This window comes from Drosophila grimshawi, unplaced genomic scaffold, assembly GCF_018153295.1.
Source record: "Drosophila grimshawi isolate 15287-2541.00 unplaced genomic scaffold, ASM1815329v1 contig_1377, whole genome shotgun sequence".
NCBI classification, from domain to species: domain Eukaryota; kingdom Metazoa; phylum Arthropoda; class Insecta; order Diptera; family Drosophilidae; genus Drosophila; species Drosophila grimshawi.
The window spans coordinates 23003677-23059059 of NW_025062900.1; the positions used below are offsets into that span (position 1 = coordinate 23003677).

The window sequence follows — 55383 nt, forward strand, 5'->3', positions numbered from 1 at the left end:
CAACAGCAGCACTAGTTGGAAATAAATGCATGAAATATTCAGTGAATTTGTCATATAATCTTACAACACAATGATAGTTTCGTTTTAGAAGTTAATTTATTCTAATGTTTGAATTTATTTTGTGTTAATACAGTTTTAGTGATAGGACCTTACATATAGTCAACTTTTAACAATATGTATTTCGGGCCATTGACAAATTTCTGGTAAGCATATTTAATTTAAATTTCATTCTTCACTATAACAAATCACAAATTGAAATTTAAGTATCTTGTATATCTCTCTGTATTTAAATCTAAAAAGTAATATATCTCAGGCATGTTGAATGCTATTATTTCCTGCTGGGCTTCAAACCATTGAGCATTGAGCACTTCGTGTGCAAGAACTCGGCATTTCGTGTGACGACGACGACGACAACAACATCGACGACGACGACGACGACGACGTCGACTGCGAGACTGTCATGTCGAGACTCGAGCCTATTATTTGGGGTCTCTGGTTGGTTGTCTTCGATCTGTTTGTTGGCTGTGACTCTCGTCCGTCAGTCGCTCATTCGCCTCTCGTATTCGCTGTCGTCAACACACACGCGCACGCAACAACGGGCAACGGGCAGCACCGAACAGGTTTAAATCTATTTGTCGAGTCTCTGGTCGAGTCGAGTTGAGCTGAGTCTTGATCGGTCCAGGTAAAAGAACGCGCCGTGTGTTTCAGTTAAGCGTTGGCACTGAACCGGGTAACAATCTTTCACTCCTCCGCTCCGGAGCACCAATTCTTCGTACAACAGAATACTTACGTCGCGTTTAACAACTCTCCTACTTTTACTATGTAGAGCAAATGGAAAGTGTTTCGAGCTTACGATCTGTTCATTCATAAAACTGCTGCAAGTTTTTTACAAGTGAAATAAGCACAAACAAATAAGTGGCTGTATATATGAAAAATATATATTCAAATCCGAACAGTGTGATCCAACTGAAAAGAAAACAAATCGATATATGAATCCACATCAATACGATGCACAAAAAATCCAAATCAGTATCAGTGCGTATGCTAATGAGGATTATGCCTCATTTATAGTGCGCTAATTGAACGTGAAATTGCCATATAAAATTATATTTAGCCAGGCCTATATATGACATAGCAAATAAGGCCCAGCCATTGACAAGCGAATCAAATATCAATAAGCAAATAAAAACTGACTAACTGGTCAGCTATATACCATCCACATATACCAACAATAATATTTGTGTAATAAAAGCGAAAAACTTTGCCATGGATTTAAGTTATATGTTTATCGTCTGCCTGCTGGCGCTATGCAGCGCCGACGCCGAAAGTAAACAGAAATCGGGCAGGGGCCGAGGCTCCATGTGGTGGTAAGTAAAGCATGAGAAACCAATAGAAGAATCGGGGGGGATGCGAAACATGTGCATGACATTGAAAAGGCCACTGAGCAGCTGATATGCGCCCACGCAGCATTTGCATAAACCAACAAATTCGTATGAGGACAAACAGTTAAAGCAATTAGCGAGCGAGCGAGAAGAACAAGCGCAAACAGGCGACGGCGGCAACGGTGTCTTGCGAGAGCCAAAGCCAAATGTCAGCAACATCAACAAACTTTTGAGGCACGCGCCAGCAACGGCAGCAGAAGCAGCATCCGTTAAGAAAGCCACGAAAATTATCGCAAGACTTGAAGATAATTTTCCCAAGCTAAAGTCAAAAGATGCTCAAAGGTCTTGACCATTTAAAAGTCAAGTCTTGTGGCTGCTTCTGCTTGTTGTCGTTGTTGTTGTTGATGCTTCACACACAATGCGGAAGCCACAAAATGCAGCAACATTAACTCTTTTTTTTGTCTGACGAATGCAATTAAAAATTCTAAGCGCGCATTCAACTTTTACCTCTGGGGGAAACAGGGGAGCTCCAAGAGATGCGTCTTGATATGCCTAGTGAGAAAGAGAGAGTGTGTGTGTGTGTGTGTGACACAGTTAATGTGACCAAGAAATGATCAACGTTTGCTAAGAATTCGTTTTGATGTACTACCATATCAAGTTTGTTGCCTAAGTCTTTCGATTCGATAAGCGCACAAAAAGTTCGCTTGAGTTCAATTCAAGTTCAAAGCTCACAAATGCTTACCGTAATAACTTTTTATAGCGACATGAATTTCGCTATAAAGTACAAATACAAATAAATTAGAGATTCAGGAAAACAGAAATTTGCTGCTTATTTTATTTTATTTTTTTTTTGCGGCGGCGGCGGCCGCATAAATCTTGTTGCCATTCATTTTAATCCGCCTGGGAATCGCCGAATTCGAAATCGCATCGATTGCGCTTCGCCGTCGCGAGATTGTTGTTTTTGTTTTTATATGGAGGGTTTTTGTTACACTTTCGTTTGCTTGTATCCATTACACAATTGTTCGCGTATGCATGAATGTATATACTAAATAAAAACAATGAGTGCGAAAATATTAACTTTCCCACCGCAATCAACGGCGAATTGAATTGGCAATTAATTTGCATATGTGCCGCTGTCAATAAACATTTGTTGAAATTTATTTATTATTGTTAAACAGAAAAAATGTAAATAACAATAAAAAGACAGTATTTGTAACGAGAGCAACACAACTGTTGAAAGAAAATATACTAAAGTGTATTCGGTTTCAATAATAAATAGAAACATTTATGTAGGCAAGGCCGTTGGAAAAAGATGACAGCAAATGGAAGCGAGTGCCGACAAGTGTCATCAAATATTTGTCAGTGTATGGGGTTGCATGTGTGTGTTTGTTTGTGTGTATGTGTGCTGCATGCATGAGTAACGCCGGCAATTGACGTGGCTCAACAAAAAGGAAAAGCCGCAAGTGAAAAACCAAGAACAACAAAAACACACACAACTCAACTCAAGTCAAGTGGAAATAAACATAATGCCAAAAAAAAAAAAAACAAATTACAAAAACAAATACGTACACAAATATAAATGAAAATGTTGATCCGTCTTTGTGGCCTTTTCGGTTGCTGTGCGTGTCCAGCTGCTCGAGATTTTCCCCTGCCCCTGAATACACCACTTGTAATTAGGCGCAAAAACCAAGCCAAGCATTAAATAGTCTTGACACGCCCCCCTACCCCCTCCCCCATCATTCACCTACATTATTTTTATCGCTGCGTGTGAGGTTTATTTAATTGTGTCATTTACTTTGCTCAATTATAGGGGCATTGCCAAGGTCGGCGAACCCAATAACATATCACCCATCAGCACTGGCATTATGTACATGGATCCTGCCATTCACTCAACTCTGCGTCGCAAGCAGCGGCGTCTCGTCCGAGATAATCCTGGCGTGCTTGGAGCTCTGGTCAAGGGCGCTAATATGGCCATCAGTGAGTGCCAGCATCAATTTCGCAATCGTCGCTGGAATTGCTCAACGCGAAATTTTCTGCGTGGCAAGAATCTATTTGGCAAAATCGTAGATCGGGGTGAGTACTTGTACAAGTATATTCCGGGGGAAGAACTTCAATTTAAGGCCGAGCTTAAAATTTAATGATTATAAAATTGATTTTATTCAGGTAAATAGATATCAGTTAAATCAGCAAAGTGAAACAATTTTCTAGGGGTTAGCAGCAAATAAATAATAATTATAATCTAAAGGATTTACTGATTCTTTAGTTCATTAAGACATATAAATTATCATAGCCAAGAACAATATTCAAGCTGCCATTCTTACTTTATATTTTTCGACATCACCGATAGCTGTGTGAACTATCCATAATCTAAGAGTAGCATTATTTTAATATATTTACTGGCTCAAGTTGTGCCACAATGGGGTTACCCGAGTGAAACATGATCTGTGATCTGTTTGCCATTGCATTTGTATTGGTTGTCAACGCCTCTTTTTGGCTGCTAGTGGCAAATACACAAGTTGCTTTGATTTCAGTTTTAGGTACTCTCTGAAATCTTGTTGTTGTTCTTATTTTGTTGTGAAATGTCACTTTGAGTGTTTGAGTGAGTTTGTGAGCAGTGTGTATGTGTGTGGGATGCCAGTTTGTTATTGTTGTTGTAGTTGCAGTAATATGATCGGGCACTTGCCACAACTCGAATGCACTTCATTGAAAAGTTTGCCATATGTTGAGCCACTTTCGCTGGCCGCTGCTGTAACAATGGAATTGCTTTGTTTCCGACTGTCTGCGTCTGCTGCACTTGCTCCACTTTGCATTTCAGCATGTTTATGCTAATTGACGCAGGTTGGCAGCACCAAAACTTCAGATCAGTCTCGAGCCTCGGGCTGCATTCAAATCAATCAAATGCTCTTGTTTGTTCGCCTGCTGTGACAGTTGCCGTGGAGTTCCAGATCCAGTCTCCCAGGCGACCTGATCTGCGTCCATGGGCAACAACACTTTTTGTGACAGACCCGTCCACATCGCAATCCCGTGTGGGCTTCCCTGTTGTCTGTTGTCAACAATCATTTTCATATAAATGTAAACAGCAGCAGAAGTCATGCAGCTTCTTATGAATTGCATTTGGCAAAAACTCTCCTGCAGTTTTATTAGCTACCGTCCTGAGCTACCTGGAAATCGCTATCGTATATATATATAAATATTTGTATGTATATATTCCCATAGAGCTACTTTCCATTCCAAATGTGGGCGTGTGCAGCGTCGCGTGCGTTTCTGTTGCAAGACCTTTCGTATCTTTCACTCCACTGACAGCTGACTTTTATAGCCGGCTCTTGACCTTATCAACAGACGACTAACATCCTTTTTATGAGTTGCACTCTCTTGACATTTTATGGATTTTGTCGATTGTCGAGTTGTTGCACTGTTATATTGCTGGATTATTGGACTGGTGACAGCTTTTTATCGCAGCACTTTCATCGCTCTCCTTTTTTCCTTTTCCTTTTTTTTATATTTTTAATGTGCCCTTGGCCCTAATTAACACCTAGGCCATTAACACTTGGGGTTGCACCGTACAGTGGCTTTCCAACTGTACATATGTATGGGTGTATGTGTATGTGTTTGCACATGTGTGTTTGTCTGTGTGCGTGTGTTAATACCCTGGAGACAACTGGCAAACACCCTGTCAAGTCCAGACAGCGGGGCACTTTGTTTTGTTTCGCAGTTTCTGAAGCAGCCTGCAAATGAAGTCAACTGAGGGCATTTGCGGGCAGCGGAGCCAAATCAAATCAACTCAACTAACTTGTTTTCTAATTGGTGACACCTTGTCAATTTGACACGCCACACGCTTTAACAGGCTGACTCGATTATTGTAGTTGCCTAGGGTATTAGTTGCTCTTGAGCTGTTTGCATTCTGTTACCTTCCATTTTTTTGCGCACATTTTAATCATGAAGGATGACGAATGGCAGCCACCCCAAGATGCTGTCAGTGGCTGCCTGTGGCTTTTATATCAATGTCTAAACTATTCCAGGAACACACTGCAGCCTCTAAGAGGGCAGCCTTTGCTAAGCTGCTTAGCTTAGCTGAACTGCTGAACTCTTGAACTACCTGAAGCAGAATCGGGACAGAAGCAGAATCAGGAGCTGTCGCATTTACTGCTCTCAATTTCATCAGTCGCTTGCCACGCCCAGCAGCAACGGAAATCCGTTCAGCAATTAACTACCAAAAAAAGAAAAAAAAAACAAGTCCAAAGGAGTAACGAGCATTAGAGCAGGAAGGGGAGATAGGGTGTAAGAGAGGCAGAGAGGGGTACAGCTCACTCAGCTACTCAGATTACATGCGTTAACATTTTGTGGGCGTTGTCCCCACTCACACACACACACACACATAGATGAGTGCATTTGTTTGCCTTGGTTAAATTAAAGAGTACCTGCGACACACCCATTATTCAATGTGAATAAGTCGAATGGGCTCATGAGCCACTCATTTCTTTCACCGCTTAATTGCTCAATGTTCGCCGTTTTATTGTCTTTTGTTGTTGGCGTTGTTTCTGCGAAACATTTGCCAAGCTATTTATTTACACGGCGTACAAAAAAAAAAACAAGAAGAAGCACAAGAAATACCCACAAAAGAGGGAACACCACACACACACACACATATATATATATATAAATATATATATATATATACAGATACAATACGCCACTTGCCATGCAATGTAACGCGAATTCTTGTTAAGCTAATCACCAAAAGTCAGAGTCAAGTTGTTGTTGCTATTGCTGTTGTTGTTGCTTTTGTTGCTGTTGATGATGACGACGTTTGCGCATGCGCCGAACAGCGACAGACCTCCGACCGCCTTGTCTTATCACAGATTAAACATCGCACATATTTACCTTTTACGTGAAATTATTTAAAGAAAACAAAACCACAAAAAAAATGAAAATGAAACCAAGCAACACAAACACACACACACTCACACATACACTAGAAACAAACAAACATTAACCGGGAATTGAACAAAATAAAATAAAAATTTGTGCCACAATTCCAGGAAATCGAGAATTCAAACGCGGCAATTCTAAGCGGAAGTTGAGAGCTCATAGCTCATAGCTGACATTATCAATCGTCACCTGCTCGACAGTCAATCACAGCTGCATCAATCGTCAGTCAAGCCAAGACACCAAGTCAATGTCCATGAGAATTGAAACAAGCTCAACACAAAGTTGATTTTTATAGAACTAATTTGATATAACGAAAAGCAAAACTATGCCACACACATTTACATTTGAAAATTTAACAATATTTAAATTTTTATTGGAAAATCAACTAAAATTATTTATAAACAATAAACCTTTTGCCTTTTGCCCACTATAACAAATATCTCGCTTTGATAGGCATGTAAACTTGAAGTCCATTTTCAGCTCAGTGTTTATTTATTTTATTTATTAGTATTGTTAACAAACAACACAACAGTAACAAACTTATTAATATTAGTAACAAACTCATGCAGTTATAGTAAAGAAATTCTTTTGTAAATACCAAATAGTTGTAGACGCATTGGTTTCCGACTCCTTACACATATAATAGATGAGTAGTACACAGCTACCTGACTGCGCTCATGTGTCATCCAGTGTATGTACGATACATAAATTTATGTATCTGTGGCTCTTGAGTTGGAGCGCTGGCACTTGAAAAATTATCTGCAACATGTAAATTCAATTTTCATTGTTCTTTATCTGTGATGGTCTCTCCACAACGCAGGCGAAACAGAGGCAGTTACTAAAAATAAAAATAACTATAAGAAAAAAATTAAAAAATGAAAAATATGAAAATGAGGTAAAGTAAAGTTTTCTACAAGGGCCACTCGTCTGGACTGGACTGCTTGTTTTGGTTTCGTTTCGTTGCTGGAGATTGTGGTAGATGGTGCAAAGTGTTAAGTTGGAATTTATAGTGGAGCGTTTAATCTGTGTCAGTTTTCTGCGTCAGTTTGCAGTACTTCGCGGCACTTCGGTGCGGTGATAACTTGAAGTGTCATAATTGACCAGACTTTGGAAGACAAGTGCCATTATTCATAGGAAGGAATTTAACTGTTGCCCACGTAGCAATCACTTGAGCAGAGATTGAGATCTCTTGTCTTGTCTTGGGGGGTCGTGCCCCAAGTGGAACACCCAGAAGGCAGACACACAAAGCACAAAACCTTTACAAAAACTGAAACAGAAACAGTTGCTCATATTTTATGTCTCTTTCCCTCTCATAATCCTTGCAGGCTGCCGTGAGACGGGGTTCATTTATGCAATTACCAGTGCGGCTGTTACCCATTCGATAGCGCGAGCCTGCAGCGAAGGCACCATCGAATCCTGCACCTGCGACTACAGCCACCAGACGCGCTCTCCGCAGGCCAACCATCAGGCGGGCAGTGTGGCCGGCGTCCGGGATTGGGAATGGGGCGGCTGCTCCGACAACATCGGATTCGGCTTCAAGTTCTCGCGCGAATTCGTGGACACCGGCGAGCGTGGACGCAATCTACGCGAGAAAATGAATCTGCACAACAACGAGGCGGGTCGAGCGGTAAGTAAACCAATCAAATTGCATCCATCCATTCATCTAGCCGATCCACCATCATATGTCTGGCTAATGCCTGTCGCCTAGCATCGTTTTGGTTGGCTAACAATTTACGACTTGCCTAATAAAAATCGACAATTTCTTTAAGCCGTTTTCCGCCCCAATTGGCGACTCGACAACTTGCTGCACTCTGTGTCCAGTGACAACAGTACGTTGAAAGGGGTGGGGAGCGCTCATATGCAGCAGGAGGGGAATTGGCAGCCAGACTCTACTGGCACTGTCTCTCTCCCATGCACTCGTTTGCGCGCATGTAGCTCGTATATTAAAATCGTTGACAGCTTCCAGCTCCGGAGGAGAGCTACACAAAAAAAAAAGAGTAGTGTGCAGCTGCTGAATCAGTTGCACAGTGGATGAAATTACTCATCCAATGATCATTTATCAATCAAATGCCTTTGATATTTCATTTCATTGAATAACTTTTCCAATCTTCAATATCATACAACGTCGATATCGATAAGTTTAGTTTTCATTGCAAAAATTTAATTGAATAATTAAACATCAATGGCCTGCAACGAAAGGTGACTTGAATTAGCTTAAAGCAAAATTAATCGATCCACGACAGGCAATTAATTGAAACTTGTCAAATTTGCTTATCGATTACCATATCGTTAGCTTATATGTGAAAATTTGGTGGCCTCGCAGCACTCCCAGCATAAATCGACAGTTAATGACCACTGTGCGAGGAGGCAGCTCCTCCAGTGCCCCCAGTTGTTAGTTAATCGTGGGGGCATAGAAAGTAGCACACCCAGTGTATCAGCTCCAGCTCCAGGTCCAGAGCTACCCAAAGCTAGTCACTGCTTCGCTTTGCTCCTGCGCTGGAGCGCCAGTTCTTTGGGGCCACCATCTGTGTTATTATTTTATTACTTGTTATGGGATCCATCGATGACGATGATGATGATGATGATCATGTGCCTTGTGTTGCTGTGCTGCCTTGCTGGCTGCCAGGGCCCCCCAACTGCGTTGATTTCTTACTTTTGGTCAGGCCAATTACAACAACAGCAGCAATAACATGCAACATGCGCACAGCAAGTTGCAACAACATTTATTGATTTTTAATAACTGCAACAACGTGGCAGGCGGGCCGCCAATCGAAGCGAGCAAAAAACGGCAAAATAATTAAGTGAAAAAGATATTGGAAAAGCAGCAACAGCAGCAGCAACATCAGCAGCAGCAGCCTAATAAAGTCATACTAATGAATCCCCCCTCTCACATCTCATTGCAGCACGTTCAGGCGGAGATGCGTCAGGAGTGCAAATGCCACGGCATGTCAGGCTCGTGTACGGTGAAAACCTGCTGGATGCGTCTGGCCAATTTCCGTGTTATAGGCGACAATCTGAAGGCGCGCTTCGATGGCGCCACACGCGTCCAGGTCAGCAATAGTCTGCGGCAGAGCAGTAATGCGGTCGCCGTAATCAGCCCCAATGCCGCTGGTTCAAATGGCGTTGTGGGTGGCGTCTCCAACGGCGGCAATGGCCTTCCACCCTCCGTTAACGGTTATGATGATGAGGAGCGGATGCTCAACGATCACATACCCGAGCTGCTACTTGACAACAACCATCCGAACAGCAAACAGCATCATCCCAATATGCCATCGCCCAACAGTCTGCCAGTGGCAGGTGCTCGATCTCGAGGACATGGACGCGGTCGCCAGGGACGCAAACACAATAGGTAATTGTTATTTTTAGAATATATTATTGTTAAAGTTGACCTGTTAAGGTCTTGCTATTGAGACGATGCCAACTTATACCTATAATCAATGTGATATCAATGATAGACGTCAACTAATTCCCATTTTTGCACATTCTGCTCTTCGCTTGCAGATATCATTTCCAACTAAATCCACACAATCCCGAGCATAAGCCGCCGGGTCCCAAGGACATTGTCTATTTGGAGCCATCGCCCAGTTTCTGTGAGAAGAACTTGAGGCAGGGCATCCTGGGCACACACGGACGCCAGTGCAACGACACCTCGCTGGGCGTCGATGGTTGTGACCTGATGTGCTGTGGGCGTGGCTATCGCACCCAGGAGGTTGTCGTTGTCGAGCGCTGCGCCTGCACTTTCCACTGGTGTTGTGAGGTCAAGTGCAAACTGTGTCGAACCAAGAAGATCATACACACGTGCCTGTAAGGGCCACACCCCCACCACATACCCCATACTCCCCTTAATCCAACTATAACAACCCACTAACCTATCCCAATCCCCACTCTGTGTATGTGTTATGTATTGTCTACGCTTAGCCTTTGTTATTAGAAGTTAAGAGCCTAGACTATAGCCTAGTTAAAGTCCATTCAATGTCCATGAACCCTACTAAATTTTAGTTTACATAACAACAACCCACTCTGATTTTTTAGCAGTATTATATATATAGTTATATATATATAGCGACGACACGAGTTCATAGCCACGATAAAAAAAAAAAAAGAAAAACAAGAAAAGAAAAGTGTACAACTTCGTTTTGCCCAGTTTTTAGTTCTATAAGCAATACGCGACCCTAGCAACAAATTTATGTAAATTACGTTGCTGTACTTGTAAGTCCCATATGAATATAAATAGTATATATATTTAGCTGTAGCCCTAGTTTAGCTAAACATTTTACAATTTTGAAAAGCGCGATTAAGCCTCCTTCACTACTCCACCACACGAAAAAGAAGAAAAACGAACGAAAAAATACGAAATCATTGAAAACAAGACTGAAATTCAATTGCGCGCAGCTGAAACTCTAAAACTCCCTCTCTCTCACTCACTCTATATGAGGATCTGTCTCTCTCTCTCTCTCTCTCTCTCTCTCTCTCTCTATCTGCCTCTCTCGCTAACAACAACAATAGCAACTACCAACACATCTTTAGCTATTATTGTTGTTGTGTAGTTAGCGGCGATGTTGACGCTGGCAGCGCTGCTTGCATTCCGCTTTGCCCAGCTGCAAAACGCATGTTAAGCATACGCCGTGTGTTTCTTCTTCTCCTACAAGCGAGGATATGGAAAAGGAACCCGGTTCCACATATGAGCCACATGAACGTGCTCAAAGCGTTGCCAGGTTCGCTATTTCATTAATCAACTTTGTGTACATAAATAAGTGTATTTAGTTTAATCAGTGTGTGTTTTAATTTTAGTTTAAGTGTAAGTACAACAAATGCACGCTAGATGGCGCCACACGAAAATTATCTTATTCTGTTATTTTTACTTTGAAATTTATGAAATTTGCACACAAGAAATGAATTTTTTTATATATACATGTTTGTATTTAGGACATATCTAATTTTTTTGGTATTTTTCCAAAAAAATTACACCGCAGCTGCCCCTCCACAATTTAATTTATCTTTTGTTGCCTTTTTTGGTTGTGCGTTCTAGGTATTACTAATAATTAATTAATTAATTAGCCCACTAATTCAAGTATTTTTAATTAATTTATATTAGCACATAGACAACATTCAATATTGTAAAGTATTAAAAAGATAAAGAAAAACAACAACAACAACAACAAGAACTACAACAAATTGCGAACGCAATACACAAATCAATAAAACATTACAAAAAGTAAAAACAAAAAAATCTTTTACGAAAAATAACAACAACAATGTGGAATTTATTTTACTGAGCAATTATTTGGTTCAAGTGTGCGGCAATTAGCCGCTGGAGGGAAGAATAAAACAGAGGGGTGGACACGGGGAGATGGGGAGCTACCGCAATGCTACTGCATTGTCGCTTGGGTCATGGCTGCTGAGCGAGGTATTTCAATATTTGATTTAAGCAGCTCGGTGGCAGTTTCCCAAGCGCATTTTTTGTGTTGCTGCCAGTCAGCCTGGTCAGCAGCAACAGCAGCAACAGCAGCAACAACAACAAGAACAACTACAGCAACAATAACAACAAGAGTAACGAGCGAGCAACGACAGTTGCATCTTTTGTATATCGTCGGCGTCTCTTCTGCTCAGCCCCTGACAATGCGAACGACAATTCCGCGCTGTCAGCGTCCAGCGCCGAACGGCTTTCAACTTTCAGCGACAATCAGAAGCAAAAGCAGCAGGCGGAGAAGGAGATGAAGTTGGGGTAGGCGAAGGAGAAGGAAAAGCAGAAGGAGGAGTACCTGCTGAAGCTCTTGTACATGCAATTGCCGAGGCAAACTATGCAAGTGACAGCGACAGATCTAGACGAAGCGAATGGAATCGGTATCGGAATCGGAATACGATCAGACCAGGCTGCCAGTTTGCCTCGTTGCCGGTTTAGTCTGATGCTGATGTGGCCCGGCTTACATTGATCCTGATTCAAGCTACTGATCTGCCAGCTTCGAGTAGTAAGAGTATGTGTGCAAAAAAAAAGTGATCGTGCTACATGTGTCCGCCTCAGTTGACAGTTTTGTTTCGCTCTTTGATACGCTACTGCAATTCACAATCATTAAATGGGTGGGAAATATAAAAAGTAAAATAACTAAAACCGAAAGCACCCGGAATGCAATTCTGTTGTGAGGAAGTCGATGCAGATTTCTGATTACTTGCAAGCTGAGAAAAATAAGTTGGTCTATTTCTGAACTGAACAGGATTTGAATAACATGAAACATAATCTCTTTGATCGAATGCATGGGAAACCAATTGTAAGGGAAACGTGACAAACAAATTCCTTTTTAATCGGCTTGATCATAACGACTTTGGAGCTAATTAATTAATATTATACCTTACAAAACATATGGATTTTCTGTCAAACAATTATCAATGTTTAAATTCCAAGACAATAAGTGGAAATTGTATTATACTTTTGCCACCGATAGTTTTATAAATTTAATTTATCACTTCTAACTATCTTTAACAATATCTTGTCAATTGTTTAGAGAGAAAATACGAACAATGAAAAGTTTGCTTCCACACATTATGTCATTTATAATTAGGAAACATTTTCAAATGGCTGCCAAATGGTTCACCAACTGATACGTATAACTAAGAGGCATCAACAAGGTGGGCAAAGGGGAACTTGACCATTATCCATTACCAATAGTAATAGCAATAGCAAAAGCATTGGCATTAATATTAAAATTGGCCGTTAAAACCCCTCGGGGCACATAGTACGCCTGCTTGGTAAGTTTGGTGGCATTGTCTGTGGATGCAGCGCGGATGTCGCAAATATGGCACAGCGAGGCGACAATTGTTGTCTCCAAAGAGTCGTCTGCGTCGCTGGCTGACATTGCTCCTAATCAATAAAACTAACGAGCGGATTAAGATTATGTTGCACTCAGTGGGCCCACAGAGGCGGCCAAAAGCGGCGCACGCGCATCCCAAAAATGGTCTGGCGGCCTAATGAATTGCAACTCGTAACTCGCAACTGGCAGCGTGCAACGTGCAACGAAATCAAAATGCAGCCAAGTCATCTCTGTTGCCGGTTGCTCGATGTGACAATGACAGTTGTTGTTCGTCATGTTTGGAGCATGTAACTCCGCTCCACTCCACTCCACTCCACTCCACTCCACTCGACTCGACTGGACTGGAGTCGCCTCTTTGTGTTGTAATTGCAGACGCCACACGTTTGCGCCGCTGTTTGATTTGGCAAATGCAACGGTTCGACATGGATATCTCCGAGCCATGGGCTGCAACTCAGCTCGCAGATCTTTTGCGATCACTTGTCATGCGACTCACGCGCGATCGCTGGCATGACAAAACTTTCAGCCCAGCACCGCTTAGTTCGCCTTCGCCTCCTCTTTACGCCCCTGCCACCAACCGCGCCCCGCTCACCAACCGATATGTACAGAGATCGCGCAAAAGGGCCGAAATATTTTCGACACATTCGGCCCCGGGGTTTGCGAGTTCGGCGTTAATTAAGTGGCAATTGTTGTGCTCGAGGCGTGAACCGTGAGAATTCAATGGATTAGACAAATAGCCAAGTGGCCTATACTAGCTTTACTACACTAAAAAAAAAGTGTTTGAAAACAAGTTTCTAAAAAAAATATAAAGTGATTTGCAAAGTATAATTAAATAACATATTTTTTGAACTGTCTGCGGAGGGAAAACTTTTCAAAAGGCTTTGAGAAAATTAAGCAAGATATTTTAAAACCATTTCTGATTTGAAATGAAATTTTTATCACAGTGTGCCACAAAAGTAGGCCTACTCAGGCGACTATTAGCTATGGCTATCAATCATCAGTGACTTTAGCTTTGGCTGTAGTTGCTGCTGCTGCTGCTGTTAACTGTTTACATCTGGCGACAAGTTGAACTACCAGGAAGCAATGACCAAGCAGAGACCACCAGGCGAGAGAGAGGCAAAGACCCTCAGAGACCGGCAGCGACGACTAGACCAGCCAGCCAGTCAGCTAGGTGGCCATCCCGATCTGGCCATGTAATTAACAGCACGCAAAAAGTGTTGGCAACACATACATGGACATTGGCACATCCAGAGGGGTGCATAGTATCCACATAGTATTCATGGACGACAGTGCGACACGCATGTAAACATTACCATTTTTGGCTAAAGACGCGACAGCTGTTGAGCAGTTGGCTATTAAAAGGGGCAGCGTTGTGGCATTGCTGTTGTTACTGCCGCAAGCTGGGTGGCCAGTGCTCATAATTGAGTTACTATCTGCTTCAGAGTCAAATCGAATCCAGTGGTCGACTTTCGTTTAGTCTCTTATGCCTAATTAGTTGTAGTTTTTGTTTAACTTTTTCTTTTTTTCGATTTTGCTTTTTTTTGAGTGTTACTTGTGGATGAGCAAAAAGGTTTCCCATCATTTGGCTTCCATTATGCAGCGTTCGCGGCCACCGAATTCCAAAGGTGATCGCGATGGGCGTCAGGTTTGCTCATGTCGAGAGGGGATTGGGAGAGGGGAAGAGATGAGGTTTCTGACAGCGCCTGGGTGCCCACTACAAATTCACAGCACAACAACGGATGCGAACATTTTATGTTTGTTATTGTTGTTGTTGTTGTTGTTGCTCATTCAGCTGGCTTTTGTGAGCAGCGTTAAGGTTGAGGATGAGGCTTTGACTGCTCAGCGATCATCTCATCGGGGCGCTTTTGTGTCCATGGTGCGTACTCTGTTCTCTGTACTTCATCGACATCAACGCCGTCCTTTGTTTGCCGGCCCTTTTAGGCAAGCCCGTTGGCCCTCCTATGTCCGAATGTCCCTCACCAAAAGAGAGACAGAGAGAGAGAGAGAGAGATGCAAGTAGTTGGTTTTTTGTTGTTTTTTTTGGTCGTTGTCGTTGCTTGTGCGCCAACTTTGTTTAACTTTGCTTTATTGTCCGCTGATGATGCATTTTGTGGGTTTAGTGGCTTTGCCAAAAAGTAAAAAGAAAATTAAATTAAAGACCAAGGGTCCATTATGGCTATTATAATGAAACTGAGGAATGAAGTAAACGATTCTAATTCTGAGAAGTCAAGACAAATAATCAGCACAATTTAAACTTAAATTGTGCTATTTGTGCAAGGAAATTTAAGTTATTTTAGAAATATTTAAGTTACAAATTATTTATACAGCTTGTAAGACTGTGTAAGTAGCCAAAATAATAGAACAAAATAAATCACTGAAGCAGTCAAATGATTTTATTAATTACTGCTTCTGCAACTCAGGATTAAATAGAAAAAAGTTTGCAAAGGTATAAGCATGTTGGAAAAATGGTATAAATAACTTGGAACTCATTACTTGCAAAGCACGTTTTTTTTACGATAGTTAACGTTGACGATTATTACATATAATATGATCAAATACAGTATTATCATATAATATAATTATGTAATTATAAGATTTCTTGAGCTTAGCGCAATTATCATAATTACTAATAATATTTTGTTGGATGCTGAAAACAGCGATCAGTAAGTTTGAGGGTAAATCACCTCAGTAAAGACTGTTGGGAGGCATGTAATTATCATAGTTAATTAATCTTAATATAAACTAAATGTGCTTATAAATAAGACAAATGGCCATTAAATTTACTGAATAAATTAAACAATAAGATTTTTCAATGACGTAAACAATCATTACCTGACTATAACTGGTTCCTTATGAAATATAGCTAGTAAACCAAGCTCTCCTCGAATTTATGGATGTCATAAAATTCAGTTTATAATGCTTTCAGCATTACATACTTCTTTTGACAGAGTAGATAACGATCTGTTTGAGACACGCCCCACAACAACAAAAAAAATCAGAAGATAAAATTCAACTTGACTACAGGAAGTTTAACATTTCTTAAACAAAAAGCTCTCATATCGGTTCACTTGCCAGATCCATCCCGTCCAAGCCAAAGAAGACTTCCTTTCCTTTCGCTTTGGGGCACTCCACTTTGAGGCACTTGAGACAGTTTTTTGCACTTGTTGGGCATACATATACACACACACAAACACACACACATACTCAAGAGAAAAGGAAACTTGGCGGTGGTGGCGGTGTCGGCATACTCTTCTCTGCTCTGCTCTGCTCGGTGCACCTTGATTGTGAGAAAGATAACAACAACGCGAGGAGACAACAACAACTACAACGTCAAACAATGAGAAGGCCGCAGGAATTTGCGCGCAGAGATTAAGCCAGTTATGGCGAGGCAAAGCATGGGGCAGGAGACGAGGACGAGGATGCGGTCTTGGGTTTGATTTTGTGGAGTTGAAGGCGCAGCTTTGAACAGGTGCTGAGCAAATGGCAAACTATGCCACAAGGTATTGGGGCAATTAGTGCTCAACTAATTGATTTAAGGCATTTCCTTTTGCAAGCAACGATAGTCCATGCGGACAATGGGACACATTGGGGCAAAGTCGCGATTTCCGCATGAGACAAAAGTCATCGTCGTCGTCGTCGCCGTCGCCTTGTCTCCGACGGAAAGCTTGAGCAGCGGCATCTCTGGCATTTGGCATGTTGGTTTTATGTCGCAGCTGTGGCTCAGTCCGCTCCCGCTCTGTCTCCGTCTCTCTCTCCCTCTCTCTTTCCGTCTCTTTCGGTCTCAAGCTATCTGTGCCGTGGCAATTAAAAGCTGCCGCTGCACTGATTGCAACAATTTCAAGCTAAATGAACAGAGGCAAACGATCAGCTATCTGACTGCTAGGCCAGGCCCCGACTTCGACTTCCACTCGAACTTGGCAGCAAGTTGCAAGTTGCAAGTATTTAGTTTCAATTTGTTGCTTTGTTAGTGCGTGTTTCCAGATTTTTCATTTCAAGTTGTTGCCTGGCCTCAGTGCACTCCAGCCTCCAGCCTCCAGCCTGCTGACTGCTGACTCCTGTCTACCTACTCCATTTGCAACTCCTTCCTCGCCCTCTTTCTCTGCTCCTCACGACTGATTAATTTTTGCGCTATTTACACGCTCGTTGAACAGCTTCAGTTGCCTGGTTCGACTCTGCTCTGCACTGCTCTGGTGCGCTGTGCCTTTAATTTTAAAAATTAGTCACGCGATTTTTATGTACTCCATAGTCGCATAGTTGCATAGTAGTAGTTGTTGAGCAGAAGGAGGCAGCACTGTATCTGGTTAACCAGTCGAAGGTTCAGTCGTATGACAAATGATTTTATTAGCTTAGTTGAGTTAATCAATGTTGATGGTATTTATTAATTATGTTGTATGCTCCCCTCATCGACTCTTGCGTTATTCGATACTCGTTTAACGAACGCACATGAAGAAGTTGCAAGTTGAACGTTGCAAGCGACACAGCTGAAGGAAGGAAGTGCCTTGTACTTGCAACAATGTAGGGCAGCATCACCATCAGCTGGGCCACTCTTGTGCTTATAGTTGGCAAATATTTGCTTGGCGGCGGCGCAACAAATTCGTATGCCAAATTCAAGGCAATGCAAAATTACACACGCCGACAAAATTGAGTTTTTCAATAATAAGCATGAAGAGCAAATGCTGAGGCTGGACACCAAAATGCCGACACAGTCACGAAACGTCTTCATTCGCTGCGACCAGCAGACCTCCGGATGCGTCCAGTCCAAGTCCAGATAGTAGTCATCAACGCACACAGATACACACATATACACACAGCCAGTGGGACAGCCAGACGGACGAACAGACTTTGAGCGAGTAAAAGATACAGATACAGATACAGCGCCCTGGGCGTTGATTGGCCATGCAAAGGAAGAAGTCTCTGAGCTTGGGCATCATCGGGCATCGAGCATCGGGCTCCAGGTAGTCACGGGCACTCACGGCCAGTCACGGGTGGCATATGCTAAAACCCGAAGCTTGATCAGCGCCCCCGCAAGTCCAACTCTGCCACACAGCTCTCAACTCTCATGCCCAGTCTCAGTTCCAGTCTCAGTCACAATGCCAATTTAACACACTTTGGCGCGTGAATTAGGACCAATTTGGGAATTAAGTAATCTGGTGTTGGCCTTTGTTGTTGCTTTTACCGACTTCGAAACCTGGGGTCAGCAACACTAATGTTTATTAGTGACAGTTTCTGAATTGCAGTCAAATATTGAAATGAATGCAGGAATTTTTGATGGAAAACTTGTAAGTTTTTCAAATAACTTAAAATTAAATAATAAATTATTGATATTTATTTATTTTACTTATTATTTTTTTTTTAATTATTTTTTGATATTGTTATTCATGAATTCACATGCATATTATAATTTTTTTATATTTGAATTGTTTAAAATTCAAAACATATCAAAATGGTATTTCAATGATACATTTTTAATTAATATGGAATTATGTTACCAGTAATAACTCCTGGAGAGTCACTTTCATGTTGATATATCCTGCTTACTATATAAAATGTCAAATTTAATGAAGTATCCGTAATTCTTACTTAGGAATACTTGTGTTAAGAGACGGTCAAACAGCTTCTTAAGGGCGATCCTATGCGAATTTGAACCAATTTTGTTTGCCATGTCTCCAGTGCCCAGTGAACGGGCCCAGTGCTCAGTGCCCAGTGCCCATGTCAAGGTAATTCCATAGATGACTTCATTCAGCCGATTGACAAAATGCAACAAGTCAATATGCCAGTCAAAAAAGTAAAAAAAAAAGACCCAAAGAAAGAGAAAACTGTTAATGAGAAATGTCAGTTGTCAGTTTTAGCATTTGAGCTGGATAGGCCAGGGTGTAAAAGAGGACGAACACCAACTCGATGATGCGCGGCTGGTAAAGCTCATTTCGCTAATCGCATCAATAAAGCTTATCAAGCTCACCAGCCGAAGAGCAGAAGCAGAACAAGAGGGATGTATAAAGGGGAGGGGGCTAAAATTAAAGCCCTCAATGTCGTCATCATCGCTGTCGGCTGCTCGAGAAATGCGCTTAAGCGTGTTGATCGATAAATTGGCACTGCGATCAGGCGGTGTACAAAACGCACAAAATGGGAATGAAGTCATCTGCCAGACGATCAACCCTTCAACCCCTCTCCCTATCTTCGGGCTTCGGGCTCCTTGTGCACGAGTTCCAGTTTTAGTTCCAGTTGCAAGCGCTTTGTCAACCGATTTCGCGTGTAGCTCGAGTCCTAAGCCGACAGTGGATCGAACGTTGGATCGCCCTAGACCCATGAGTCTCTGCGTATCGCTCGATTCTCGGTCCAGCCCCTGGCGACAGTTGAGCGACATTAATGCCTACTGGCAGTCGCCCTGCACAAATTAGCCCAAAAAAAAAAAAATTATAATAATCATTATAAACAACTGCCGGTTCAAGTTTTCAGCTCTTTTATTTTGTTCATGTGGAGTTTATGGGCTATCTCGGAGATCGCTTATAATCGCTTATGTTTCTATGATTCAGCAGCCAGATTTGGTAGCCATCCATCCAGTTTTACTTTGATTGTGTGTGCTTATGTATATGTGTGTGTGTGTGTGTATGTTGCCCTTTTGATATCTCGACTTTGGCTTTGTTTGTTTGCGGTCGCCGCATCATAATATTTTTTGCGCATGGCAGATCTAATCTTTGTCCAAGTCCGAATCACCGTCCGAGTCTGAATCTGAGGGTTCATCTGCGCATTTTTTCGACATTTTTATGGGGAAATTGTAACCCAATCTTTGCGGCTGGCCAAAGACCGCAGAAACCTCTCATTGCATTTTGTCCTAACGTTGACGGTTCTGCGGTTTTTCAATATGCGCCTTTCAGCCCAAATCTGGTCTGACAAATGCAACATAAATCGATGATGAAAACGTTGTTATTTAAGCTACATGCATTGCCACACATCAGTAATTATATGGGTTAAACAATCAGTTATTATAGGGCTTTCAATACATAATTAAATAACTTTATCTGTGAGCTATAACTAAAATGGGTTACAAGATTATCGAAATGGTTTTTAGGGTAATTTATGTAAGAGGAAATCTCTGCAATCAAAAGAGCTTAGGCTATCTATAGACCTGTAATCTTTATCTTTAAAATAGACAAATGGCTGAAAAAATATATATTTATGCTGCAGTTGTAACTTCCTAAAAACTGAGTCGCTCTATTCAAAGTTCATACGTCACTGTTTCCCTTTCTTTACATTCAGCGCATGCGTCACAGCGACCAACGAAATAATATCGACATCGTCGATGACTCATTTCGATTGGATTTCAAAAATGTACGAAATTCTCAAAAGCGTTCCACGTTCCACGTGCCGCTGCCCTTGAGTGTTGCGCCACTGATTGAAGTCGAACTTCTGACTAATACTTCCTTCCGCTGAGATCGGGCAGAGCTCGCTCGCAGCTGTAACTAATTGCTGCTCAAAGTAGAGCAAACCCCAAAAAAATAAAAAAAAACAACAACAAACTCGGACAAAAACAAAAGCTAAAAAGATGCGGCTAAATGCGTAGCTTTGAAGAGAGCCGCAAACACATGTACAACTCAAATGGCAACATGCCACACGCACAAGGAGGAGAGACAGCAACAGCAACAGCAACAACAACAACAACAACTGTGTCTTTATATTCGAGTCCAATTCAAGATCAAGTCGAGACGCGCTGCTAAAAAAAGGCAAAGGCCGCAGATCTTCGTTGGAAGCCTCTCTGGAACGACCGCAAAGCCGCAACAGAAGCTCGAAAATATTTTTGGTAATAGTTTGTTGTTGTCGCTGCTTCTGCTGCTGTTGATTGTTGTTGCTGTTGCTGTTGCTGTTCGCTATTGTTGCCTGCGAACGCTGACGTTTAGTCATAAAATATTCCATTTTATTTGAAAATAAATACCCGCCAGGTTCCAGCCGAGCTTCAACTCGACGATTTTCACACAACCTTCAGCAAACCGCCAGCTGAGAGCGGCTTACCGGCTGGAGCAGTCTAAGTTTCCGGCTGTGCGGTCCACTTTGCGTGTGGTCTCCGGCCCAGCTGCCAGCTAACGGCTCCCGGCCAGAAACTCAATTAAGTCGCACCGTTAGACACGCGGCGTGTCAAAACAAACGTTTTGCCAAATATCGCACAATGACCCAAAAAAAAAAAAAAAAAAAAAAAAAAAAACAAAACTATAATGCGAAGCTAAACTCCAATCCACTATCCAATTGGAAGTACAGCAAATGCTGTTCTTGTTGGTGTTGTTGTTATTCGAATGGGAATGGGAATGCGGCACAAGTCCATTTCGTTTTCGATTTCAGTCTGCTGTGGGGCCTTTGATGTCATAATTCATGTATATTAACTCATAAATAAACGAATGCAACTCCTTATGCCACAATCAAGTATTTGCGTAGCAGTTCCGACTTCGACTCCGAGACTGCGTTGGAGTCTGTCTGTGGCCTGTCTGTGGCAGAGAGATAGTTTGCTCCAGTGCAGCTTAGATGCTGCTGCTGATACTTGCTGCTGCTGGCAATGGGTATTTAGTGCACTTAATCTACGCCAAAATACCAACTAAGCGAGATAAATAGCTGCGAAATAAGAATCCATAAAAACTATGCCCAGCTAGCCAACAGAGAGAGAGAGGCTGGCGCTCCATTCCATTCCATGCGACTGGACTCGATTCCAATGCCCGACGTTGGCCAGTGAAAATGGCTATAAAATCGGCACGACTTTTCAATAAATGTTGACAACCGGCTACGGCAAATGCAATGCGCCAAGTTTTATGATATCCTGAAGGAAGTGAAATATGATATTATGAATCGCTTGGCCAGCTGGCGACAGTTTCCAGATGTACGCGGGAGGGTTACTTACCAACAACAACAACAACAACAACAACAACAGCAGCAGCAGCAGCAACAAGAACAACTGCGCCTGCGGTTGGCGGCCTGTGGCGGCTCCATCTTCGACTCCTCTACTCAACCGATGCCCCCTCCCGTTCAATCTGCCCACTCCCCCGACCCCTCGCCCACTCACAATCTTCTTGTGGCTTGTGACTTTGTGGTTGCTTAACTTGAAACCTGTTGCTCGGTTCATGTTGTTGTTGCTGTTGTTGTTGTTTTTGTATATGTCGCCAATGTTGTATTATGAGTTTGCGGTTTGTCATGTTAAAGTTAAATGCATGCAGCACATGCCCTGCATTCAGCGACTGAGTGCCATTGACAGGCAGCCACAACAACAACAGCAATAACATCTACAATAACAACAAACCACCGAAATCAACAATAACAAGCACAAAAAATACGTGGAGGGGCACTTAAAACTGCTGCAAGCAGCCCGAGGTTGGCTTTTAGTCATTCTCGTGCTAATTCAGGTCACTTAATTACAAAATAAATCAATTACGCATTAAGCAAATAAGCCTCTCCAAAAAAAAAACTAAACTCTGTTATTGGGAATTTTAAATTATTATTATTATTTTAATATCCGCTTCTTACTATCTATTTGGACTAAACTATTTTTGGCTAAGCAAACTATTTTTATTTTTATAGTTACTTGTTTTTTTTTAGCATTGTATACTCATTTGCAGCTGAGTAAAAACACAACCGATGAAATTAATTAAAGAACTTGTTAATTTATTAACAACGTAAGTCAATAAATAGTTTAAAAAATCAACAAGTAGTTACTTAGATGTGACCCATTTTAAGCACGTGACACATTTCTCAAAAATGTTTTAATTAGTGAAATTATAAACGTACGAAAACTTTAAAAATAAAATCCATTCATAGGAATAAAATCAATAAAATTGATGACTTGCAGACTGTGGCTTAATTAGCGACGTGATAAAAGCCAAATCACATGAATCACATGAGAATCTATGACTTTCGACTGAACTTCGTAGAATGTCTTGTGAATTCTTAATTAGTATCATTGATTAGACAAATCCACATGCCTGGTAACAGTGCGCTGGCAACGCGGCGTATGCGCAATATTCGTGAAAAGAATATTCGTGTACACTGGCGCCCGTTAAAAACTCATATGGCGCATACGCAATATCAAGTCGAGGTATACATAAATTTGTTAACAATTGCCAAGTTCCAAAGTTGCTATAAATTTGTAAGTTTTGCTTTTGAAATGCCGAATCGAATTGCAACCTCAGCCTCGAGTCGGATCGTAAATTTGCGTTTTAATGAACTTCGTTGCATAAATATTAAAATAAATTTTCGGCATTGCCAATACCAACTAAACAGCCAACTAATGCTGCATAAACAAACCGTTAACAATAATTATAATTGCCATTTGGGCCTCATTATTTGTGGGCGCCCGGCAGGAAAAGCGCTGCTCGAACCAAAACAAATTATGAGCTGACAAAATACAAACAGAGCAACGCGCCATTAACGAGCCACTTGAGCACCCTAAAAGAGCGAGTGAAACTCAGTGAGAATACGAGAAAGAGAGAGAGCGAGAGAGGGAGCGAAAGAGAGTGAAAGATGGGTTGAGGAATAGATAGAAATTTAATTTCACTTATTAAATCCAACAATTATATGTGAAACATTATATTATTCCACACACAGAAAATTTTACAAAACTAAATATAAACACCCAGATGAATTATGAAGCTCGTAAGCAAAGATTTCGGAATAAATTTGTTTATATGCTAATTTAATAGCCTTTGCCCTGAATATTCTTAAATAAGTTTTAAAAAATTTTAAGCTTTTTAGAAAAGTTGCATGCAAATAATTTTAAAATGTTTCTATATTTAAATATATTTATTCCGGCTATAGCTTTTATTGCAAATTTGAAAAATTTCACCTATTTAAATAAATTTATTCAGCGCTTAACTTTTATTGTTATTTTGATGTGTTATTTTACTGATATTTTATGGGAGTCACCTGTAACAGAATCGCAAGAAATTAATATACCAAATTCTCGATCATATCTGTGTATGCAGATTGAGGTCCCTTTTCGAAATCAAAGTAATTAAATGAGGTCTTAACTTTGCCTTAATGCCTGTGACATATTTAAGGTTGACGCCATGGCAGGCAAATTTTTATTAATTTTATGCTGATCGCCGCTGTGGTGGGTGCAAAAAAGTAATTTGTTTTAATTTGTTTAATCGCTTAATCCGCCAGGCGAGGAGCATGCTGCAAACCGGTTTTGCAAATTAAAAAAAGAGGTCCCCAGCAGCAACAGGCAACAGACAGCAGACAGCAGTTACGAACCGAATGGAATCCGGAATCTTTGGTGGTCCTGCTGTAAGCCAGATCAGCGGCCTTTTGTTTTTGATCGCCAGCATCCAGCACTAAGGCCAATTTATGAACAGCTGCCCCAGAATTTGCAAATATCCGTATTGGCTCGGCTTAATTAAACTTTGGCACTTTTCGTCAGTCATGCTATCCCATCTGCACACAATACCAAAGAGTTGTGTTAATTTATTGTGGCCAGTAAAATGATGTCGAATTCCCATTTCATAGAGTTCAGGCCTGGACTTGAGTATGCCTCCCAGCCCTGTCCCAGCCCGAGCCCCTGTCCCTGCCTGCTGCCCCAATCCCCTTCGACGACTCACTCTCGCTCTCGCTCTGCTTCTGAGATGTGAGTGAGCAGCAGCGTAGTTGACAAAATGAGCATAAATCTCTTTTAGCACGCCGCCGCTGACTGTCTGTTTCAACACGCCTGTCAACACACACACACACACATAAACCTTCGCCGGGCTTGAGGGGCACCCGAAATGGCCTCTGACGGGGGCTGCCTAGTAAATCAACTGAATCGCTCATAAAAAGTCGCGCAGTTGTCTTGACTGCTGTTGTTGTTGTTTATTTTTTGTGCTTTTCTTGCTGTATTTTATTTTTAATTGTTTAAGCAACAATGGGTGCTAAAGAAGCAAAATAAATAATAATAAAACGCATACAAAATAAAGTAAGTTTTAATTTTGAATTTGTTTGTATCATTTCCTGGGCACTTTCAACTTTTCTAAAAAAAAAAAAAAGATACAAAACACAATGTGTTAAAATCCAATAAAAATAATACGATTTTATTGTGCAATTAAAAAATTGAATTATGCACAGATAATTACAAACAAATTTAAATTACGGTGAAGGCGCATCAACTTTTATTTATTTTATGCATTTTTAATTACAAACCAGAACGGAACAGAAGAAAGAACTCTGTGAAAGTTTCCCGAATTCGTCTCCTGTAAACTCGAAAATTAAGATTAGCCTACAGCAGATTGTCTAATTTGTTGCAACAGTAAAGTGTAGCATATTTAGAGGCTGTCATAGGATGTGTTCTTGGAATCGATTCACAGATTTATAAATTCACAACATAAATTTATAAAACTCCTTAATAAGTTCAAGTATAGTTTTGTCTATATAAAACTAAATTAAATACAGTAAATGACTCAAATTTGGAATCTGATCAACCAAAATTTCCACGAAGATATAAATGCTCTAACCCCCAATATATATTTTTTGTGGAACTTTTTACTGGTTAAACAAATATAAGTTGCTTCAAAATTTTTTGCACATTTTTACTTTGAAAAAGAAGATTTTGAAATTTGTGTTTATCATAAATTGAACATTCAAAGAAGAAAGCCGTTTCATACTAATTCCCATCGGTGCAAACTTTAAACATTAAATTTCAAGTAAAATTTAGTTCTTTTGATGTATTTTAACTTAGAATGCAAATTCGCAACAAAAAAATTCAGTAACGTAAGCGTAAACATTTTATGCAGTTGAGAAGTACCCATAGCTAATTTTGAAATGCTCTGACATTTTATAATGATCTAAATATCATTTACTTTTACCCTAATCTTAAGTTTAAATATTTTTACTGGGTGTATATAATCATCAGGCGAGCACATTGATCTTCTGTAATTTAATACGATGAATTATTTCATATAATATATATATATATATATAAATATGGGTATACATATATACTGCTGTTAATGGCATTTGTCACAGTGCTTTTCCAGAAGAAGTAGGGCAACTCAAACGCGATTTACTTCGCACTTGACTATTTTCCAATTACGTTAATTGCTCATAACATGACTTTTTTGTTGTAGTGTTGTTTTTGTTCTTCTTCGGTTTTGAGGAGCTGTGTGGCACAATACATAATCATTTCCCCGAACACAAACAGCACACACAAATACACGCTCACAAAAAAACAAACACACTCAAACACATACACACACACACACAGACAGCAAAACAGACAAGTGAGGAACAGATCTCCGTCATGGATCTATGCGGATTGCTTGTGGCTTATTTTAGCTGACTTTAAGTTTATGAAGAATTACGAGGAAGGCACTTAAACGAATTGTTGCTGCGTATGCTGCGTGTCTGGTCCATAAAACTTTTATGACCCATTGATAGTGCGAACAAATCTACTGAGTCCCCACGTCCCACTTCCCACTTCCCACTCGCCACTCTCCACGCCTTTCATTTGGCAGTCCACCTTGTTGGAGAAGGTGAAGCAAGTTTGACAGTTGGTTTTGAATTTGATTGAAGCCAAGTGCAATTGTTGGCCCGATCTTTTGTATGAGTACATTGTTTATGGCATTTCGCAAGCAGCGTTTGGCATCCATTAATCATGACCAGAAATTGCGCTGCTATGTCCAATGGATTTTTATTGTTTTTTAAGCAACCAACAAGACCGGCAGCAAGAGGCAGTATTTTCATCTCATTTCTTATTTCCAGGTTCGTCAGTGTCTATTTTCATTTAATAGACATATTTGCCTGCCTCGAAAACTTTTCCGCTTTGTTTATTTGTTGAATCAGCGCCGTCAAACCCATAACAACAACAGCACAGTACAAATCCAAATCCAAATCCAAATCTACATCTACATCCCACATCCACGTCAGTGTTGGTAATGTGTTAACAGAGTACATAAGTCGAGAGCTGAGCGCCTGAGACTTGTGCGCAAACATTTTGACAACTTGTGAATTTTAGAACGCCAGCTATATCAAAAAAAAAGAAAAAAGAAAAGAAATAAACTGTGACTATCCACCCTCATACGCACAGTGGTACAACAGCAGCCTCATAAACCATAAATACCACACACTAAATAAAAATAAGAAGCAACAACAACAATAACATCACCGATCACAAAATGATGCCCAAATATTTTAGCCACTCACAGAATTCAACGAAAAATAACATTGAAATGTTCTATAAACAAACAAAACCAGAAAAAAGCGCCAAGCAACGATTAGCCCATATACGTAATGCTGGAGAGCAGGAAAGCTGGAGTACTCATACAGCTAATCGAGATCGGCTGTAAGTGGGTTGCTATAACAGTTCCGAAATATCTTATTTAATGAATTATTAACAGTACTTCAAATTAATTGACTGATTATCTTGAGAGACTGCCGAAGGGTCATATACAAAAATGTACTTGATGCGACAATTTAACTTTGGGTTAGGCTATCAAAAAAAGTGTTCACTAAATGTTCATTATGATAATGACACTATATTTTAAGTTTTAAAAGAAAAGTATAGGATTGTTTTATTATCTGTAAGGCCTGCTCGGAACTCTATTTAATTTTGTAAACTCTGCGATACAAAGAAAAGAGTATACAAACTTCGTTCTCTCCCCAAAAAGTTATTAGCCCAGTCACATGTTGAGTTTGGCGTTCGGATGCAAGCATGCGGAAGCGGGGGCGGGTGGGCGTTTGTTTTGTAGCCGAGGCGCCGTCCGAGCGACCGTCGGCAGCACGAGATTAACACGCCATGCTCTAAATTCTGCTGACTGTTGACTAAGCTTTTGGTAGCAAATGATGCTTCTGCTGCTGTTGACGCTGACGTAGACGCTGGAGCTCGACCAAGCTCTGTGAAATGAAATCTGTTTTATTGTATTTGAGAATGATTAGCCGTCCAGATACGAAGACGAGGCGTTATTATGCGAACGTGTGTGCCCAGCTGAAGATGGAGATCTGAACCTCTCGAAATGGACTCAGTATGCAAAGCGATGAAACAACTCTGCTGTGAAACTCTTTAACTGTACGTATGGTATACAAAGTGGCACAGTTTTACGAGCCTGTGACTTTTGGGTCGACTGTTTCTTACCTGCCCGCTCGCCGTGGCCTAGCCCAACAACGAGACCAGCAGCAGCAGCAGCAGCAGCAGCGGCAACAGCCGACGACGATGGGCAGAGACAATGTCGCTAACCTTTTTTGGGGTTTTATCGCCCGGGCTAAGAACCACATAAAAACACAACACAGATGACAAGTTTGTCGCGTGTAAACAATTTGCGGCAGCCCCAAAAAAGGCGGTGCGGGTGGTACCTCTACCAAGAGAGAATGGGAGAGCGAGAGAAAGAGAGTGGAGAGCAGGACGCAGGTGGGGAACGTTCCGATATCAGTAAGACGGATATGAAGAGAAGCAATGCCTTTGCTAGGTAGGAGGCGTAGGAGTTAACAGTGTCGACTAATATTATATGAACCGAGTGTAGAGCAAATCAAATGCTGAAGTAGATACCTATCAAGAAAATCGAGTATATTGATTTTAGAAAATAATGTGATTAAAATATGTAAAAAAAAAAAATCAAATAAAGGATTAACGAAGAAACCAATTTGTACATAATAAAAAAGACTCTAAGTTTAGTCACTTAAAAACATGCAGAAATATCGTTTAGATGGATTTCATAGATAAGTTTTGTAAAAAAAAACGATGATTTCCTTATCAATACGAGTTAAGCTAATAAAAAATGTATGAAACTTTACTTAGTCACGCACATTTGCACTTGGTACACATATAATTAACGACAACTGTATGCTCTGTGGGCAGAACACACAGCCAAACGCACGACATTCACATGTCTACAGATACATTAGAAAATATCTCAAAAAATCAACAAAATAACAGCGACGTTGACGTCGACGTCGACGGCAACAGCGACAGCTACTGCGAACAGAGACGACGCTCCGTTCGTGTTATTTTTGTTGTTGTTTTCGTTGAGCGCACAAAAAGCACATGAGTGAAATACATTTTCACGCTTCTAAACAGAGCAGCAATAAGAACAAGAGCAACAGCAGCAGCAACAGCAGAAGAGACTTTTTGACTACGACAACAACAAGCACAACAATAACAACAACAAGAACCATTCATCGCCTACTATTGCCCACAACAGAATTTGTGCCGGCATTTGTGCTCCCGATGCCAAACGCAGACGCAGATCAGTCAAGAGTCAGCGCAGAGCCAGCGGCGATCGCAGTCGCATTCGTAGTCCGGACGGAGACGTAGACGTAAACGGAAGAAGACGACTGGCGGAGACGATGCCGTAGAATTGCGAAGCGTTTTTCGCCAAACATAAAACACGAAAAGTGTGCGCCACTATTTTCGAATCCCGCAGAGCGTCGCGAGCTGTGGCCGGCAACGGAACAGAGCGAGAGACTTTCAACAGATCAGTCCAAAATAAAAAATAAAAAAATTCAAAGCAGCAAAATAAGCAACACCAAAGTGAAACACAACACACAAGCAACATCAACAACAACAACAACAACAGCCACAGCCACAGCAACAACCAGAAGAAGAACAGCAACAAGCGCGAGTGTGTGTTTCAAGTTCGTTCAACGTCGCGAGTTTTACTTTTGTGCATTTTTTTTAGGTCGGGTTCCCAGGGCCGAAGAGCATGGGAAAAACAGGCTAAGGATACGCCAAAAAGGCAAAAAATCAGGCAGAACAAGAACAACAAGAACAACAACAACAGCAACAGCAACAAAAATACAAAACGAAAAACTGCAAACTGAAACTGGAAGCTGGAAGCTGGCTGAGCTTCATCTTTTAGCCAGAGACTGCGCTTTGATTAAAGCGCGCGTTTAATTTCATTTTTTACGCTACTCCACGAAGAAGAAGTTCTGCAACCCTCTTCCCTCTACTGTCCCCCTCAATTCAGCGTCTCGACGCACTACCAGCTCGGTTTTTAGCGCGACTCCACCCTTCCAACTATTTTTCAACATTTTGCGCTTTGATTCGCTGTTCACATTTTGGGACCTGGCCAACTGGCCAACTAGCTGACTGGCTGACTGGCTGCTTTTGGCCTGGACCCAACTCCTGCGCTGGCTGGCTCCTTGGGCGCTGCTCAGTACGCCGGCAGCTTTCTCCGTGTGCGTACCACTCAACGCAGCCGTTGTGCTTAAAGAAAAAACAACGAATTAAAAGTAACAAAGCAAAAATTATATAAAATAAAACATAAAAGTGAAAGAATCCGTGAGATCAGGCGGCGCATCATCATCATCATCATCATGATTATTATCTCCTTGTGATTTTGTGATCGTTGATCCGTCTGCGCGATGCGTCTGTTGTCGCCTGTACTCATCGTATTCATCAAGTGCGCTTGTCTCTCACCTCCAGCTTCACTTTAAAGCTAACTTCACGCCACGTCGAACTGAAAGTATCTTAACGTTTGCCGCTTGATTAATTCGCTCGTCACAAAAAACTGAAACTTAATTTTTTGTTGTGCTGTTTTGTTTTGCGTAATATTCAAATAAGCACTCGCACTCGTACTCGTACTCGTACTCGCACTCATCGTGGCCGCAATAAAAAAGCCTTTAACTACCTGCCCAAATACTGAAATAACTGCAGCAGCAACAACAACTACTACAGCTTGTATATAAACCAACAAAAGCATTCGAGACTGGGCCACATTTGTTTGTTGCCGCTGTTGCGGCTTCGGAGCGATATGCGGTTATTCATGGTAATTGCAATTTTAATATTTGCAATGCCAATGACGGGATTCGGTTGGTAAGTTCATCATTTACATTTTAAAGTACACAGCAGCAGCTAATATTTTTAATTTATGTGATCAGAACATCATGAAATTGAAAACTACCACTACTTATAATAATTACACTTATTGATCATTTAAGATCAGTTAAACGTGCTTTCGTTTATTATTGTAATCAGACAAATTGGAGTCTAGGCAAGCGAAAATTTATTTATGTAGAAAAGTATAGATTATACTAAGTATATACTTAAGGTGTTATGGCATTTATAGCCCAAGTTAGATAACACAACTGGAACTCGGATCTGAAACAGTAATCTTCAGTTGTTTTCATAGCTCTCTAACGTAGAGCACCTAACTAATTTACTTCGAAATGAGAATAAAATACTTTTCATTCAGAGTTTAATTCCATTATAGATTTTTTTGCTTAAAAAGTTATTCACAAAATATTGCAAACTAATGAGAATCATTGTCATCTGATCATTTTTTTTACAAGCATTTTACAATATTTTATTATATTACATCGACTATTTACATCAAAAACATAATTAACTAGATTGTTCGACTTCAGATCAGCATAATTTACATAGAAATTTCCAAAGACAAACCCATTCAAGCAAAATATATGTTTTTATGCAGTGCGTCAAATTCAATGCCAAAAAACCCATTACAAACGCTACTCTTCAGTCTGTCAGATCTCATCAATATATGAGCTCGGGAGATTGGCGTAACCGTTTCCGGTTTCGACTATGGGTATGGGTAATATGGGTATGTGTATGCTTTTGCTGACGACAACAAAACAGAGGAAAAAGTGCAATAATTGGAAATTGCAAGCGACATGAGCTCTACACACTTTGAGGTGAGTCAAAGCCAAAGCCAAAGTGAAAATTCGGCCAGAGCCAATCGAGCGGACGATGTTGCCAGCGAGGGACCTTCAAAATGTGACGTTTGATTTAGATTTAATTACATGGCAATTTTTGTGGGGATGCAAAAAGTGGCCAACAACAACTAAGAGTGCCTAGTTCGAGACTGATCGACTGGGAGTTACCTCTTGCATATCACAACATCATATCATATCCAACTAATTTCGATATTAAAAAACACGTGTCGCAAACATTAAGGAAACAATATATTCGGAAACTTCAGGGTCGCAGAACCTACATCATATTAACTTTCACACATACTGTGAGTACAGGGTATTTGGGAAAATGCAATCAAAATAAATAAAATTAGAAGCCAAACAGTCTCTGTTCGGCCAAACGAATGACACTTCGAGCGGGCAGCTTTTGAATTTATGCGCGAAATTGCAGGCCAAGATAAATAAAAAGAAAACAACTAAATAAAGAGCATGATGGGTACAGACATCAAATAGAAAGAAAAGTGTCGCACAGGAAAGAAGCATAAGGGTGTCTGCCGGCGGGGCTGAGGAGGCCGTATGCCATAAGTTATGTACTTTGCCAAAAGTATTTGCCAGCAAAGTGGCATCAATGAATCTAAATCTGCAACTGCATCTGGGCATCAGAGGTAGAAAAATTGTCGCTGTCAACAGCAACGAAATCTGTAATGTCTCGACTTTTGGCGCAAGCATTTGTCATATGTATGCGGGTGGCGGGCCGGGCGGTGCATGTCGTTTATTGGGAGGCGTGGCAGATGGACTGGGTGGCGTAGGCGTCGCGTGGCGTAGACTGCATGACGATATGAGGCCCAAAAGTGATCGTTTTCATTAATTTTATTTGACTTGTGTGCAACTGGGCGCGGCAACAGCCACCACAGATGGAGGCCACCTGCAACATTAAAGAGTTCTCGCAACCCGGTGGCAGCGGGGATTGAACGATGGGAAGCTGTGTATTTTATCTATGGACAGTCGGCGGTAGCGAACACATTCAACTCAATTGAAAGCATTCGCAATAAATTCATTAAATAATTAGAGCTCAAGTTCAGTCAGGCTGACAGCGTTTGATGTCGCCCATGATGATAATGATGTTGTTGCCACAAAAAAGTCGAGAGCGTATTTGCGCCATTTTAACGCTTCATCTGTGCCGCTCAAGGGCGCCAGACAAAAGTGCAAAATGCGCTGCCATCAAGCGTACCGTGAAGACAAAAAGGCGGACAGACTGACAGTCGTAACCCCATTTTGGAAGAAGGAAGCTCAGCTATGGTGGAATGTGGGCGGAGTATAGTTGCAGCTGTTGAGAATTTTCCCCGCCTCAAAGCAAAAATATGTTAATTGAGTAAAAAAGAAAAGAATGAACTTGAACTACTAATTGTTCAAGGACATAGAACTATGCGAAGTAATAAGTGGTTAACTCATTTCAGAAATGTCAATAATGACTTACGCTAAATGATCGCGGTCTGAAGTTCGTTCAAATAATTTGCATAAGCCACATATGACCACAGACCATCAACTATTGCTTAATTAGTTTAACAATCATTGTTTACGTTCATCTATTGCGATTCGTATTGGAATCGTTTTCCTCGACTCCGTGTTTGTAAGCCGACAATCAACTCAGATACTGAGATGCATGTGTTATTTTCCAGCCAAATGCACTAAATCAAACGATCTTTGTGTGAGCTATTGAGATGATAATCAATGAGTTAAGCAGACATAGCACTCGATGTGCCGTTAAATGAATGGAAATTCCATTTGACCACAGCAGCCGAAAGCAATTACTGAGAACTTACAATAAATTGTTGCTGATCGAGCCACTCAAATACTGATGCTGATGCTGATGCTTTTGCTGGCGTATCTGAAATTTAATTAAAAACAGTGCAACGCGCAACGAGAGATGCACATGATGAAAATCTCGAATTTATGAGCTACTGCAGTTTGATTTCAAATTAAATGAGCTCATTTCCGTCGCTCGATTCGTTTGACATCTACATACGTCAAGTACTGGTTCAGTCTATTTTGGGGCCAGTTTCCCTCATTTCATTCAGTCGAAAGCTCATTCATTCCGAGGGTTCATTCGTAGCTAGTTTTTGGCACTCACAGCATGCGAAATGGCAATTAAAACCCGCTGGGGCATTAATGGGTTAAACAGCACTCGTAACACACATACACACACACACACACACACACACCAGAATCAGAGTCTGTGGCACTTAGTCTGAAGCAGTGTGTTGGCGGCTGCATTTGTTATTCCAACATCGTCGCTCTGGGAGGCAACATCAACAACATTGCGCATACGCCGCGTGCTCCGTGTCAGTAGAGCAAAGCCATCCAAAATTTGGCACACTTTAATATGAGATAAAACCACGTAGTATATAGTAGAATACATTGAACACCCCCAACATCATTAGGTAAGGCGTTGGCTAACGGCCGTACAACTCGGCCAATTGCCAAAATTTAATGTAGATGACTTGATTATGATTATGCCGTAAAAAGAGACTCGCAACTTGGGGGCAGCTTTCAGCACTTATCGACCAGCTGACACAGAGAGAGAGAGAGACAGAGAGAGATAAAGAAGGAGAGATGAGAGATCAGTGTAATATCGGGGCACTCTTTCAATAGTGGCTAGTTTCCCAAGTTGAGTGCTTGTTGCATTTGGCACGGGTTCTGTTTGAGGCGAGTTCTTCGGGTGGATTTTTAATTACAACTCATGCGATTTGTTTATTTTGTTAATTTGTCTCTGCGCCTCTCGTCACGTTGACAGATGCGTGCCTCGAACACTGCATCATAATTAAAACGCATGACCAGAGACAAAACCAAGGACAAAGACAAAGAGCATGACGACCAAACAGACATGGGTCAAGTTGAAGGAGTGACAACAAGAAAGGGTCCAAGGTAACTAGCAAATGTTCTTGTCATGCCATCAGAGGCCAAAAAACTGATGGGGCTGTCAGCTGAGATAATCTAAGCCAGTTCAGGGAACGTTAATAACAAGCGCTCCGTAGGAAAAATCTTAATATTAGACATAATTCGATACAATGGAATATCTCAAAGAGTATCTAAGTGCTTTAATTTCTCAACTGTTTTAAAAAACTAAAGTCTTAACGAGCATATCTCTTATTCATTACATTTATTAAATGTCACATAAATTTGTGGCATAGCGCACAGAGACACCAGATTTCTCACAGTTCAACCTTCAGCCCGCTGCAGCTGGATATGTGATTTAGCAAAGTTTCAGCCTGGACATGGTCATGGTGCGCGTCCATGTGGCAACGCCTATTTGAGCCATAATTAAGTTAAACGTTGTCGCAATTTGTGCGCGTCGGAGACCAAAAGATTGATGTCGTCTTTGTCTTGGTTTGAAAGTCGTGGATCCGCCAGATCCCCAGCTCTCCCTCTCTCGCTATCTGTCTCTCCCAGAGCTTATAGCTTATTAAACGAGCTGACAAAGGGCAGCCAAATAGTAAATATGCCTGAATTATTAGCTAGTCTCGCCTGCAATTGGACATGCACATGCCCGCAGAGCCTGGGAACGAACGCGACGCATTCCACCAGTGTCAACCAGGATGATCGTTAACCAAGCCAGTCTTTTTTTGTAAAAGGCGGCGCCTGTGCACAGTGGTACATGTTAATTTGCTAATTGTTCAATGACAAACACTTTGAGCAACAAAATAAAAATATGAGGTGCCAAAAGGCAGCGTGCGACGCTGACGCCCACCCACGTTTACAGCCACGCCCACCAGACCTGACCAGAGCAGTCTCTAACTCATTTTCAACACCACCATTTGGCTTTTGGCAGTAGCCGCTGACTGTGCTGGCTAATCAATTGTCAACGCCGCCGCCCACATCAAACGCCAGCGCTCCCGTTGCCAGCGGCTATAGTGCCCCCAATCCCTCTCCTCCACCAATCTGCTCTCCAGTCCAGCAGCTGCCTCTTTGTCCAGCTTGCAGCTTGTGTTCTTGTGTGTGCAGAAGAGATCAGCACTTGCGCTGACGCATTCTGTGTGGACAAATATTTGTGCGCGTAAATTGAAAACTGACCAGCCACAACAGCACTTGACTTGGCCACTGGCCAAACGCGGTCGAAAACGCGGCCCAAACGATCAGTTGGCCAACTGAGCGGCCATTCATTCACTTGTCAACGCTTTGTTTAAATACTTTGCCACTCGCATGTTGACAAGTGGTTTAAGTCGTTGATTTGTTTACACTGCAACGCACTCGGCGCTGTGCCACCTCAAACCCGAACACGGGGGGTACGGACGGACGGACAGACAGATAACACGGACAATCACCAGAGATGCCAACTAGCGACGACGAAGACGACGGCGACTCACGAAAATGAGTCAATCAAACGAAGTTGCATCCATTGTGACTGTCTATTTACATAGAAAATAAGAGGAAAGGAACTACGATCGAGATGACGCCGAATTGCAAATGCTCTACCATCAATTGTATTCAGAAATAACATAAGATTACGAATTTTGATTATATACATACAACACATTTATATAATATATATGTATAAAAATAATAATAATGTAAATAAAAAAATAATATATAATACTAAATAATACAAATAAAAATATAGATAAAAAGTGGATTCTAAATACAGAATTATTATATCAAAAAATGTATTAATTTAAATTCAATTAAATTTACTGAAAATTAATAGCTTTTAAATATAAGCTCTAATTTTTAGATTATGTACGCGTAGAATCTATTTGACAAACCCAGATTCAAAGTGGTTAGATTCTTCGAGCAGAGTAGAGTACAGCTGAGAGCACTGGACTGAAGATCGGATTGGCGTGGCATGGGTTGGGTATGGGAAATTTCAACCACTTGTCAGTGGCTACCATCAAACCGGGCACTTTGATCAAAGAAAAAAATCACTGAAAATCCATTGAGGCCTATAACGACACCAACACCAGCAAACACCCGAACAACAACCAACAACAGCAACATCAACAAACAGCAATAGGGGCACACTTGGAGTTGGAGTCGCTTCGCTTCTCGGTTGTGTGAAAGCAAAATAAAGATACGTCGCGGCCAAGTGTTGCCTGTTGCCAGTTGCCAGTTGCCAGTTGCGAGTTGTGCCTGTGGACTGGGGACCTGGGACTGGCAGACTGAAGTTGTTTAGCTGTTTCAAGTTGCCGACAGCTGCGCTGCTGGCGTTGCTGCCTGCCGGCTGGCTCTGCTGCTGCTGCTGCTGCTGCTGCCACAGCAAACTTCAACTTCAAAAAAAAAAAAAAAACAAAACGAAAAAGTGTCGAACGGACGACTGCGAGTCCGCCACATCGGCAGCATCATCGTCATATCGGCCTCGGCTATTTTCTGCTTAACCAAAAACTCCCCGTGTTTGTTGTTGTTGTTAGTGTTTAGTATTGTTGTTGTTGTTGTTGTCTGTTGGCACTGGCAACTGGCAACTGGCAACTTGTGTGGTTACGCGCTCTGCGCGCTTGAAAGGTGTTTGAGTTTGAGTTCTTTAGATCTCTCCAGTCATCAGCGCATCGACTTCGAGATCCGAATCATGGCGATCTCATCATCATCGTTCGCCAGCGAACTTCAATTGTTTTTACTCAATGTTTTTGTTGTTGTTGTTGTTTTTTACAAGCACGTCTATCATTTATGCTCTTCTTTTGGCGGCCCTGCGTTCAGTTGTTGTTGTTGCTATTCATATTTTGGTTGTGTGAGTGTGTGTGTGTGTGTGTGTGTGTGTGTGTGTGTGTGTGTGTCTGCTCTATTTGTTTTTAAAGATTTTGTAGCTATTAAGTTGTCATAATCTCTTGGCTCGCATCGAGATCGAGTGATTGCCGCAGGCCCACAAAACTCCATAGAAATAAAGAGAGAGAGAGAGAGAAAGACGGATAAAGAGAAAGGGAGAGCAAGAGACAGTGACAGGGTTGTGGGACAGAGACAAGGGCATTGCCACCAGGTGGGCATTGCGCGATCCAGGTGGGCAAATTGGGGCATCAAAGCTGCCCAAGTGCCTTCAAAATATGTGGGAAATGTGCTCCAATCGAAGTGGAGAACCACAGGTAGAGTTTAATAGACCATCTAAGATCTTTTATGATTAAGATTTTATGGAAATATCAGTCTGCTGGAAGCGGCAGGACACGTCAGGGTCTTAAATAACGTAAAGAACAACTCTTGAAATATTAGTATTTGAACAGATCTGTAAAATAGATTATTTAAATGGGTATCGAAAATGAATTAAGTAAGTAATACATAAATAATTAAGTAGCCACTTTTTCAGTTCAATTATAATTAACTAGTCACTATTTAATACGGCAACTCTATGACTCTATAAGTTGGACTAGTCACCACAACAAAAAAAAAAGAACAATAACTGATAAGCGATGAAATGTGTGCAATAGGCACTTTTGAAAAGTTTTAAGGGTTTGGCTATACCCCATATCAGTACTTTGTCATCGATGAATAACTTGAATGCGAAGCGGGAAGGAGGTCTAGCTCATTTTGAAGTTGCCGATTTTTCGCAATGATTTCTTTGGCCCGCCATTTAGCTGAGTCAGCTGCTGCTGAGCAATGTAAAATACCACATTAATTGCTAAAAATAACACAAATTCCTTGGAAGAACCACACACACACAAACAAAGAGAGAGAGAGAGAGAGAGAGAGAGAGGGGAGAGAGAGAGAGAGTTTGGCGGTCAAGACTGACACAAATCGATAGACTGGCCGCACATTAATCACAGAACTGAGCCGTATTTCGCGGTAGCTGCGTTTTGGAGCCCTATAAAACGCCTCGACTGCCGCTATTTACCCAGCCCCGAAGCATAAACTTGCACTACACTTCAACTTAAATTGCGCAAAGTTCACGAGCAAAGCAAATTTCACGCGAATGTGCAATGTGAAGAGCGTAAAAAAAGAAAAACAACAACAAACTGCGAACGAAAAACAATTGAGCTATTAAAAAGTCATAAATCTGAAATGGAAAAACATAAATCAGCGCCAAAGGCGCGCACACAAAAACAATTTAAACGCCGCCGCCCAGTGGCTGACACATATGTATATATTTCTAGATACATATATGAAGCAGGCAGGAAGAGCTAGAAGTGGCGTAGGGGAGAGGCACCCATATGCGAACCTGTGGGCAAACTATTTCCCTCCAGCGACGCATGCTCCACGGCTGCACCCACATTATACGCTGCCCGTAATTATTAATTTTCCAGCTAAATTAAATTTTAACGCTGCTGCTGCTGCTGCTGCGCCAAACGGCATTCAAAATGAAAACGAAAATTGCATCGATTGAGAAAATTGCTAAAAAAAAAATAAATTAAGTGGGTGTTTGTGCACTAGTGTGTGTAGCACCACACTCGAGTAGCACCACACTCGAGTAGCACCACACTCGAGTGTTTGGGTTTGAGTGTGTGTGCAGCCAGAATTTTATTGAGCGCCGCCGCCGCCGCTTCGCGTAGAACAATAAACAAACCAATTGCCAACTGTCTGCCAGTATGTGTGTTTTTGTAGGGAATGCATCTGTCTATAGAGTCTTTCGGCCATAGCTACCGATGCACCACATTGCGTATACGCCTCATCGACTGCACTGAAAATAAATTTAGTTCAACTACCCAAGCATTTAGATACGCTGTGTTTTCTTTTATATTCTATACAAATAAACGCAATTTTCCGCTTCTTTGCTGCCAGCATAAATAAATCCAACTATTTTTTATGAACTTTCCTGCCGAATGATGCGCGTAAATACTGTGTAAATTTCTAGGCGCCACACAGCAGATAACTATGCAGAAAACTTTAAGGTTTTAATCTTTGAATTATTATTAAATACATGTATTAAAAAGGGTATGCTGCTTATCGACACACAGAAATATCAATAGGAATCAGTTGAATAATTAACCATAAACTTATTTTAATAAAGCTTAAGTCATTTATGCAATTTCATACACAAGTAAATATTTCAAATAAATTGTAAGCATTTTAATTATTCTTCTTTCTTTTTCTAGGGCCGAGGGCACAAATATCTTACTCGATCCAAATCTAATGTGCAAAAAAACGCGTCGTCTACGTGGAAAACTGGCCGAAATCTGCAGACATGATTCGGCGCTGCTCAAAGAGATCATCAATGGGATTAATCTGGGCTTCCGCGAATGCGAATTTCAATTTCGTAATCGCCGCTGGAACTGCACCGTGCTGCGCAAGAGCATGAGGAAAATTTTAATGCGGGGTAAGTGGGTAGCTAGCAAGCTAAATGCATCCGTTGGATACAAATACATATTGTAGCACTTAGATGCATGCATGCAATGGAACGACACAAAGGCCAAACGGCGCAGCTTTATTATGCAGCACAAACTGGCAGCCTGTCAACACTTGCTGACTCAGACCTAATGGTCGGAGGGGGAGCAGCGACATTGGGAAGTAAAGACTGCCCCGCAATGCTGCCTAATTACAGCTGAAGTCAGCGTGAAGGCAGCGTCTTCGAGGCTGGCAAACTGTCAGGCGGCAGGCGACCGCATCATCCATCAAGTTGCATAATAAAAATGTTGCGCCCGCTGATGAATAGCGCCTGAAATGAGCCTACAAAGCTGTCAATTTTAATAAATTATTGCCCGAAATGGTCAAAAGGCACTCGTGTGCATATAAGTATATGCCCTGCTCCTTGCTGCCGCTGCAGCACTTAATGACAACAATGCGCAAACAAAACACATACCAAATTATCTGTAATAAATTCCACGCCAGCGGATTAAAACTGCGCTCCCTGTCAACCTGTCAGCTATCGAGAAAGGAGCCTCTTTTCACTCCAAGGCTGCTGCTGCTGCTGCTGCTGCTGGCCATGTAGTGTCGTTCAGTCCATTCCATTCCATTTGGGGTGGTGACTGTCCAAAAAGACATATCACCTGTCCACACCGCTTCCATCCAGTCCATTTCACTGCAGCTACAACTCAACTCCACTCGACTCGTATTTTCGCATTACAAGCATATGCAAATTGTGGTGCGATTACAACTGCGATTTCGATTTCATTAAACGTGACTGCAATGCGATGCAGTCGATGACAGGGCAACTCGAGTGACTCTGATTTGCATAGAGATCGCACAGAGTAATCAGCGATCGGCTATCGAAGCAGTAATAAATCATTTTGTCACCAAAACTGACAAATTGACATCAATCATGCGACGACGCATGTTGACAACCCTACTCAGCATTAGCACCATGTGAAAATAAGCGATTAATTATCGATGCCGCCATCGAAAAGATAATCGTTACTTCAAACAGCACTTGTGTGATAAGTCAAATGTCATTTAATGCTATAGTTTTGTAAGTCAAACACGAACCGACTCTAGATTATACATATATATATATATATTATAAACAACAGATTAAAAAATATATCTGTTCCGATAAAGATCAACTATGTTTTGATATGACCACTCCTTTTATTTATGATATTTTCATATCAAATTCTTTAAATTATAAAATTTACGAGATCCTCCCTCTCTGTGTGCCCATGATAAATATTAAAGACCCGTTAAATTGCAATTTATTTTATAATATATAATAATTTGCTTCCACATCTCCCCTTCTGCACAGACTCCCGGGAGACGGCCTTTGTGAATGCCATCACAGCGGCGGGCGTTACTTATGCGGTGACCAAGGCCTGCACCATGGGTCAACTGGTGGAATGCTCTTGCGACAAGTCGCACATGCGACGCAATGGCGGACAGCCCCAAATGGTGAATGCAGCCACCGCGCAGGCAGCGCTAGAGCGTCAGCAGCAGGCAGCGCTGCTGCGCCAACAGTCGCCACAGCAGCAACGCAACAACAGCAACAGCATGACGGATATTTCAGTTGGCAGGCAGCACAACAATCACCGGGCAGGTGGGAGGCGAGGACGACGCAAGTTCTGGGACAACATTAAGTTTCCGCAGGGCGAATGGGAGTGGGGCGGCTGCAGTGACAATGTAAACTTCGGGCTGCGACATTCGCGCGCCTTTCTAGATGCCAAGCAGCGACAGCGACGCAGCGATCTGGGCACACTGGTCAAGCTCCACAACAACAATGCTGGACGACTGGTAAGAGAACAAGAAGAAGATCAAACTGGATTCAATAATGTTTAAGAAGTCGTACAGATTTTTGATTTCTTTATAATTATTAGGAATAGTATGATCTGTGCTTAGAGCACAAAAGTTAATAAATTTGATGAGAAAGATAACTTATAAGTAGGAGAAATTGATTAGGAAAATAATCGAGTACCAAATCGTTCATTAAACATATTTTCTTCACACAAGCCTGACGCTCCTAGGAAAAGCCACCACACAGATGCATATTTCTCAATTTGCCATATCTACAAAATGATTTTGTTTTCCTTACACATTTTCAGGCGATACGCGATGCGATGCGTTTGGAGTGCAAATGCCATGGATTGTCCGGGTCGTGCACGGTGAAAACCTGCTGGTTGAAGATGCCGCCGTTTCGTGAGATATCAGCGAAATTGCGCGATAGATACGATGGGGCACGCAAGGTGGCGCTACGCAACGATGGCAACAGTTTCATGCCAGAGACGCCGCACACGAAGCCGCCAAATAAATACCAGTTGGTCTACGCAGATGATTCCGCAGACTTTTGCTCAGCGAATGCAAAGACCGGAGCGCTGGGCACCCAGGACAGGGAATGCAATGCCACATCGATGGGGGCAGACAGCTGTGATCTGTTGTGCTGCAGTCGGGGGCACAAGCATCGTGTGGTTAAGGAGTGGACCAACTGTAACTGCGTCTTCAAATGGTGCTGTGAGGTGACGTGCGAGAAGTGCCTGGAGCATCGTGAGGTCAACACCTGTCTTTAGATAGGGGGCTGGACTAAACTTCGCTTCACGGGGGGGTGCTTGGGGTGTTTGGGGTTTCGATTTCGGCATAGTCATGAACATATTTGAAAGCTTTCCATTTCGCGTGATAAACAACAGTTTGAAACACACAACGTTTTGCTGCAGTCCACATTTAAGTATTAACTAACACTAGAGAGTAACAAACAGTAAACGAGATGATTTTAGCCAGGCTTTAGGCCGTTCTAGCTGTAAATACTACTACTAAAGTATCAACCATTATACGAACCATTTAAGCTTGTAAATAGTCGTAATAAAAACACAAAAAGGAACAAAAATTAAGTCTTTGGATTACTTCAATTAGAGATGGGCGCAGGAACCCCCATAAAATATGTATATTCATGAAAGGAATTAAACTATTAATAAGGCTTTTCATTTTTGATTAAAATAAATGAATATGTAAACAAAATGGATCGTAAGAGATTATCTACTTCAAATTATCTCGACTTTTAGCAGACAGACCAGTCAGTATAGTAGCTTTCAATTAATTGCAACAAATTGAATATCAAAGCAGTTAAATTGAAACAATCGTTGACTTTATGCTAAACGGAAATGTATCTCAAATCGCTTCGCCTATTGATTGAAATCTGCATAAATGATTAAACGTAATTTAATGAAGACAACAGAAAAAACCGATTGAAAAACAAGTTCAACATCTGTCGCTGCGAAAGCTATACTTGTATATGTATCTGCATCTGTATCTGTATGTGTATCGGTAGCCATTCACGAGTATTGTCAACTATCAGTAGCGCGTATCTGTATCTGCTAGCTACGGATTCGCTGTATCCAGTGACTTTCCCATAAATTAAAACAATTTTATTGTTGTCGACACGAGATACAAATCTACAAAAATTTGCCTAAACAGCAACAAACAAAAATCGCGTTCGAACAAAACAGAAAATTGATTTGCCTTCATGCATAAATTATCGTGCGATTGTTGATCAATGATTTGAATGTATAAATTAAAAAATCAAATAGATGTCGCCAAATGCATTCAATTAAAAATATCATACAATGATTTTATATAAAAAAAAACCCAACAGAAGCCACCGAATTGTTTAAATTGCCTTAAAGCTAAATAGCTTTTATCGAAAGCTAATAAATTAAACGGAATATGATGAAGTTTGATATCATTTGCACTTCTTCATTTTTCAGACTTTAATATCTGTAACACAATGATATTAAAAATACAAAGTAAGACTTCGTTCAATTAATGCAAGCCCAGAAAAAATTCCTAATAATATTTATTCACCTATTTAAAATATACATAAATAATTATATAAGACAATCTTTAGACAGGTGCGTTCCAACTCATGAGGAGTAGTACATTTTATTTAACAGACGACACTTTATTACCAATGGTTTAATTATAGTTTTTAGTCTAATAATTCACATCTCCAAATCTTGGCACACTGAACAAATTTTTTGATTATTCTATTAAATATACCATTTCCACCCAACCATAACTCTATCAAAACTTGACCGATTTTGATATACACCAATTTAAGTTTTCTGTTCAATATGAAGGTTCATATATATGGAAAGTATGGGACACAGATACATCCACACACCGAGCCCAGACTATTTCCAATGGATAATCTCAGCTTAGCATCCTCAGAAATCTCGGCTTAAGTTTGATATTCGAACAACGCAATGAGATGCCCCAAGCAGATGCTCAGCATACCCGAATTCCATTCCATTTGCCTACTGCTGACTACTGACTGGGCCAGGTCAATCTCAGAGAAAACAAGCCCATGCCAGCGATAAGATACAACAACAACAACAACAACAAAAACAACAACAAACAAGCAACAGCAGCAGCAGCATTTTCAGTTCTATAGCAACAACTAATTAACAATCGCATTCATTTTATTTATCGTACAAATGCAAACCGCTTGACTTCCAAAACTGTATCTGTATGCATTTATAAGGCTCGGTTGGGATCTGTTCCGAGTTTAGCATCTCTCTTTCTCTCTCTCTCTCCCTCTCACTCTCACTCTCTCCCTCTCTCTCTCTCTCTCTCTCGCTTCATGTGCTTTGGTCGAACAGATCGACACAACGTCGATCGCATCGCATCGCATCGCATTGCAAGGCAGCGTCGCGTTCTACACTTGACTGAACAAAATGTATGGTGAGATACTCGTCGCTGGGGGAACGCTCCGAGATACAGATTCAGTGGCTTTATCTTGGGCGCGTTAATGAGATTTGCTTGTATCTGGAGCCATTCGGTAGATGCATATCAGTGGGTTTCAATTAATTGTGGTGACGCTTATTAGTCATCCATCTAACAAACTAAACTGATGCTGCTTGCTGGCGCTGGCGCTCTGAAGATCTCACTATCTCTCTATATATGTATGTATAAATATATATAAGTAACGCGGTTTCATTGACCCCAAACTGACCTTGGCCAGTTGGTAACTTCTCTCTATATCTATCTCTATCTCTGTCTCTTTCTTTCTGTCTCTCTTTCTTTTCCTCCATCTCTTTGTTTGCTTTTTCAGCTGTCTTATAGATGCGCAATATATGTTAATAAAAAATGCATTTTAATGCCGTTTCTAGATCAAAGTTCTTTTTGGCGGCGTTTTGTTTCAAGTGGCGCCTAAAATGGCGCCAGATATATGCACAAAACTTTTTCAAAACTAATGGCTTAATTTTTAAACTGTTACACCTACTGCATTGAATCGAAGGGCTACCTATCCCAGATATCAGACACTGCTGATCACTGCAAACAATTTTAGCCAAATTACATTCAATGTCCGCACAGAGACTGTGAGCGGGTGAGTGAGTGAGAGAGCAAGCGAGTGATATAAGGAGAGACAAACAGAGAGAGAGAGAGGGAGAGAGAGGAACAGTCAGGGCGCTAAAAGAACAACTATTAAGACCGCTCGAGCGACGTCTCCGGGTCTCGGGGCCGCGAACAAAACCTGAAACATGAAATTCCTGCGTAATTTGTAAGGAAAGGCGTGAAGAACACCAACGAAGGCAACACCTTAATTAATGTTATTAAAATGGAACGAACGACCGACGGACCAGCGATTGGACCTGCACCTCAAACTCAAACTCATACTCAAAAGCAAACTAAAACCGAGCCTCAGACTGAAAACCCATTGGACTGCAGGTCCAGAAGCAAAAAAAAAAAAAAAAGAAGAAGGCAGACATACACAAACACACACACACACACACTTGGACTCACAGACACGAGAGTGGCTAAGAAGAATGTGGCAAAAAGGAAAAAGGTTTTGGACCGGGTCCGCTTGATCGATTTTTTTTTTTTGTTTTTTGGGTTGGTTTCTTGCGCTCACTCCTCTCCATCGCTTTGGCCATGCACGTTCCGGTCGGTTCCCGAGCAGAGTGGGAATGGGAATGGGAATGGTTGATTGCGAAATGACCTGTTGTCTCTATTTAGGGCTTGGTGCGGACTAAACGTTTGGTAAAACATATTGGAAAGTGGCCAAAAGTGTTGCACTTCTGCCTGGTCAATCGAGAGCAGCTTAAATATTCTTAGTTAATAAACAAATAATTTGAAACTATAATAAATTGTTAAATAGTTCAAATAATTCAATTATATTTTCTTGAACGTTCGCAAAAATATTACAAACAACACTTGTTGATATTAGAAGAACTCTCAGAGACTATACTATATAGAGATCAATATGTGTTTCCGAAATGAAACTGAATTGCTTGCTTTGGACACGTTCCTTACAATTATCTTAGACATTTGCAACATATGAAATATCATTCAATCTAATCAGATAATAGGGTATCTACCAGAGAAGCACACTCAGACAGAGAATTTTTGGGCTTACACTCAAAAAAAAGTTTTCACATTTTCACAATGCAAACACAATGTGGTATTTATTCTAAAGCATATAGAATAGTGTCTACATCAGACACGCTTGAAGAGGAGGCTTCATCGGCCAGAGCTGCTGCACAGCTGATGTTGGCTGTTTGATGTTGCTTCCCAGCATTCTAAGCCGCCAACAGATTTATCACTGGGCACTGAGCGTTGAGCGCTGACTACATGACATATTCATTAAATTTGCCACATTATTGCAGTAACAGACAGAGCAGACAACAAAGAGCAGCCTGGATGGAGATGGTCATCTTTTTGACACCTTAATGCGGTAATTAGGGTTTTCTCAGCATTAAGTCAGACAGCGGTAACACCCGGGCCATGCCCTCGGCCCCGTCATCGGACCATCCTTAAAAGGCGATCATCATGAGCAAATATTAACACTGCGCAAAGACCAAAAGGCGATAGCATCTGAGGAAACTGACTTTACAGCATAGGAGCAGTGTGCAATGGGCAAATGGTCAACGCCTGTGTGTTGTGGCCGTTAACGGTTTATGCCAAATTGGCTTAAATTATTAAAAGATTACAGCCAAAGATCATTAACGCCAACATACATGGCGATCTCGCAGCCATGAGAGATCCTTGCGATTTGGGTGTGAAGATTATGACACAGCACAAAATAAAACACCAGCCCGACATGCGGCAAGGGCGTCAAAGGCAGGGTCAGATCCAGGTCTCGCTACGTCGCAGGGACGGGGTATGCCAGGGAAGAGGCACAGCTTCGAAGAGCAGCAGGCGCTGCAATTAATTTCAAATTTTTTAACATCTCACGAATGAAGGAACAAACGCAGCCATAGCAGACAGCTGGGCAAGCAAAAGATCCAAACAGGGAGACAGAGACAGAACAATGAAAGAGAAAGAGAGAGAGACACTGAGAGAGGGAGAAGGGGGATTTTAAGAAAAATTGCAGACAAATTAAGATAAATGAATTGTTTAATTGTTGCATGTGGCGTTCACTTTTATTATGGAACTGATAATTTATCTTGTAAAGTAACTGCGAAAATGCTTATATAATTTCACTTATATATGTATACATATGTGAATACAATAATTTGTTTACACATATTGCATATTTCATAAAAAATGTACAATCAATAAAAGCAGCATAAACATCAACAATTTAATATTATTAACATAAGTAGGCGGAGGAGGAGTCTCGACAAATTGCGGGCTTAAGGAAAAAGTATTTTAGCCAAGTGTTTTAAAGTGAACTTCTTCAATTGATTAAAAATAATATTCAGTGTATTGAAATTTTGGGGCAAGCATCTAAAATAAGAGTATCAACAAAATAAATATATCAATGGGGGCCCATTAGCTAGGCGCTCGACATCCCATTGAATGGAAGACTTACAATTAATTTGAGCGCAGCTTGAAGTGCTATTAGACGCGCATTAACACCCGCTTGTATACATTGTATACATACATGGTTGCCGGTCTCATCAATCAACGTCCTGATGTCCAAATAATGCAACACAAACACAAAAGGCCACTGTCTATCTGTCTGTCTGTTAGCCTACCACAAAGGACCACCGCACTAATTAATACTGCCGCCTTGGCTGACTGATGGCACAAAACAGATTCGTGTTGCAGCAACACACACACACACACACACACACAGACGAACAAGAAGAAGAGCAACACCATTCTAAGCTAAATAAAGTTATTAAGCTGAGCCGAGGGCCAAAATGGAAATGTTGCCAAAAAAAAAAAACATAACCAAAAATGAAAAACGCCAAAAAGGCAAAGGAAAAGAAACGAAGCGAAAGGCCCAAAACGCAGCATGTGTTAAAATTATATAGAGAGTGCGTGTGCGCAGCGGACCCCCCTAATGGAGGCAGCAGACCCACAAGGATGGGGCACACGGACTCTGGCCATGGACACGAGCAGTTCGCCAGAGTTAATAAAAAACACATAATTGCGTATGTTTGGACCAGCCACATACGTTTCGTGCCAACTCAAGTCCCAGGTACCGCTCAAGATGCCTTCGATTCCGCTACGTTACTGCCCACACTCCATCTGTTCGAATCCGACCCTTTCCTCCCTCCGGCACACAGTATCCTCCAGTTCGACCGCGTGCTCAAGTGCGAAGTTCTGCGCAAACGCCAAGCGCCTGTGAAAATATGATTTTTGTTGCCATTTCGTGTTTTGCCACTTTGGAGGTCTTCATCATTTTTTCGTTGCCTCTCCCCATCTCTCTTGCCCTCTATTTCATATGTGTGTGTCTTTTGTATTTCCATAAAACTGACCCCATGGGCAGTGAAATTAAGTTGATTTTTAATGCAGTCATGGTGGGTTGCCTGCAAGGTGGCTTCGAGCAGCTTACAAAACAACCAAACTTTGAAATATTTGCGACTATAAAATATAAAACCCAAACTGACTTATGATGGTTATATATGGAGTTATTTCAGCTAATTACTTCAAGCAAACTGCTGTACAGAATGTAAGTTTTATTTTAAATTGCAGTTTTATTATGATATTAATAATAATCAAATTTTTACCTTAATATTTTTATTACAGTTTCAAAGCTTTTCATATTTTCTGCAACAATTATTAGTGTCCTTGAAGCCCTTCATTTGGCTATTATCCCTATCAGTCATGCATTAAAATGAATGAGAGCAGAAATAGGCTTATAAATAGTTTGTAAAAAAAGCCTATCACAAATTTAAATAAAATAGCTCTCAAATAAATAACAGATTATCAATGAATAAATAAATTACGCTGTGAATTCTTTTTGCTTAATTCGTTATTGTCACAAGTATATTAATTTACTTTCATCGTTCATCTTTTATGATCCACAGTTATTAGCTGAAATGCCCATCATGTGGCCAACCCACACGCTTGAATATCGGGCTGCTCATCTCTTGTCCAAAACTATCCAATACTTCCGCGCTTGCTCACTGCCCACGTTCCCAGAACGTTGCCATAATAAATTTCAACTTGTCTACACCTATTTTTACAAACATTTAAAAATCATTACACTGACTTTTTCATTATGCTTCGTAACCGACCAGACCGGAATATAGAGGAGACCAAGGAATGGAGGCCCTTCGTCGTCCAGAGTCATTCCTCGTACAGCCAGCCAGCCGACCGGCCTGATGACCTTAAATTAAATGTGCAGCACATGAATTATGTAAGCTGTTTAATAAAGTGATTCCATTTGCATGCAAGAGCCCCGCACGCATGCGCAGCGGGCAGTCAGTCGTCCAGTGCCGATCCGCACATGGACCCAGGAACAACAACTTACTCACAGAACTGGACCCCGGAGCGGAGGCATCGCGCAGCGCGCGCTGATTGTCGCTTAATAAAAATGGTTATTGTGTTTCCGCAAGAGGAGCAAGCGGTGGTTAGAGAAAAAAGAGGTGGAGAGAGCGAGAGAGAGAAGGGACAGAGGCTGAGCAGATTGCAGCGGCTATTTATGTGTGGCTTTTGTAAGAATTATTAATGTAAATCTTTCATAATTTTCTTAAGCGGTGCGCGTGCGCATCCAGGAAAGCAAGGAACTCAGGGGAGACGCCGGGGAACTCTCAGATACTTGGAAACTGGACGGCATTTACAATGATTTATGGCGCCATCTGGCAATGCTGTGTGGCATCCTGTGTTCGGAGCTTTAAAGCTTAAGCTGTAACACGTGTGCAGCTTTTAAGCTTTAAGCTCCTCATGCCTCTATCTCTCTCTCGCACCCAGGCGTGTGCGTTCATTTAGTATTTAGCTCCACCCACACACAGAGCATTCATTTTGTGTGCTGACGCATGCGTCGTCCACACAAGGGGGATGCGAACAAAATGAAGTTGCAAGGAAGCTAAATGCACACAGAAATGAGTGAGTGTGAGTAAATGTGTGTACATATGTGTGATTACAACAAGAACTGCTGCGAGCTGCGAATACAAGCACACACAAGTGATTGCAGCTGACAGCAAATCAAAGTCATTGCCACATTGGGCCGCGGGGCAAGTTGACGTGGCCTGCCGCATCTGGGTGCCGTATGGCGGGGCAGCAGCATCGTTTACTCCAATGAGAATGTGCCCAGCTTCTTGTCGCGACGACAAAGGCAATGGTACTGGCAATGCCATACCAAAAGGTACACCAACTGTTGCCGCCAGCTGCAACTTGTTGGTGGCCCTTTCCTTGCCTTCTGCGTTCGTCATCTGCTGCCAGCGCCACATCAACATCATAAACAAGCAACCGACGAGCCAATCAACCAGCAAGAACAGGAACACTACAGCTCCATCTCCATCTCCATTTACATCTCCATCTGTAGATCTTGACTCCAATTCTTCTGGTTGGCTGGCCGCCACTAAAAGTTCAAGATGGCCGTTTGACCCAACGACTGTTGTGCACTTAAACTTTAATTTTGATATTAAGGTGCAACAATGCATAGGGTTGCAATCTCATAGTACTGTAACCAGACTGTAACCAGACTACACGTTTGAAAGAATGTGAATAGAGTATTCATAAGAAAAGTGAAAAACGTTTGTTGAAGGAAAAAAAAATTAGCATCCATATTTTAACTAATATGAAGGTATATGTTAGTTTTATTAAACTGTGGAATATGATTTATACAGACATATATGAGGAATACGTATTTTTTGATTTGCTAACGATGCAAGAAGTTTTGACTCGCACTTCTAAATGAGAGAACTTTGAGTCGCAGAACTTCTTATTCAGACATATGTCTTGATAAATCAATAATTGTTGTTAAGTAGAGTTTCGAATTACTTAAGACAAAACATTATAAGTTCTCTTTTGTGTTATATTTTTTATACATGCAAAATGATTCTTACTAATAATATATTTTAATTGCAGAAAATTACATATATTTTGTGTTATATTTTGAATACAGAATAATATAATATTAACAAAATCGATATTTTTACTGAAAGTTCTGAACTCTCTCTCGAAAATATTTATTTTTTTGTCTTATGATCACCTAGTTCAACATCGTTTCATATATGGTATCACAAATTAAGAGAGGAAATTTATAAAAGGGTTGAAATCCTTTCAAAGATCACATTAAATAAAACAAACTTAAAGTTCAACACTAACCTGATAATAAATGGAAAATTACAATATATTTGGCTAAAGTATAGAAAAAAAAACAAATTAAAATCTATGCAAAGGCCGCGAATGATGGGATGAATTTTCAGTTAACAGTGCAAGGTTTTCGTGCAACCCTCAAAGTTTTTGAGTTCTATGCTTTGTTTTTGTGTTTTCGCTATGTGCGTGCTGTGGTTTGAAAACCACTTGAAACAATTTTTAATTGTAATTTACGCAAAGCAAAACGCCCACCGTCGGCCCTAGACCTGTTAGCTGGAGATAGTCGAGTGCTGCCGGGTTGGAGTACTTGCATAGTTTAGAGCGAAGGCATTGCTGGGATGCCAGCCGCGGCTGCGACGTTGCCAGGAATTTTCATAGAATGGCGCGTCCGGCATGCAGACGCTTTGTGCCAAACAGCTGGGCGAGATTTGTAGGTGGGCCAAGAGCAGGCCAAACAGAGAAGCCTCCCAGCGACAGCGACAGCAACAGCAACAGCAGCAGAAGCTGTACCAGCCCCTTTAATGCACAGGCGCAGACGCTTTAAATTTTCGGCCAGGCATCGGACATTGCGGGTCGAGCTAACCAAGTGCAATTAAAAATGAAAAATTTTCCCACACATTCGGTCAACTGTTGACTGGTCAGCGACGATAAGCGGGGACAGAGACAGAGTGAAAGAGACAGAGAGGCAGAGTGTGCCCAGCCCAGCCCATCCCATCCCATCTCACCCCATCCCGAAATCATACCACATATAGCATCCTAACCCATTCCGAACGTTGCACTGATTTCTTTTTCATGTCAGAGCAATGCAAACTGCGTGCACTGATTGGAGGCCAACGGAATTTTTCCCATACACACGGGCCTCGAACCCTGGTAGCCCTTTAGCTTTAAGTTTGGCTTTAACTTTAGCCTTACCTTGTGCCACTTTGCCAACAGTGGAATGCGTCGAGTTATGTTTGTTATGTCGTATGTCGGTTGCTGCATTGCCAGGCAGGCATCAGCAGCAGCAGCAGCAGCATCAGCATCAGCACCAGGAGAAGCCTTTCCTTCGAAATTACTTTGATTAATTTTCGCTTAATTTTTATTTTTATTTCTTACTTGCGCAACATATTTCAGCGCAAAATTTGCGTCGTTTTGAAATGTTTGTCGGGATTTATGAACGTCGTCGTTGAGTTAATTAAATTCAGCAAAAGAGCAAAAAAAAGAAGAAAATTAACTAAATCATGGGGTCTCTTTCTGCCTCTGTCTTAGTTTGTTTGTCTCTCCTTTCCAGTGTGTGTAACCCTGGGCAACGATGTTAAAATTTCGTTTTTTTCTTATTCATGTTTATTTTTCCTTTTAATGAGCTCAAATTGTTTTGGACTTTAAGGCGCACCTGTAAGTTTCAATGTGAAGCATTGAAAATTGTGTAAATTAATGAAAATTTCCCAAACAAAAACAAACAAACCCAATCTCTGTGGGCGTGGGAATTGACATATCATGAAAATTATTAAGACAAATCTGCTGTTATATCCATCAACTCATGGGCACAACAAGGCCAGACAATCCTCAACCCTGACACTAATTGACGGTATAACCAAAAGTAAACGTTATCATATAGTCGACTATTCAAATACCTAAACCTCAGCAAAAGCATTTTCTAGATTTATTAAAATCAATCTCTCATGACGCGTATTCAAATTAAAATGACAGGCAGATTAATGCAAAATATATATTTCTTTGCAGTTCTTCATGATAGCTTATGTACCCTAAATACTCTATGAGTAACGGGTATAAAGGCACAGCTGAAACAAAAGCAACCCCAATCGTTAGGAGCTTCAACAACAAAATGAGATATCAACACTTGCCCTGTGCAATAATATGTTAATATCTGTGAAATTGATCTGATTTTAATTTCAATGGCGTCCCCTACCCTCGATAGATGATGAGAGCTGAGAGTCCCTTACAGTTCACTGCACATTTTTCATGTTGAACAGCAACAACAACAACAACAACGATAACAATAGCAGACAGACAGAGAAAACAACAACGACAACCCTTGACGATTGCGATTGCAGTTCCAGATCCATTTTCAGCTGTCTGGGTCTGGTTGGTTAATCCTTTTGGTAATTTATGCGCACTCCTCTTGCCACTTACCAAACTAATCATCATGCTGCTACTACTACCTCCTCCAGCCCCGCCATGTCACGTGGCCGCGTCCGTCCTTCTCATCCACTATCATTATTCCTTGTGGCTGTTGTTGTTGTTGTTGCTGCTGCTTGTCGTGGTTGTATTGTTTATTGTGACAATTCTTGTCAACAACGCAGCAAATGTCAACGGCACATTGATGGATGTGCCGCCAGAACCAGAGGCCCGAGCCAGTAGAAAGCCTCAAGCTGAAGCTGAAGCCTCAGACTTAACCACAGCCAGGTGATGGTGATTCATGGCAATTGCATGCGGTAAAGAGATCCTCAAAGATGTTGTTGTTGTTGTTGTTGCGGTTGCTGTTTTGTTGTGGTCACTGGTCAAAGAGAGTATCGGGTCTGTGTGTGTGTGTGTGTATGGGAAAAGATAATGTCTTCAGTTGTTAACGGATGTGTCTAATGAGAATTAACTGGCTAAAGTCTGGCATCTTCCGTTCATTACTTGCCGAGTTTTAGAAACCGTCATTTATCTATTGTAATTATATTTGTCAAGAATCAACATTTTCTGGACTTTGTTTTTTGAAGGGTATCAAAATGATATAATTTCTATATCAAATATCAAACTATTCTGCATTTCTAACTTCATTTACAGATTGCTTAGATTTTGATATTAAATTTAAATATTAACACAATATTCTAAGATTGGTACAAGCTCAACATAAGGAAGAGCATTACATCAGCAAGAAAATGTACTTTTAATTGTGTTGCCATATCAACTTTGTGACAAACACCGCATATGTTAGAGTTGATGTTGCATGATATGCTGCCACAATTAGCAGCTCAAACAGCTGACAACAAGTGTTACTTGGCCGCAGTCGGACCCTTTGAAGTGTAACAAGTAGCAAGTGAAAAGTCAAATAGGGGTTAAGTTCACACACACCCATACACACTCATACTCACACACACACTTACACTCCTATCAAAGCGACCCACATTTGAGGTCCTTTCGCTTCTAAGCTGACAAACTAGGAAGTAGACGCGAATCAATTGCTTCACGCTCGGTACTTTGTTGTTCTAAGGTCAAACACACATCAACCGACCTCCGCCCACTCCTTTCACACACTACCCTTTGCTAAATTAGCATATTTCAAAGACAACAACAACAAAAACAACGAATGCAATAATTGGAGTCCTTGACTAGCATATGAAGGCGACTGTGGCTCCTGGGCTCGCTTTCACTTTTGTTGTTGCAGTCGCTTAAATTCTTTGATGTTCAGCAGAAGTGGCACTCGGCCGTGTGTCCTTGTATCCTTGCCCTAGCAACAACAATGCCACTTAATCATTTTTTTTAATTCCTTAAGGCAGAGCCTTTAGCAAACGAAAATTGGGTACATCAGGTGTGAATGGGGGTGGCAGCTTCCGGAAGTGGGTAATGACTAAATCCTCAATCATTGAATTTGTATTTGTCGTAATTAGGCCGCAAGTGCAACATAACTCAATGACGCAATATCCTTTAGAGTAATCTGTAAAAAATCGCATGCGATAAGTATGCGAGGCGTTTGAGAAAATCATTTCAGTTAGCAGCCCTGCCTCAATATGGCTACATGTGTCCTTTGATGTATGCTAATTTCGCCAGCCAGTCATTCAGCAGCCAGCAGGCACACGCACACACACACACGCACACACACACACACGCACACACACACTCTCAGCGACAGGAGCAGAGCCACCCCAAGGATGAGCCCACGTTAGTCAAGGCACGCGCATAGCGGCATCATCTTCATCTCCATCAACATCAGC

The 55383-nt window shown here is 41.3% G+C and overlaps 2 protein-coding genes across 2 annotated transcripts; both read left to right on the top strand.

The window, feature by feature from the left end:
- Nucleotides 1–548: 548 nt before the first annotated feature.
- On the top strand, nucleotides 549–10757 carry LOC6567089 (protein wingless). The gene is made up of 5 exons (XM_001993251.2): nucleotides 549–1367; nucleotides 3193–3455; nucleotides 7637–7938; nucleotides 9215–9660; nucleotides 9813–10757. Exons 1-5 carry the CDS (start codon nucleotides 1267–1269, stop codon nucleotides 10117–10119), a joined length of 1419 nt encoding a protein of 472 aa, XP_001993287.1. The 5' UTR covers nucleotides 549–1266; the 3' UTR covers nucleotides 10120–10757.
- A 19065-nt stretch (nucleotides 10758–29822) lies between these two features.
- LOC6567090 (protein Wnt-6) lies at nucleotides 29823–42952 on the top strand. Its single transcript, XM_001993252.3, has 4 exons — nucleotides 29823–30860; nucleotides 39706–39926; nucleotides 41289–41770; nucleotides 42079–42952. Exons 1-4 carry the CDS (start codon nucleotides 30799–30801, stop codon nucleotides 42538–42540), a joined length of 1227 nt encoding a protein of 408 aa, XP_001993288.2. The 5' UTR covers nucleotides 29823–30798; the 3' UTR covers nucleotides 42541–42952.
- The last annotated feature ends 12431 nt before the right edge of the window (nucleotides 42953–55383 follow it).

What these genes read in the sequence shown, in the direction of transcription:
- LOC6567089 (XM_001993251.2), top strand. Translation starts at nt 1,267, where the DNA reads ATGGATTTAAGTTATATGTTTATCGTCTGCCTGCTGGCGCTATGCAGC. An exon ending in GGCCGAGGCTCCATGTGGTG is followed by an intron (nt 1,368 to 3,192) that starts GTAAGTAAAGCA and finishes GCTCAATTATAG; the next exon opens with GGGCATTGCCAAGGTCGGCG. An exon ending in CAGGGACGCAAACACAATAG is followed by an intron (nt 9,661 to 9,812) that starts GTAATTGTTATT and finishes CTTCGCTTGCAG; the next exon opens with ATATCATTTCCAACTAAATC.
- LOC6567090 (XM_001993252.3), top strand. Translation starts at nt 30,799, where the DNA reads ATGCGGTTATTCATGGTAATTGCAATTTTAATATTTGCAATGCCAATG. An exon ending in CCAATGACGGGATTCGGTTG is followed by an intron (nt 30,861 to 39,705) that starts GTAAGTTCATCA and finishes TTCTTTTTCTAG; the next exon opens with GGCCGAGGGCACAAATATCT. An exon ending in ACAACAATGCTGGACGACTG is followed by an intron (nt 41,771 to 42,078) that starts GTAAGAGAACAA and finishes ACACATTTTCAG; the next exon opens with GCGATACGCGATGCGATGCG.